Genomic DNA, 72,089 nt, shown 5'->3' with positions numbered 1-72,089 from the left:
GATAATTTTTATATTTACACAAATAAATATGATATAAATATATGAATTATTAAATCTATAAGGTGAAATTAATGAAAGAAAAGAAATTCAATAGTCACTTTTATAAGAAAAACATATTGTTCGCTTATCAATCAATGATAATTTGAATTAAAAGTAAAATCTTTGAGCATAAGTGTCGTAATGATTTTGGGACTGCCAGACGTAATGGGCTTTAAAATTAAGAAAAATAAAAAAAAGTCACCACCAATCTTTGTTAGAGTGTGATTGATCACCCAAAAATTTATCTTTTTAATAAAATTATAAAAACAGGTTTAAAGTTTATCAAAAAGATAAATTTTGGTCTATGAAAAATCAAGTTGGGTCCGAGAGTCGGTTACGTGTGGGGAAGGATTAGCACCCCACAACGCCCATAAATTGGTACCATTTAATTATGAACTATTCTCGGTATTGGATAAAAATGGTTTTGACTTGAAATTTAATACTAATTCCCTTCATTTTAAAAAATTTTTTTGCTAAAGTTTTTATTTAGAAATATTGAGAAAATCTTTAAGTTAAAGAATTATCTTAAAATTCTCCAACATCTATGCAGAATTTCAAATAACTCTTTTCGCTTAAGATTTAACACAACAATCCTTAAAATGAAATAAAACTCTTTATAGAAAATTTTTGGTGACTCTCCAACATCTAGGCAGAGTACCAAGAATTATTTCTTTCATGATGTTATTTTTTTTATTTTATAATATCAAAAAATTTTTTTAATGTATTATTCTTTTTTATTATAAAATATTTTATTACCAAGTAGTAAATAAAAATTAAAGACAAGATAATACAAATAATCTCTAATAATAACATGCTAACGTATGTATGCCAATGAATGTTATGTAGGATAAGATGCAATTTTAAAGTTAGATTCTTAAGTATAATGAGACCACCCTGACTCTCAAACATCTAGACAGAGCTTAGGTGTGACTGTTTATATTTAAAATCTCAATTTACTATTATACTTTTTATTTATTAATTTTATTATTAATGCGAATTAAGAAATCATGTGAAAAGACTTAATGAACTAAAATTTTTTAAATACCCTATCATCTAGGTGACATTCAAAAATAAATTACTTCAAATGAAATTTTCACACGTATCCTTAGGATTTTTAGGATATTTTGAGTAAGGGCTTGAGTAGAGGTTTTAAATATTAAGGTTTCAAGATTTTAAAGATTCGGATTTTAAGGGTTTAGATTTAAGTATTTAAAGGTCTGGGATTTCAGATTTTAGGGGGTTTTGGATTTTAGAGGTTTTGGATTTTAGGGGTTTGAATTTAAAGGATTTTAAATTTTAAAGGTTTCGGATTTTAGGGTTTTGGATTTTAAGATTTTGGATTTTAAGGGTTTTAGAAACCTAGGATTTTAAAAATTAAGAATTAGTGTTTAAGGTTTCGTTTTTAAGAAAATATGAACATCTCTAAAAAAATCTCTAACATCTAGGTGAATTTTCGAAGCAAGTTCGATTTTAAAGACTTTTGAAAATTGAAAATTTTCTTATATATTTCTTTTTATGAAAATTTATTAATAATAATTCCCTAACATCTAGGCGAAATTATTTTTTTAGAAAAATTTTTTTTATTCCCTCCAACATCTAAGAAGGGAAAATAATAATAATTATTCTATTATTTTTTTAAAGCATTTTTAATATATATATTTTTTTAATTATTATCTTACTTATTTTCATTATTATTATTATTAAAACAATTAAAAAACTTATCCTAACAAATTTAAAACTTATCATGCATAAATATATAAAAAAATACTTAAAATAACAAAAATAATAATATATAAAAAAATTAAAAAATTTTTAAAAAAAATTTTTTTTACCTAAACTGGACCAGTCAACGGTGATTCGGTTGGACCAAAAAAGGTTCGGTTTGGGGCGCGATTCGGTCTAATAGGCTGAGGCGCGATTCAGGTCGATCTAGGGAGCGGTTCGATCAAATCTGATCAAATCAACTAAGAGCCGTTGAGAAACTAGGTTAATGGGTTGATTGCGTGGACCCCGGGTCGGGTCGCGGGTCGACCCGTGGATTCTGGGTGCTTAAAACGACGTCGTTTTGGGCGTTTATTGAAATGACGTCGTTTTGGCTATTGGTGTTCTATATAAAAGTTAAAAAAAAATTTTCATTCATTTTTCCTTTTCAGAAGAAAAAAAATCCTCTTCTTTTTTTTTCTTCTGCCAAACACATATGGCCGGTCCACCATGCCTCCGTCGTCGTCATCGTCGTTCGTCAATCACCGACCGTCATCGTCAATGGTTGAAAAATTCTCAGAAAATACCAAAACGTTTCTCTCAGTTCCCTGACCACAGATCCAACCTTTTTTTGGGAGAACAAGCCTCGATCGAAGTAGATCAAGGTTTGAACTTTTCAGAGTTTTTTGTTTCCTTTGTTTTTTTGTAAAACGTAAACTAATATGATTTTTTGTTCTTGCAGGGAGCTTCGACGCTGAGGTTCCTCCCTACGGGGAGGACTGTGTTTTTTTTATTTTTTTTATAGTATTATTTTTGCAACGTCCCTTTTTTTTTATATGTTTTTTGGTTTGACTAGAGCTCTATTTATAGAGTTTCGACCGTGAGTGTGCTTGAGGGAAGGGTACAAGGCTCGACATGGGTGTAAGCACGAGCCTCGTGCCTTATTATTTGTTTATGTCTTATTTGACATTGAGGATAGTGGCTGTCAGCGAGATGAGTGATCAGAGGGGTGGAGGGTAGGGTATGGTGATCAGAAGGGTATGGTGTAGGACCCGGTTGCAGTGGTGCCGGGGAAGGCACCACTACCATCCTTGATTTTTCTTTTTTTTGTTATATTCTATTTTTTTAATAATTAATTTATTTTTAATTTTAATTAAACCAATTTCGTTATTATTATTATTAAAATCATTATTGTTATATATAAAAAAAATATCGAATAAAACTGGTGTCTACAGCTACCCCTCTTTACACATTACTGAGAATCAAAAATATGGCAAAGACAAAGACAAATACAATGATTTTGTCTGAAAGCAAATGATGAATTTCTCAAAAGTTTTTCTTTTTTTTTTATGAATTTTTTAACCACAGTAAGAGTGATAAAGAAAATGACCAAGATGACATCGCAAGTTGAAAAATAAGGAATCAATTAAAGCAACATCACAAGTCGAATAATAAAAAAAATAATCAGGGCAACACCGTGGGTAAAAGAATAACAAGATCAAGATTGAACTTAGATTGAATCACAAGTCAAAATATAAAGAGATCGGGATTAATCCACGAGTAAAAAAAAAATAACAATCGAGATTAAACTGTGATTTTGGATTAAAGAAATCGAGATTGAATCGCAAGTCAGAATAACGTCAACTTAGAATGAATCACAAGTTAGAAAATAAAGAAATCGATATTAAATCACGAGTCAAAAAATAACAACAATCGAGATTAACCTTCAATTTTGGATTAAAAAAATCGAGATTGAACCGCGAGTCAAAATAACATCAATCAAGATTAAATTACGATTTTTGGATTTAAAGAGATCGAGATTGAACAGCGAGTCAGAATATAAAGAGATTGGGATTAGATCGTAAATTAAAAAATAAGGAGACTGAGATTAAATCGTAATTCAAAAACTATAAAAATGATTAGAATTAAACCACGAGTCAAAGATTAAAGATAACTAGGACTAAATCGCAAGTCAGAGAAATAAAAGTGACTAGGATTAAACCATAAGTTGAGAAGCTATAAGAATGATCGGGATTAAATCACGAGTCAAAGATTAAAGATAACTGAGACTGAATCGCAAGTCAAAGAAATAAAAATGACTAGGATTAAACCGTAAGTCGAGAAGCTATAAGAATGATCGGGATTAAACCACGAGTCAAAGATTAAGGATGACCGGGATTGAACCGCAAGTCAAAGAAATAAAAACGACTAGGATTAAACCGTAAGTTGAGAAGCTATAAGAATGAACGAGATTAAACCATGAGTCAAAGATTAAAGATAACTGAGACTGAACTGCAAGTCAAAGAAATAAAAATGACTAGGATTAAACCGTAAGTCGAGAAGCTATAAGAATAATCAAGATTAAATCATGAGTCAAAGATTAACGATGATCGAGATTGAACCACAAGTCAAGAAAATAAAAGTAACCATAACTGAGTTATGATTTGAGAAATAGGGGATTGGGTACTCCATAAACATACAGTTTGGTATTAAGAATTATCTTAAAGGTAATATATTACCTTCAAGGCCATCATATTTATTTTGAAAAAGAAAACTTCTTCCTGATGTTTCATAAAGAAACCTTTTATGCAACTTACCAAGAGGTATGCGATGCATGTAATAATTGTGATGATTGAAAGGATAAAGATGCAACCAATGAATTATATCATGCGTTTTCATCCAAGTTAATTCAACTTTTGATTTAATTCTTTCAATCTTTAAAAGCTGCTTCCAATAGTCCTGCCCTTCTAAGTCTTTCGATTCTCTTCCAAAAATCATTGTTTTCTAGTATATCCATTTGACTTTTAATTATTCTAAAAATCTTCTTTGAATTATTTTTTTGTCTTCAGTGATCAATCAATTTCATTTCATTATTTCTTACCCCATATTATTATTTTTGTCATCCTTATATTGCATTCTCTTTTTGAGTGATGCATTGGTCCATTATGAACTTTATCAATCATTATCTTAATTTTAAATGACAAATGCAATTATTTTCAATTCAAAATTGAGTGTGAAACATGGTCATTAATGGGGTATTTTAGGTTTAGAAAGATAAAAATAAGCCTTTTGGGATACAAAGAACAATTACTTAAAAGTATTTTAAGAACCAAATTATCAATTCTCTAGATAATGAACATTTGAATGACCTTAGCCTACTCAGACCAGGTCTTCTCTAAAAACTCGTTACATTTACGATCTTATCACGTGTGATTTCATATGACCAATCCTTACCCCATATCTGTGACTAATGGGAACTAGCCCCCTAAAAGTCATCTTTCTTAATTCTGGTGAGAATTCATCCATTTGGTGCCACTCTTTCATTCTTTGAAAGACCTTCTCGAGCTTCACTTTCATTCAAGTCACCTTTTTAGGTTTTCAGCTCAAATGACACATTTTGATTCAAATCGCCCTTTTCAGGTTTTCAATCTGAATTGCTTCCTTCTCTTTTTTTTGTCCATTTTTGTCCATTTTTTGTATTTTTATCCATTTTTTCTTTTTTCTTTTTTTTGAACAAAATATTTTTTAATAGTGTCCGAATTTACAGAATTTGGCAATTCATCACCGTCCATTTCTGCAAGGATCAGAGCTCCATCAAAAAAGGCATTTTTTACCACATATGGATTTGTCCAATTTGGCATTCATTTTCCTCTATTGTCATGCTGACATGGCAAAATCTTTTTCAAAACCAATTCATCCTCGTGAAAGCATCGAGGTCGTATCCTTTTGTCATGTGCTCGCATGATTCTTCTTTGATATATTTGTCCATAACTGAGTGCTGAGAGCCTTTTCTCTTCAATAAAATTCAGTTGCTCGAAACGATCCTGAACCTATTCTGCCTCGTCCAATTTTGTTTCTATCAACACCCTCAGAGAAGGAATTTCCATTTCAATCAGTAATATAGCTTCTATCCCATACATTAGTGAAAACGAGGTGGCCCCTGTAGAGGTTCGAATTGATGTTCTATAGGTAAGCAAAGCAAAAGATAACTTTTCATGCCAATCCTTATATGTGTCAGTCATTTTCTTCAATATTTTCTTGATGTTTTTATTTGCAACTTTCACTGCACCATTCATTTTTGAGCGATATGGTGTTGAATGATGATGCTTGATCTTGAATTGTGCACACAATTCTTTCATCATTTTATTGTTCAAATTGCTAGTATTATTTGAGATGATCCTTTTCGAGAGCCTATACCGACATATTATCTTTCTTTTTATAAATCTACACACCACTGATCGTGTAATACTAGCACACGAAGCTGCTTCTACCTATTTTGTAAAGTAATCAATTATCACAAAGATAAATCGATGCCCATTTGAAGCTTTTGGGGTTATGGGTCTGATCACATCCATTTTTCACATGGAAAAAAGCCATGGTGGTACCAAGACGTGTAGCGAAACTGGAAGGGAATGAATTTTATCTTCATAAATTTGACATTTGTGACACTTTCTAGCATAACTGATGCAATCATTTTTCATTGTAAACTAGTAGTAACCAGCTCTCATAATCTATTTGGCCATTATATGCCCGTTAGCATGTGTTTCACAAACTCTTTCATGTACTTCTTCAAGTATCCTTCATGCTTTCACAGCATCGACGCACCTTAACAAAATTTGATCTCAACTCTTTTTATACAGGATTTCTCCATCAAGCACAAACTTGCTGCTAATATTCGAATAATACTCTTATCATTTTTTGAAGCCTGCTCTGGTTAGTTTTGACACTTGATATATTGTACAATGTCATAGTACCATGGTTGTCAATCTACATTTTCTACCATATTTGAATAATAGACTGGTGAAATTTTCATTTGTACTCTAATGGGCTGAATTTTTGTACTATTATTTAACTTGAATATTGCTGCCAAAGTAGCCAAGGCATCAGCAATCTGGTTTTCTTCTCAAAAAACATGTTGAAATTAGATCTCTTTAAAATGTTTCATCAAGCCAGTTATGTGCTTTTGATGTAACATTAATTTTGGGTCTCTAGTTTTCCATTCGCTTTTAGTTGATAAATTACTAAGGTTGAATCCCCATATACTTTTAGTGTTTTAATTTTCTTTTCAATGGCCATCTGTAATCCCATGATGTATGCTTTATATTCAGCAACATTATTTGTGCAGTTGAAATCTAACCTTACGGTACAGGAGTAGTAATTCTCTTTTGGAGATATTAGCACTGCTCTAATGCTATGCCCCATTATATTGGATGCCCCGTCAAAAAATATTTTCCATACTTCTCTTATAGGCTCTTTATCTTCATCTTGCAAGATTGCCATCAAATCTTCATCTGAAAACTCAAATTTCATAAGTTCATAATCTTTTGTAGTTCGATCAACAAGAAAATCAGTAATTGCACTCTCTTTTATGGATTTTTATGTCACATACACAATATCATATTCTGATAACATGATCTGCCATCTCGCTAGCTGCCTGATAAAGATGGTTTTTTAAAAATGTACTTGAGGGGATCTAATTTCGATATTAGCCACGTCGTATGGTAGAGCATGTATTGTCTGAGTCTACGAGTAGTCTAAGCTATGGCACAACATATTTTTTCTATTTGGGGTACTTGGCCTCATACTATGTAAACTTTTTACTCAAATAGTATATAGCATGCTCTTTCTTACCAGTTTCATCTCTTGCCCCAATACACATCCCATCAATTTTTTTTGAACCGTTAGATATAAAATCAACAACCTTTCTATAACTTGTGGTACCAATACAGGCGGACTTGTCAAATATTCTTTAATCTTTTTAAAGGCATTTTGGCATTTTTCATCCCATTCACCAGGATTATTTTACAAAGCAACCTGAAGATTGGATCACATTTCGAGGTAAGTTAGGATATGAAATGAGAAATATAATTCAATCACCCCAAAAAGCCTCTCACCTCCCTTTACATGCGTGGTGTTGACAATTCTTGAATGGCTCGAATTTAATCAGGGTTTACTTTTATACCTCTTTCATTGACTATAAACTCTAACAATTTTTTAGATTTAACACCAAAAGTGCATTTGGCTGGATTCAGCTTGAGTTGGTATCTCCGTAATCTTTCAAAGAGCTTTCTGAGATTAATAACATGATCTTCACTTTCTTGGGACTTAGCTATCATATCATCAACATATACCTCTATCTCCTTATGCATCATATCATAAAAGAGAGTGACCATCGCTCTTTGATATGTGGCACCAGCATTCTTTAATCCAAAGGGCATAACTTTATAGCAAAATGCCTTACATTATCACAAATGTAGTTTTTTCCATATCTTCATGAGCCATTTTGATATGATTGTAGCCAGAGAACCCATCCATGAATGAAAAAGTGGAGTGCTTAGCAGTGTTATCCACAAGTGTATCAATATGTGGCAATGAAAAATTATTCTTTGGGCTAGCCCTATTTAAATCTTGATAGTCCACACACATTCTAACTTTTTCATTTTTCTTGGAAACTGAGACTATATTGGCTACCCATTCAGGGTATTTGGTTATTTCTAAGAAACCAACGTCAAATTGCTTTTTTACTTCTTCTTTTATCTTCAGTAACATTTTTAGCTTCATGTGTCTCAACTTCTGCTGTACTGATCGACATTCTGGTTTTAAAGGTAACTTATGCTCAACCACCTATGTGCTAAGTCCTGGCATATCCTGGTAAGACCATGCAAATACATCCATATACTCTTGCAGCAGATTCATCAACTTTTGCTTCTCAATCGGTGATAGTGAAATATCGATCCTAAGTTTTTTCTTATTGTCACCATTTCTTAAATTTAATGGGTCAGTTGATTCCTGACGGGGTTCTATAATTTTCTTCTCTTATTTCATCCATTTTAACAGATCATAAGGTAAATCATAGTCTTTTGAATCAACATCATTATCAAGTTCGCTAATGTGAGTCGAATTTTTAAAATCAAACCTGGTGGGTCATCCATAATGTTCATTATTAGAAAACCTAAAAATGGGTGTAATCACAAAAAAATATATATTGATCTTGGCAAGGGCAAAGAAAATGGCAATGAAAGAAAAGAAAAATAAAAAATAGAAAACATGGTATAAGTGAAATGCATTGCATTCATCATTTCATTAAGACAATGAAAATAAGCCCATATATTTTTTTCGTATGCTCTTGGGCAGAAGCAATTGAAATTTTTGAGTTAAAAGGTTCAAGGATAACAAAATAGTACACCATTCTTGGGTCTCTTAACCTAAAAAGATCTCATCATTTTGCATGACTCCTTCCTCTGCTCCAATTTGAAATCGAGAAAAGAGTTCCTCTAATCTCACACCGATTCCCTTTGTTTGACCTCTGTTGATCCAAGATAAACATACCCGTTTGAACAAAATGTTTCATACAAATAAGGGAATACCATTTTTCCATCAATCAAATTTTATCCTTTGAGGTATGCCATTCTCTTTTCTTTTTTCTCCAGCATTACATTCTTTTTATCAGTAGTCGTAGGCTTATAGCCTAACCCTCATCTTTCTTTATTTTCAATCGAGCATAATGCTCTTGCGATTCCTTGTAGAGCTTTCCTTAAGCCTTGCCTGACTTGCCAACCCTTGCCCAGCTCACCAACCCTTACCAACAGTCTGTTTCATCACCATATTCGTAACTTTTGACAATTGAGGGATCAGTATCCTTGACCCTTTTCTTATGTAAGTAGCGTTTGCTATTTCAAAAGCTTTGAAAGAACATTTGATCACTTCTTCTACTACCTCAACGTAAGGAGTTGTTAAGATCTTTGTTATTAATAAATCTTTCTTATCATCCACACAGACTTATTTTCTTTCTATGATAAATTTTACCTTCTGATGTAAAGATAAAGGTACAACTCGATCGTGTGAATCCAAGGTCTTTCAAGTAGATAACTATATGTAAGAATTATGTCCATTACTTAAAATATGACGTTGAAGGTATAAAGACCGATCTGTAATGGGATCTCTATATAGTCAATTACCTCTCTTCGTGTCTTATCAAATGCTCTTACAATCATATGGCTATTTCGCATGTGAGAGGGATCCACTGAAAGATTTGACAATGTCATCAGAGACATAACGTTAATAGACGATCCATTGTCAACCAGCACTTTGGCCATAGTGTGGGACTTACACTTAACAATAACATGTAAAGCTTTAACACTATTATGTCTTTCTGGAGGTATTTTATCATCATTGAAGGTGATGAAATTTGGGGCTATAATATTCCCAACCATGTGATATACCTTCTCAACAGAAATGTTATGCTCAATATAAGCTTGGTTGAGCACTTTCAACAAAGCATTCTTATATGGCTCAGAATTTAATAGTAGCAACAGTAAAGAAATACGAGCTGACAGTTTATTTAGCTAGTCAATCACCTTGTAGTCATTGTATTTAATGATCTTTAGAAATTCACAAGCTTCTTTTTCTGACACCGATTTGTTAACTTGCACTTTCGAGCTTACCACCAGTTGACAATCTTGGCTTTCCCTTGTGTCTTTTTCTCCTATCTTGCCTTTCCCTTTCTTGGCATTTTCTGACATTTCAAAAGTGTAAATTCGACCACTTTGGGTCATTCCTCCTATTCCCATTATGTTGACAGTATTTTTCATACTTGGATTATTCGAGGTCATATTAGGCCCTCGCATCATCACATCATAATCGTATCTCCATAGGACTACTTTATCGATTTGATAAAGGAATGGACTAGGGATATAAATGGTCATTGGTATCTTGGAAGAGGGAATGATTTTCTCAGTTAAGGGCTCTGATTTCTCATCATAGTAGATAGTGAGAGGTTTGGGTATAAAAGACTTGCCAGGATGCTCGTCATCCATTGTATTCACACTGCTTTCATCATATTCATCATAAAACTCAACAATGGCCTCATCCATCAAGCTCTGTAATATTCGTTTAAAGTCCTCACAACCTTGGAACGAATGTTCAATCGATCTTTCATGGTACTTGAAAGAATGGTCAGGGTCTCCATGACTTTCATTGTTATCCAAAAACAACGGTTGAATCATACTCGCCTCACATAAACAGTCATACACCCATTCAAAAAGTCTTTATTTCATCCACACATCTTTTGATTTTCACATCTTTTCCCTTATCCACCATATTAATTTTTCCTCCGGTGTGATTTGGTAAAAGGTTTTCACTAACACTTGGCTTAAATTTGGTGTCAAAAGTTAAAAGGCCATCGTTTATCAGACCATGCACCTTATGTTTAAGTGATGTACAATTTTTAGTAAAGTGTACTGTAACACCATAATGATAATCGTACTTAATGTTAGGGTCATACCAATTCGGGTAAGGTGGCTTTAATGGTTTTATGTAGGAAGGAGCGATAAGATGACCTTTTACTAACTGAGAGTACAAATCGGTATAAGACATAAAAACTGGATCAAAATGAGGTCTTTCTCGATTGTTATTATTTTGTGGGGTTCTTTGATTGTTGTTTGGATGGATTGGTTGGGCAAATGGTTTAGTTAGAGGTGCAAAGGTGTAATTGGATAGCTGAGGGCTAAAGCTTGGTCTGGGCGGTGGTTGTCAAGGTATTCAATAATGATATGGTTGTTGAGAAATTTGGTTAGCGATAGGGTAGTAAGGAGGGTATGAAGGGCTTATATTATATGGGACAGAAAGATGATGCGAAAGATTTTTATGAGTAACAGCATATGTCTCATGCTTTTTCTTTTTTGAACTTGTTGTTTTTTTTTTTTGGGCCCTTCAATTTTGTCACTTTTGATAGCACTCTCTATCATTTCTCCTGAGATTACCATGTCAGAGAAGTTTTTCGTGGCATTCTCTACCAACCTATCATAGTACGAAGCTTTCAATGTGTTGACAAATAGCACAGCTATCTCTTTTTTAGTCAGTGGTGATTGGACTTAAACTGCCGTATCTCTCCACCGATGTGTATATTTCTTGAAGATTTTCATTGATTTTTTTTCATATTTTGTAGTGACAATCTATTAGGGACTGTATCCAAGACATGCTTATACTGAGCAAGAAAAACTTTGACCAAGTCTTTTCACGAGCATATTTTACTTTGATCTAACTGCACGTACTATTTTATCGTTGAACCAGTCAAACTATTTTAAAATAATGTATCAAGAGTTTGTCATTATGGGTATGACCCGTCATCTTTCTACAAAATATGGTAATATGAGTGGAAGGACATTTTGTCTCATCGTATTTCTTAAAATCTGGGGTCTTAAATTTTGGTGGGATAACCAAGTCAGGCACTAAGCTCAACTCATTGGCGTCAACAATCCCATAAATGTCATTACCTTTAATCGCTTTAAGCCTCTCTTCAAGTTGGTCATACTTGTTTTGTATTTTTGAGTTTATAATAGGCTCCGACATTTCACGGGACTTCTCCTGTTTCATCAAGATTTGGTACTATAGTGGGATCAACTGAGATAGGCCCAATATTAGTATTTAAGTGGATTGATTGTTGGCTAGCAGAATGATTAACATAGGGATATGGTTGTATACTTGGTGGGCATATGTGCATGCCACGAGGGGCTTGAGCTTGGGCTTGAGGTGGAATGAATCCATGAGGATAGAGTGGTTCTTCTGTATTAACTTATTCCTTTGTCCTTGATTCCCCAGCAATTTCTTTACCTTTCACTGAACCAGTTAGTAATTGTCTTAATTCAGCCATCTGGGCTTCGATACTTTGATGTATCTCCATCACTCTTTCTCTTATTTTCTCTTATGCCTTTTGGACTCTCTCAAATCTAGTTGCGTTCTCTTTTTTCATAACTCGAGCTTGAGAATGAGTATTATATCTATGCGAGATTGTTTGACTTAGATTTTTCGACTTTGCTATCCTTGAACCTTAGTTTATTAACCATGAATTAAAACGTATGATATAATATCATTACTTATTTACCTTTATTAAAATACATGTATGGAATGAATGATATGCAAATTATGGATATTATTTTAGATCAATTGAAATAAAAAGAAATTTTCATTAACCATAAGAGCCTTTATACATCATCTAATCATTCTTGTGTTAAAACCATAAAAACATTTTATTTGAGCATATTACTGCCTAGCTTCATACAAAAAGTGCAATAATCTTTGACTGTGGCATTGGGTTAGTACAATCTCCCATTTTAGTGTTTTCACCTTTTCAACCATGTTGCTTGCTTTTCAAACAGCTTTGTAAATTTGAATAGTTAGATGTTCGATGTATTGTTGTCTTTCTAAACTTTTTGCTCTCCACATCTCTCGAGCATCCACTTTCATGTTACAAGTATGGGCCCAATAATCCTTCTTCTCTTGCCATTCATTTAAAATCTTGTTTATGTGGCTCTGATTATTGGTCAATTGAAGCTCTAGACTCATTAACTCTTGCTCCAAAGCTTTCTTCTCATTTTGCAAATAATAACTCCTATCATGTTCCTTCCTTAGTTCGACCCTTAGCTTTTTATTTTTCTTTTGGCACTTCGTTACCTTTTCAAAGGCTCCTGAAAATCTTTCTTTCCATTCATGTTGTCCTTTGGTGAGTGCAGAGATCACTTCCTTGTTTCTCGAGCTCTATTATTCCAATATTCCATTATATCTCTTAATTCTTCCACATCTTTCTTAGATCCCTTCAAAGGTTTACTGTCCAACCTCAATTTTTTATTTTTTTGATGTAGATTTTACAGATCTTCTTTCAATATCTTTCTTTCCTTGGTCAACTTCTGTACTACATCATTTTTTATCATCAAATCATATCTTAGTTGGTTAACTTGATCCATCATGGCCATCTTTTCTTTCTCTAACTTTTTTCTTTCAATCTCAAATTTTTGTTGAACAATCTCAAAAGTTGATAATATCGATACTGAAATAAGAGTTGGTAACTTTTCTGACACATCAATTGGTAGAGGCTTAATTTCGTTAACCCTTTTCATCTTCACGCGAGGTAACCTTCTGTAACATTATCTGTAAATCTAGGATGGCTCATTCAATTGACCTGTTTCCATACTTTGATGATTTCTCGAACCCTTTTCACATAATCAAAAGTTTCATAATCAAACTCGAGTGAACTGAGTTTATGAGTTATAAGAATGAACTGCCGTGAGTCATATTATCTTTGAACCATAAGAGGTGCATAACTCACTGCCTCTTATATTTCTAACAAGGGTACCTATGACTCGTTTCCACAACTATACAAGATGGCCATAGGAATCATCAATGGTGCCCTCCATGTTATATCCTCACTAGTGAGCTTCAGAAATAATGCCAACCACTGACTTTTTGTCCAATCTTTTCTCCATTCTTTAGCCACAAACTCCTTGATAGGACTTAAATGAACGGAGAATGGTTGAAATGATGTCTTTTTTTTTCCCTAAAAATGGCTTTTGAGCCAAACAAAAAGTAATTAAGCACACCTTATAAATCGTCATTCACACTTTCTTCGATAAAAATTAAGTGATCTAATAGTCTCTACTAAAATAGTTGATGAAGATTTATTCCTTTATCTAATTACTTAAAAAAGTCAATCACTGATGCTTCTATATGTCCAACACCTTAGGGAATATCATCAATCCATACACGATCAAAGCAAACACATCCAATCCCTGATCAGTTTCAATATACTTCTTTATGTGCTCGAGCAGAAAAGCTGATGGAATGGTCTCAACCCTATTTTTTTCTTTCTTGTACTTGTCTATCTCTTCAACCTCTACTTACATGATCTTAGCTAACTTTTTTCTATATTCGATAGTCTTATGTTCTTTCCAATAGATCTTATCTTGATTGGTAGACTCTATCCGGAGTAAAGAAGAATATTCTTCAATTATGGGAGCCAAGTTTTCTTGGTTGAATACAAAGCATCGATAAGATGGATCCTAAAATTGTATTACGGCTCTCATCAATTGTTCATCAACCTTCACTGACATAAGCAGTGCCACATCTTCGTATTTCTTAAAAAAAGATTATTTTCTCTCTGTTCTCTATTGTTTCCAAATAGCCTCCAATTCTGATATATTATCTGACTGAGATCCATATGCACTGACTGTGGTAGCACCGATATGTGATCATCTACTAAGCAATCTCTTTCTTTCTTCTAAGTACTTTTTGAATGGCTCTTGACCTCTAAGTAGCTCTTATACATGGATGATATCTTTTAGGTTTTTAAAAAGTTTTTCTTGCTAAAGATTGGTCCAAAATAATACCTTCTAGAAAATGGTACCTATATGATGCATGAACAAAATTGAAGACAACAAAAGAATTAAACAAATCAATAATGTAAATAAAACAAATAAATAAAAATGAGTAAATGAATGAATAAGCATAACATACGTCATAACAGAATATACATAATGTCCTAATTTAGGTAATTTTCTCGTAAAAAGGATCCTAAAGTTAGACCTTACTGCTCACTATATGCCGGGTTAAGATTGACATGTCTAAAGGTTTCCAGACTATCCCTTACATCATCGTCCATTATAGACTAGTAAGGCTCCCCGATCCTTACCCATTACAGGCTACTAACAGAATGGGTTTAATCTAAGTGAAAGTGTTTCATTAGCAAATGCGAAAGTTATCACCTCACGAAAGTGTAGCTACTTCGCTTCCTCCTAAAAGGGATAGAGCCCAGGTCTAGAGCTCATGCATGAATATGCAAAGTATGTGCAAAATAATGTATTAATCAAAATACCATAAACACAAAATTAAAATAAAATAACAACTAACATACAATTTATCTTATTCATTAACGCATATTTTTTGAAAAATCAAAATAAAAGAGATTAAATGAAATATCAAATAAAACCAATTAATTCCAACAATTCTTAATAGCGCGTAATTAAAAGTTTTGGCTTGACTCTCAAATTAAATTTCCCAGCGGAGTAGCCAAGCTGTCGTAACGGTTTTGGGACCTTCAGACGTAATGGGTTTTAAAATCAAGAAAAATAAAAAGAAGTTGCCACCAATCTTTGTTAGGGTGTTATTGGCTACTCAAAAGTTTATCTTTTTAATAAAACTATAAAAACGGGTTTAAAGTTTATCAAAAAGATAAATTTTGATCTACGAAAAATCAGGTTGGGTCTGAGAGTCGGTTACGTATGGGGAAAGATTAGCACCCCCACAACGCCCATAAATTGGTACCATTTAATTATGCATTATTCTCGGTGTTGGATAAAAATGGTTTTGACTTAGAATTTAATACTAATTTCCTTCGTTTTAAAAAATATTTTTGCTAAAGTTTTTATTTAGAAATATTGAGAAAATCTTTAAGTTAAAGAATTATCTTAAAATTCTTCAACATCTAAGCAGAATTTAAAATAACTCTTTTCGCTTAAGATTTAACACAACAATCCTTAAAATGAAATAACACTCTTTATAAAAAATTATTGGTGACTCTCCAACATCTAGGCAGAGTACCAAGAATTATTTCTTTCATATTGTTATTTTTTTATTTTATAATATCAAAAAAAAATTTTAAATGTATTATTCTTTTTTATTATAAAATATTTTATTACCAAGTAGTAAATAAAAATTAAAGATAGGACAATACAAATAATCTCTAATAATAACATGCTAACGTATGTATGCCAATGAATGTTATGTAGGATAAGATGCAATTTTAAAGTTGGATTCTTAAGTATAATGAGACCACCCCGACTCTCCAACATCTAGACAGAGCTTAGGTGCGACTGTTTATATTTAATATCTCAATTTTTTGTTATACTTTTTATTTATTAGTCTTATTATTAATACGAATTAAGAAATCGTGTGAAAAGACTTAACGAAGTAGAATTTCCTAAATACCCCATCATCTAGGCGACATTCGGGAACAAATTGCTTCAAATGAAATTTTTACACGTGTCCTTAGGATTTTTAGGATGTTTTGAATAAGGGCTTGAGTAGAGGCTTTAAAGATTAAGGTTTCAAGATTTTGAAGATTCAGATTTTAAAGGTTTAGATTTAAGTGTTTAAAGGTTTGAGATTTCGGATTTTATTGGGTTTTGGATTTTAAAGGTTTTGAATTTTAGGGGTTTAAATTTAAGAAATTTTGAATTTTAGGGGTTTCGGATTTTAGGGTTTTAGATTTTAAGATTTTAGATTTTAGGGGTTTTAGAAACTTAGGATTTTGAAAATTAAGAATTAGTGTTTAAGGTTTTGTTTTTAAGAAAATACGAACATCTCTAAAAAATCTCCAACATCTAAGTGGATTTTCAAAGCAAGTTCGATTTTAATGATTTTTTAAAATTAAAATTTTTTTTATATATTTCTTTTTATGAAAATTTATTAACAATAATTTTTCAACATCTAGGCGAAATTATTTCTTTAAAAAAATATTTTTTTATTCCCTCCAACATCTAGGCAGGGAAAATAATAATAATTATTCTATTATTATTTTTTAAAGCATTTTTAATATATATTTTTAATTATTATCTTACTTATTTTCATTTTTATTGTTATTAAAACAATTTAAAAACTTATCCTAACAAATTTAAAACTTATCATGCATAAATATATAAAAAAAATACTTAAAATAACAAAAATAACAATATATAAAAAAAATTAGAAAATTCAAAAAAAAAATTTAACATGAATCGGATCAATCAACGGTCCGATCAACAGAGGTTCGGTTGAGCCGACTGAGGCAAGGTTCAGGCCGATCTAGGGAGCAGTTCGATTTGGTCTGATCAAACCGATTCAAAGCAGCTGAAAAGTCGGATTAACGGGTCGGTTGCGTGAACCTCGAGTTGGGTCGCGGGTTGACTCGTGAATCCTGGGTGCTTAAAACGACGTCGTTTTGGGCGTTTATTGAAACAACGTCGTTTTGGCTATTGGTGTTTTATATAAAAGTTTTAAAAAAAAATTTCATTCATTTTTCCTTCTAGAAGAAAAAAAATCCTCTTTTTTTTTTCTTCGGCCAAACACAGGTGGCCGTGCCTCCGTCGTCGTAGCTGCTGTTCGTCGGTCACCGACCGCCGTTGCCGGTGGTCGAAAAATTCTCAAAAAACACCAAAACGTTTCCCTCAGTTCCCTAAACACAGATTCGACCTTTTTTTCGAGACAACAAGCCCCAATCGACGTAGATCGAGGTTTGAACTTTTTTGAGTTTTCTATTTTCTTTTTTTTTTTTTTGTAAAACGAAGACTAATATGATTTTTTGTTCTTACAAGGAGCTTCGGCGCTAAGGTTCCTACATATGGGGAGGATTGTGTTTTTTTTGTTTATTTTTTTGCCAGTTTTTTTTTTACAGCCTCTCTTATTCTCTGTGTATTTTTTTGGTTTGGCTAGGAGCTCTATTTATAGAGCTCCGACCGTGCGTGTGCTTGAGGGAAGGGCACAGGGCTCGGTATGGGTGTAAGCACAAGCCACATGCCCTATTATTTGTTTCTATCTTATTTGACAGTGAGGGTAATGACTGTCAACGGGATGAGTGATCAAAATGGTGAAAGGTAGGGTATGGTGATCAGAAGTGTGGGGTGTAGGGCTGGTGGCAGTGGAGCTAGGGAAGGCACCACTGCTATCCTTGATTTTTCTTTTTTTTATTTTATTTTATTTTTTTAATAATTAATTAATTTTTAATTTTAATTAAACCAATTTTATTATTATTATTATTAAAATTATTATTGTTATATATAATAAAAAAAATATCGAACAAAACCGATGTCTACAATAAGCAAGAGGCTCGTGGTCATGGTAGTAAGAAAGGGCAAAAGTTTAAAAACATGGAATATTTGAGCAAGATTTTTTTGTTCATTTTATTAATTGATACAGAGAATAGAAAATTTTGAAATTTTTAGGGTCTATTTTTGGAAGTAGAGTAAATTCAACAATTCTGTGTCATTTTTTTTTTTTAGATATAAAATGTCTAAATTAAGATAATTAGATTATAGTTTTCAAGTTCTAATCGAGCAAAGTTGTAAACCATTTTCTAGACATAGCTCACGAGATAGGGTAGGAAATGGATATATAGTTGTAAAACACAACCATCGATCAACATTTTGAAAGAGAAATAAAAGCAAAATTTGAAAGGAAAGATCAAGGCTCAACCAGTGTTTGTTGTAGTGCCTGTCAATTTGGTAAAGCCAAAAACATGGAATCTTCAATTACAAAATTGACTCTAGCCAAAATAAAATTACAAAATTGACTTTTTTTTTTTTTTTATAAAAGAAATTGTAGTTTGGAGATAACGAGAGAAATTGACTTATTTTTTTGAGTGATAAAAAAATTTTGAACCTAAACTCTAAAATTACTTTAATGATGTATTTTATAGACTATAAAAATATAAAAAATAATTAAAATTTTGAAACATATGAAAAAATTTTTAATCTCATTTATAAACTTTAAAAATTTCTTCGATGATGTATAAAACAATAAACTCTTATATATGGGTTCGATTCACAATGTTTATAAACATTTTATTAAAGATTATTTAATAACTATTGAAAATTTTTTAAAAAAATTACTATTTAAAAATATGTTGAATGTGTTATTTTTATTCAATTCAAAAAAAATCATCTCATTAGTTACTTTTTCTTTTAAAGGTACCTTAACTAAATGCAGCTAAACACTCATTAGTTTTACTCGTAAATATGCATGAAAATTTTGGTGGAGCAATGTCCACGATTAGATTTATTGACCACAAAAAAATAATAATAATAATAAAGTAATAATAGTAGTTAAAGGAAGAAAACGGATCTATTGTTAGTCAAATGCACTGAAATGCAAAAGTAAGGAAAATAGACGAAGGAAGAAATTAAATTGTGTTTAATATATATGATTATGATAAAATATGATAAAATGATATTATAAATTATATTAAATTAAAATAATATTATTATATTATATTATATATATATAAGAATTAAAATAAAATAAGTTTATTTATTAGTTAAAATTATTTTTTTAAAAAAATTAAATAATTTAAATTATTAATATAATTTTTAAAAATATAATAATATATAAATTTTATTTTATTAATTAAAAATATTTTTTATTTTTAGAAGATTAAATCGTTTTATATTAAAAGTATAATTAATTTTTTGATAATTTTATTTTTTAAAATATAAATTAAATATAATATAAAATAATTATTATTTTATTTTATTCATCATCTTTTCATATCAAACATGTCGTAAGTTTATAACGTAAAAAAGAAAGAAATGATTTGTTACACCTAATAGGGTACGGGGTGCAGCACAAACACTGAGAAGATGAAGCTTCTCTTCTCTGGCAGCCTAAGCCATGCGCTTGAAGCAGCAGGGAAGGAAGATTTAATAGTGCACTTTTCATCACTTGCAATTGTGGTTTAAGGTACCCTCTATTCCTTATTTTATCTTATGGGTCCTTTTTCGATTCAGGTTTGGTCCCATTTTTCTGTTTTGTTTATCATCCACACATTCAAATACATCACCAATATATACATATATATATATATATATCAAATTTTATTGTGACATGCTCAATAAAATAGTGATTCAAATCTCATAATAAATTTATTTGAAATTAATTAAATATTATTTGATGAATTAAAAAATTTGAAAAAAAAAAATTTAATAGAAAAAATTTTTTTATAGATAAATTTGTATACTTATAAATAGATAAAGTCTTCGTAAAAATAGATATGAAAAAAATATGTAAAAAAAATAAATTTTATGTTTGATATAAAATTATGTTACTATAAAAGCTACAGTAAAATAATTTTAAATTTTAAGTTATAGTACTGAATTTTAAACAATTATTTTAAAAATTTATTGTAAAAAGGTTTCAATGAGAATATATCAATTCTCATTCACAGGATTTCATAATCAATTTCAAAGGTAAAAAAATTTGCTTTTTGCTTTTACCACTTACGTTTCACTTCTAGAAAAAAAAAACAATAATATTTAAAAAAAATTAAATTATAAAAACTTAATTTCAAATAAAAAAACATGACTTTACTTTTATATAAAACAATTATGTTAGAATTAGTAATATATTTTAGTCATTTGCTTTTATTTATAAATTAAAAAAACAAATAAAAGAAAAGCATAACATAAATAAATAAATAAATAAAAGTAAGCATATACAATCTTTTCTAAATAAATAAATAAAATCAACAAACAATTAAATCAATATTTTTTACCTTCAATTATCAAAATATTTCAAAAGAGTCATTATTGTACTAAAACAATCTTCTTCTTCCACTTCAACATTCATGAATTGTCAAAAAATTTCTATAAGGTCTAGATATGCACTTTGAAACAACAAAAATATTCAAAGTTTTTATAAAAATTTCAAAAATAAAAAGCATTGAATTTAACTTTTTAACATGTAGATGCACAAATTATAAAAAATATAATAAAAAATTGTGCATGTCATATATCAAAAGGTTATAAAAATATAATAAAAAGTTTTATGCATCTCACAGTTTAAAAAAACCATTTCTTTGCAAGTATAAAGGTCAAAAAAAAAAAAAAAAAATAGTATTAACATTGAGAGTATAGTTAAAGAATAAATTATCTTCTAATGTAAATGTTATTTGATCTTCTTAAATTTAAAAATAATGAAATAATAAAAGATTATTATGAAATCTTTAAAAAAAAATTAATTTCAAATTTCAAATTTAAAATTACATATATTTAAATTATTAAAAAATCCATTTTATAATATATCACTACATTTGAGAGTTTTAGATTTAAAAAGATATATTTAGATTATTAGGAAACCTATTTTAAAAGATAATATATCACTATATTTAAAAATTTTAAATGAAAAAAGATATATATCTAGATTACTTGGAAATGCATTTAAAGAAATAATATATTTAAATTAGATTTTGTTGCTAGTAATTTAAAAATAAATGAATTGGTCTTCCACTTAAATTTGAAAGTAGTGGATAATAAAGTAATTTTTAAATATATTTTTTGATAAATAGTTTAAAATTAAAAAATATCTTACATGTCATTATAAAGTAAAATTTTAAGAATTTTAATGTGTATTAAAAAAAGAAATCATCTAAGTGTCTATATAAATAAATTTTATTAGATTTTTATATATGTTGTAATATAATATTATATATGATGAGCACTATTAATCATATCTCCATCATATGTATTTTTTTTCTAGTATGTAGAATGTATGCACCCCATAATTTTTGTGAACCTTTTAATTGAGTAGACAACTCTCCTGCACAGAAACTAAAATTGGACCTTCCTTTTACTCCTTATAAGTACATGAATTAGAAAAATCAAGTCACAAGCTGCTATTGAATTTCCAGTATCCTCATAGATAAATGCATGAATTTTACTCAAAAGTACCAGTCAATCAACATTGATGATTTGAAAAAAAAAATCCCAGAAATGAACCAGTAAAAATGAACACAGATCATTCATTTTTAAGAAACTAGTAAACAAATTTTTTTAAAAAAATCAGAAATTCGGTTAATTGTCCCTAGCAAATAAAATCCAACTAACCTTTCGGCTTATGTAAGTCCCTACTCTACTAGCTATCAGGCCCAAAAGATGAATCTGGACCACCATCTTTTCCCTTTTTCATTAAAAGCTTTGAAGTAATTGTCATTAAATTATGGCGACTCAAAGAAGCTAACTTGCAACTGCCTTACGGCTAGTGAAAGATTTGGGGTTGTCATGTAAACTCTTGCTTTCATATCCGGATATTGTAAAGATGAATTATAGTGTATATATATATTTATATTTATATTTGTGAGATATTTATTATAAAATAAAATTATGAAAATTTTAAACTAAAACGAATAATAATTTATAGATTGGACGTGAGTTTCTACCATTGATAATTTTTGTTTGATTGCTTTGCAATTCATGGTGTGGGTATTGAGCTGGTTATATATGCCTTTGACCACACCAAATGTACTTTAACAAAACATTCACTTACCCCTCGAAGCGGTATCAGTCTTAAATCAAACAATTCAACATACTAATGTACAAGACAAGATTTTAAAGTTATTTGACCAAAGAAATAAAAGTACCCTCTACCTAAAAGACATCTTTAATATGGGTTTTTTCTTTCCATCTTGTGAGAGGGACAAGTTTCCTTTTTTTTTTTTCTCTCTTTTTCAGATGTAGCGACCCTATGTTGCATATGATGCAGATGCAAGATCAGAGGGAAAAGTTGAAAACTTGAATCTTGATCTTCTTTTAATTAAAAATACTAACAATTAGTAAGTCAATTAAGTTTGAATAATTAGTATAAATGTATTTGATCAGTATTTTAACAGTCATATATACATACATGTTTGTATGTATACATGTATATATCTCTCTCCAATACATTAGATAGATATTAAGATGCAGTCAAAGTTTATAATAATATAAATATACACAAACTTGTGTATATTTATACTGTTTTGTGTATATTTATACTATTATAAACTTTGACATGCCTCTTAATATCTATCTAATGTATTGAATATTAATATACGAAGAATTTTTATTTGGAAGAAGGTTTTGTACGTTGAGGATAAAGGAAGAGATTACAAAATTAGAATCTAAACTTTAAATTTATTACACATCACTTTTTAAAAATAATTATATAAACTGATTAGACTAAGCTTGGGGTTTGTACGAAAAAATTCATATACATGCTTTTATTATATATATATATATATATATATTCATCAATGTCATATTAAAAAAACCTATGTAGTCAACAAATTAAATTCTTTGTCCATAAATAAGTATCAAAAAGATTATAATTTCCTCTTATATCATCTATATATAAAAATGTGAATTTCAAAAGTGATATTAGTGATCGTTAAAATATTCTTAATAAAATTTTAATTCCTAAAGTATTAAAAATGAGTGACAAAATACCCTTCATAAAAATTTTAATAAATTTTAATTTAAATATTTTTTATTGTTAATTTTTTTATTTTTAAATTCTCATTTATTAATTTTTAATAAATTTTAATTTAAGTGATTTTTATTATTAAATTTTATTATTATTAACTTTTTCATATAAAATAAAAATATTGTTTAATCATAATTGATTTCTCATTTTTGGCTTGCTTAATTAATTAACTGTCATTCAATAGCATTTCTCAAATATTTTTGTTGTTTCCTTCTTCATTGTTATAAATAATTAAGGTGTAGGTAAGTTCAACACAAAATTTAATTTGATAGAAAAACTTAACTTGAAATCAAAACGTAAAATTTTAGTCATGTTTTCAGTTTGATTTTCATAAGTAGACAAAACACAAAATAGTATAAACATCAATGCATGATCAAACTTGGCATTGTTTTATTTTTTGTAATTCCATTATAATTCGTTGTTATGTTTTAGAAGTAATTGAATATGCACGTGTATTTTATTTATTTATTTATTATTATTATTATTTACTTTAATAATTTTGTTATTGGTTTTCATTTCATATTGAATTTGTAGGAATTAAAAAAAAAAGTGTATCTTATAATTAAAACAAATGTTTGATGAAAAATCTACCTTCAAATACACACTCTTTTCATTATTTGTTTCTGCTTTATATATTTATTTTTATATATAGTTAAATTTATTTAATTTAAACTTAAAAAACATATAAAAAACTAGCTAAATTCATTATTAAATTGTATTACTAAATTGTATATTAAATTCATTGTTAAATGGTATCACTAAATCTTAAGAAATACACATATATATCACATATTCATCCTAGTAGATTTTTTAGTTATATAGTAATATGCTTTTAATATAGACCATTGAGATCTAAGCCAATTAATAATATTGACAGTGAATTTGTTATTCCTTTCGATACAAGTAAATGTAGTTATTTCCTAATATTTAAAAATGTGAACTTCAAAGTGTTAAAATTGGTTAACCTAAATATTTTAATAAATTAATTAAATTATTTTTAAATATACATAACTTTTATTAATTTTTTTAAATTTAATTTAAATCAACTAAAATTTAAAATAGAGTTTATGTGAAATTAATCTACTAAAATTTTTAAAATTTTAGTTCCAAAAGTATTAAAAATGATTGACTAAAATACCTTTAGTAAATTTTTTATAAAATTTAATTTTAAATTAATTTTCTTTTTTATTATTAGATTCTTTTTTATAATTAGATTTAAAAATGCTGGAAGTGATTTTTTTTTTACCATAAACTAAAAATGATTGACTAAAATATTCTTAATAAAAATTTAATTTAAAAATGTTAGAAGTGATTGATTAAAATACTATAAGTAAATTTTTTATAAAATTTAATTTAAATGAATTTTTTTAATTAGACTTATGTTAAGACACAAAATATCATTTTCTCATCAAATAAAAATATAAATAGAACAAGATTAAATGTGCATAGCAATAAGACAATTATGTGGAGTTTGTTTTTTATTGTTGTAAAAACAATTGCACATGTAGTTTATGTTGATAAATAAATTCATTAAAGATAATCATTATTAAGTCATTGAAGCATATTTATTTTTTCTATTTTTTGCTTTTTAATTTTTGTTTAAATTAATTTGCTAAATATATATGTATGTTAATGTTTTTATTATTTTTATGTTTTATGAGTTGAATGTTTGATCATCTTTTGGTACAAATCATTTGACCATTTTGTGGTACAAATTATTTGATCGTTGATAACATAATTAAATCTTTTTAGTCACACTTAATAGTTTTTTAATATATATCATTCTTATAGTTTAACCTGACCTTTATAATTAATTTATCTTTTATATTTTTTCCTCAAGAATTTTATAATTTTTATTCCCGTAAATAAAAACTAATATCAAATCAAATGCAAATCAATCTTATGCACCTTCCACCAATAATTAGCACTATAAGATTCGTTGAACATTTTGAACATTTCAATTGGACTTCACATTTATATAATTAGATGATTTAGGAGGTGGTGGAGTTACCAATAACTCAAGACTAAATTATACTAAGAATTATTCCACTTGACTAATTTCTATCTCAAGATAATTTAATATTTTTCAATTGTATTAAATTTCTCACTTTTGTTTGTCATCCATGTGGTTGAAAGTTCTAACTAGAATAATTCTAAGTAGAGAATTATCAAGTGAAGTATGATTAATTATTTTTTACAAAATTTTTAAAGTGTGACAAATTTTATTGGAACTATCTTTTAATTGTGCTTATGCTAATTATTAAGTGAAGTATGATTAATTATTTTTTATGAATTTTTTAAGGTGTGACAAATTTTATTGGAACTATCTTTTAATTGTGCTTATGCCAATGTTAGATTGTTTGCCATCGCCAATGTTACATTTATTGTTGAAAATTTATATTGTTAATACTGAAAATTAAATTATTATAAATCGTATATGTGCTATATAACAAGTTTGTTATTTTGAGAATTGAAATTTTCCTAAGAAAAAACATGACAAGTGCCAAGATTAGGAATTTATTTTATTTTCTAAAATTATGTATTTTAATATTTTTATACAATTAAAAATTTCAAATAAAAGAAAAAAATAAGTTTTCAATTAATAGCATGTACAATTACATTCAATCAAGGAAAACACTAATGAAAAATTATGCCAAGTAAAAAATAAGATGAAAGATTGATTGGTTATGCATAACTTTATCTTCTCTATTTGACAAACAAGATTAGTGTTATATGATGTTTCAATGAAGAATATACTAATGTATGGATTTTTTTTTTTTTTATGATTAATATGAAACTCTTTTATTAGGAGAAATATTGTATACTCCTTAATTTTCTTCATTATATCAGTTGAATAATGTTTATTGTTGCATAAAAAATTTTAAGGTTACCATATTATGTAATATTTGTTCAAAAACATTGAAGTTCATCAAATTAATTATCGCTATCACATTTAATATAAAAATATTAAGTAAAACAATATAAAACCCTTGAACTTTATTATTTTACTTAGATAAACTCCTATAATTTTATTGTATCCAAATAAACCCTTAACTTTTAATTTGCACTTAAATAAATCTTCAAACTTTAATTTGTAACCAAATAAACTCTATAGCTTCAATTTGTACCTAAATCAATCATTCTTATAAATCAATCTTTGGTTTGAAATAAGGGCTTATTTGAATACAAATCAAATAATAAGGACTTATTGAGGTACAATAAAAGTATAAAAATTTATTTATAAAAGTGAAATGGTTTAAGAACTTTTTTAATATTTTAGCCAAAATATTATTACAAATTATAATTTAACTAAACTTAAAAGTGATTTAAGGGAATTCATTGGAAAATTTTATTTGATAAATTTTTATTTAATTATGTATTTAATATTTCAATAATTTTGAATTTTGACTTTTCATAATGTCAAGTAGTGTTTTAGACTTAAGATCAAAGATTAATTAGGTTACATAAAGTTTTATTATCTACTTCTATTCATAGTATACTTAATTATTTACTTATGCAAACAAGCAAATTTGACTTAATAATTAGTACATTTTTCTTTTTATTTAAAAAATTTGATTCAAATCATTTTAAATCCAAATAAAAAAAAAGTATACTCAATTATTTATAATTGTAATTTCATTTTAGAAATATTTTTAAAAATTAATTAACTAATTTTACCATAAAAAAAAATAAAAACAAGACATTGAAGATAAAGGAAAAAAACTCAAATATCGAGTTTTTAAATTGTTATATAAGATGATTAAGAAATATTAGTTTTTGATAAGGTTACTATTTCAATTCAAAATTTGGTTATGTTAAATCATTTCAGATTTTAAATAACTACTAAAATGTCAACTTTGTAAAATCAATTGAAATCAAATCAAATTAATTCATTTTTATAATTTTGTGTATTATTTTAATTTTTAATTAAATTCAAATTAAAAATGAGTAAAAATTTTATGTACATTCAATTTGAGTTTTGAACTGCTTCAAATTTAAATTGATTAATTATGTTATTTTTTGTTATACTTCTATGACATCGATAATAAATTTCAAAATAAAATGAGAACACAATATAATGATTATTTAAGTGCAAGAGTTATGGAGATACTAATAATAATTTTAGAATAAAATTATTATACTCAAGTCTTGCAGAGATTAAAGAATATATATTCTTTTAAGGATATTTAAATTCATATAACAAAAATATTAATTTAGACCAATGAGTTTATAATCATTCATTTGTTGATCAAGTTGCTACCATATATATTACGGGAAATAACTCAAACATTTCATTCAAAAAAGATATCGTAATTCATACTTATTCAAAAAAATAACATAGAGTTAAACATTATTTGGGTTGTTATGACCTTTTACAATTTTTTTATTCTTTTCAAATGAAAATTTTGGTTGGCATTAAAATATCAAAAAAATCATTTTGAATGACGATAATAAGAATGAAGAAACAATTGAAAATATATAATATTTTTGTTTAGTATAAGAAACATTTTAAAGGAGAATGCAAATGTGATTATTGTGAACTTAATCTTTTTTAAGTTAACTATTTATTTTTTTTATAAATTTTATTTAGTACATTTTTCTCATTACTTTTATTATATGCATATAAAAATTTTTTATCCAAAATTATATATTTAAAAATATAAACATAAGTCAAAGTTTATTAATTTCATTTTTGGAAGAAATACACTTCAAATTTTTCAATATTTTAAATGCAATTGCATTTCGCTAATAGGTATTATAATACATACACTAATCATTTAATTAAATCATAAAGAAAGTTTATCTTAATATATACAATTTTACCATGAACTAAAAAATTCGAAGAATATATTAGAAATATTGACTTAATATATATTGTATATATCTATTTAATTTAGTTTTGATACTTGCATTACCATAATAAGTTATGATTTTAATTTATAATTATGTGTTAAATTTCAAATAGCAAATTAAGAGCATTTACTCATTGTTTTTCAAGTCATCTACACTTAATTTTTTTTTCTCTACTTTATAAATTATATCATCTGGAATACGTTGTAATTATTTTCTTTCTAAATAAACACAAATCGACAATAACATAATAATAGACAGTTAAGAACTTACAAATTAATAATAGAAAATGTAAACGTAATCAGTAAAACTTAGTAATAATTATCGATAATGTAATAATTAATTAATAATAATTTAATCTTAAATTATGGATCACTTAGTAGTAAATTCGTGATAATTTAACAGTAAATTAATAATAATTTAGTACTTAATAATTGATAACTCAGTAATAAATAAATAATAACATAACTTGCATAATAGTTTAATAATAAATAAGTTATAGTATAATTGTAAATATATAACAATATAGTAATAAATTAATAATAACTTATTAAAAAATGATAACTTAGTAGTTAATTATTGATAATTTAATAATAAATCAATGATAATTTAATATTATATTGTTTAGTAAATCAAATTTGATTTAATAGTAATTAATTTATAGTAGTAAATCATAAATAACTTATGGTCCATTTGGATGGATAGTGAGATTGGCTCCAGTGAAATTGAAAACAATGCAGAAATAAGATTAGTTACTGTAGCAGTAAAGTTAAAATCAATGGTAAAATATGCGTTTAAATAAAAAAGCAATAGTGGCAATAAGGTTAATTATAATGAAAATAAAAAATGATCATTAAATACATTAAATTAAAAATTATATATAATAAAAATTATAAATTATTTAGTTTTTGTAAAATTAATAAATAATTAAAAATAATAAAATTATTTTTATGTTAAATAATAATTTTACTAATAAAAATTTTAAAATTAATAAAATAGTAGTAATAAATCAAATTATTTTTTAAATTGCTAATAAAACATTTATATAAATCGATAATAATCTAAAATAATTAAAAAAAAAAAAAAGGAACTGTGCCTTATAGTTTCAAAGGAAAAAAACTGAAGCAAGAGGTTATTAGTAAGAAGGGACTACTGTGGGAATGAAAAATCCCACCAAGCCCCTTTTCCTCCGGTATACTTTTACGCCTCTGGTGCGATCATTTTGGTGCAATCACACCTTCCTTTGTTATCCAAATGTCTTGTACTAGTGAGATTGCTGTAGAAAAATGTCTAGTCATACCGAAATGGTGTTCCAGTTAAATCTAAATCTAGTTTAATTGATAACTTAGTAATAAATAATTGATAATTCAGTAGTTAATTATTGAAATTTTAAAAGTAAATCAATAGAGAATAATTAATTAGTGAGAATTTAATAGTAAATTATAAATAATATAGTAGTAAATTGATAATAATTTTGTAATAAATAATCAAAAATTAAAAAATAAATAAATGATAACATAAGTTTAAATACATAGTAATACAATTGTATATCATTGATAATCTAAAAGTAAATTATTGATAATTTAGTAATAAATTGATAACTTAATGCTAAATCACAAATAACATAGTATTAAATCACTAATAACTTTGTTATAAATCATTGATATTTTAGTAATATATTAGTTAATCAATGATAATTTTATAATAAACCATCGATAAATTTGTAGTAAATCAGTTATAATTTTATAATAAATTATTAATAACTTAGTAGTAAATCATCAACAATTTTATGATAAATCATTCATATCTTAATGATAAATTATTCAAAAATTAATAATAAATCATGGATAATTTATTAGTAAGTTATTTATAATTTAGTAGTAAATTAGTTATAACTTATCAATCATTTATAACTTTTATTTATACTTAAAGTTGCCAAGAATTGAACAAGGATTACTAATAGAAACGAAGGTAAGACTTTCCTTTTAAGCGTTAGGATAAGTCTACCATTAACCTATATTAATAAAAAAATTTAAATTTGAATAAAGTAATAATATTATTATATAGAAAGAAAATTATCTCATATATTTTTTGTGAACTTTTTAAACTCCATATTTATAGTTGTAAATGCATAACAAAATATTAGGAAATTAAGGATAGCTTAATAAAAAATAAGTGATAACTTAGTAATAAATCAATTATAATTAAATAGTAAATCGGTTTAAGTTTAATAGTAATTAATTGATAATTTTAGTAGTAAATCATAAATAACTTAATAGTAACTCAATGATAATTTAATAGTTAATTATTGAAAATTTAAAAATAAATTAATATAACTTAATAATAAATTATCGGTAAATTAATATAACTTAATAATAAATTATTGATAACTTAATATAATTTAATATAAAAGAGTGATAAATTGGTAGTTAATTATGGATAATTTAATATAAATCTATGATAATTTATAGTAAATAATTGAAAACTAGGTAGTAAATAAATGATATCATATTAGTAAATTATTAATAATCTAGTAGTAAATTATTGATAATTTTAGTAGTAAATTACTAATAACTTAGTTGTAAATCATTGATAATTTAATAATTAATTAATTAATCATTGATAACTTTCAAGTAAATCATCATTAATTAGTAGCAAATAATTTATAACCTTATAATAAATCATTTATAACTTAGTAGTAAATTATCAATAATTTAATAGTAAATCATTGATGACATAATAGTAAATCAATGATAATATAATTGTCAATAATTGATAACTTTTTTTATATTTAAAGTTATTAGGGTTTGAACTTTTGTTACTAATAAAAACGAAACTAGAACTTTTATCTTTGGAGACTTGGGTAAACCTATCATGAACCTATTTAATAAATAAATTTTGTAAAAAAATTATAAATTTGAATGAAGCAATAATGTTATTATATAAAAAGAAAATCATCTTATATTACAATGAAATCCACACTTTGCTGCAGGAATCAATTGTAAGATGTATGATGCCACAAATTTTATCAAGGATTACAAAAAGTATATTATAAATTATCAAAATTATATGAAAGGTTACCAAAATTACATTAAAAATTATTAAAATTTTATAAAAAATTACAAAAATTGTATCAATGGTTAAAAAAAATTATATCATAATTATCAAAGTAATATCGAATGTTAACAAAATTGTATCAAAAGTTATCAAAATTTTATCAAAAATTACGAAATTTTTAATAGAGGTTATCATAACATATATCAAAATCAAAATTATATAAAAAATTATCAAATTTTACTTATATATATATATATATATACCCAAATTAAAATTAAACTGTTAGCATTTATTTTTGTTATTATTATCATAGTATTTAAAAAAATTTTATTTATTGAATCAAATTTTTAAAGACAAAAATTATACATGTCTCATGTACATGCCAAAAACTAATTCTTTATAAAAACATATAATTAAGACAAATTCTTTTTTAGTATATCTGAGAAAGTTAAAGGAAAAGAAAATATTCGAACAGTTTATTTTTAAAGAGGGATTACAAGTAGACTTAATAATTTAAAATATGATATAATGACATTATATGAAAATGATAAAAGAAAACATGAAAGTGATTATTTAAAATTTTAATAAAAATTATATATGCGTTTAACTAAATAAAAAAAAATATTTCATATTTTTTTTTATAAATTTAAATTATGATACGTAATTTTTATAAAAAATATAATATAAATATATAAATATATTATTAATAATTTATATGACATGAATAAATAAATCACCAAAAAAAATTAGAACTGGTAAGCCAAGTTTAGATTGTTATGATTATTAGAAGTGAGAAACTTCAATTTTTTAGGTCAATTCACGTTTGGTTAATTGCAACTTTTTTGGCAATTAAACATACTTGAAAACTTTGAGAAGAAATGTTCCTATTTTGTACTTTAACATAAAGGCTAAAGGATAAGTAATTAAGTTGATTGAATGAAGAACAGCTGCCAAGGTTTCTGTTTCACAACTGATCCGTAATTAATGAGCTGTCCTTTGAATAGTTCAACAGTTTCAATTTCATGACTTAGGTGGGGGCTATCATCATATCATCATATCTGCAATGGTCTTTGGTCTTTCATTTATCCCCATCCTAAAAATCAAGCCTATAAATAATGCATTAGGGCCATTGACTTCCTTAACAATTAGTGCCCAATTCACTTAGCTTTTTAATGGGCAAATTATGGTGATGGAGACTTATTTCTTTTGATCCAAAATAACCAAAAATGCTATTTTTTTTTTACAAAGAAAATGAGAATAAAAAAAATATTACAAGTGATAATATTTAAATCTTAAATCTATTTGATATAATCTTATAAAAATAATTATATGAATTAATTAAACTAAATTTAAGATTAAAATGCAATCTCTTTTCCCTTTTGCTTGAGTTCATTATTTTATTCTACTATGGATCAAAATCCAAATGCCAAGTCAAGCAATTAATAAGTAAGCAATTAATGAAATAGAAAAATTTTATGAGCTTCGGTTATGAATTTTGGCTTTACTTGTGATTATTTACATTGCAAGTCAGCTATTTCTTTTGACATAATGCAATTCTCATTAACTGAAGCATGGATGATGTCCACATCCATATTGGGTCAACTATCTTTGTAATTACTATTTAATTATTATATCATACATGGCAAGTTTAAGCTAATGCAAACCAAATACCTAGTGTGGTACAAATTTGGAGGTCTTAAATTTCATTTTTCATTAAATTTGAAGAGTACAAGAGATGACAGGGAAAACCTTATTGACAGTTGATTCTAGTTTATATTTGGTAGTCTCCAGTTATTTTTTTTTTTATAGACTTTTGAATTGCATTTTAAATGTGCCCATGCCTTTTCTTTTTTTTTTTTTTCATTTTCGTTGTTAAAGGAAAAACTTGAGGGTCATGAATTAATAATACCCTAATGTATAATCTTAATTAGCAATAATTTGAAGTATATATGTATGTGTATGTTCAAAATATGTAAGCCTATACTTCAGTTCATTGACATATCTATTTTAAAGCTGAAGCAAGCATAAAATAGTAGTACCATCATTTTTTTTTTTTTTTGACATCTCAGCTCTGAAAAGGTAACAAATTAAAGCATTCTTATTAGAAAATTAAAAAAGAAGGGAAAAAAATATCATGATAGCTTGCTAATAATATAGTTTATCATAGCTACAAAAGTAGAATAGTAGGTAGTATCAATTTTGGTGATTAAACCTCCAAATCAACATTTTTATCTTATGTTAAATGTGCTGCCACTTCTTTTGCTCTCTTAAAAATAATTAAAACAAAATTTATTACAATGACCTCCATTGTTTAAAATTCTTTTCAAAATGAGGAAAAAAAAAAAAGAAATTAGGATAAAAAGTTCTTGTCTCATGGGTTTGAGTTCTTGAGAGTTATCAGGTAATATGGTTTAACTAGATACAAAATTTTAATGAAATCAGATTTATGTAATTAAAATATTAAAAACAAAATTTATATCTTTATGATTATGAATTAAAATTTTGTGATTACAAGTAACGTCTAAATTATATGATAGTTATCGTATATTGGAGTTCATGAAATCAAAACTCTAATAATAATCCAGATAGATGTTGATAACATAGTGGAGAATGGAGACGTCCCTTTGGAAAAATTTTAGTTTCACGATTTTGAGGTAACCTTGATTGGACAAGCGGTGCATAAATACCATCCAAACCACTCTGGTCTGAGTGCATTGTGAAAGTGATGCACCGCCCAAAATAGTAATATAGCAACATCAAGCTTCTTTTTTCATTATTTTATATAATATGCTCATAATGCCACTATGAAAGCCTATTTTCTCGCAATTGATGCTCATTTCTATCATTTCATCATGCTTCATTTTGCAAACTTTGTGGTCTAAACTATAATTGTTTTTGTTCCACTGTTGGTTGTTTGATTTGCAAAAACTGATGTTGCTATTTTTGTTTCAGTCTAAAGCAAAAAGGATCCAGATGCTCAATCCATTTGAGAGCAATCAGAACAAAACACTAAATCAATCAGTAGGCATTCTTTTAAAGTGGGATTTATGGTGTTGGATTTGATTCATAGATTTGACTGAAGAATTATAGGGAAATGTTTGCCCTTGAAAGAAAAGAATTATTGGGCATTATCAGAACAAAGGTTGTGAATCATAAACTATTCTCTATAACTTTCCCAGAGTTTGTGTATAATGGTAGGCAAAATGCTTGAGCTTGGCTGAACATCTCCCTCCTTGTTTTTTTGTTTTTTTTTTTTTGTGAGAAAGAATAGAGAAGTAATTCCTTTTGATTGGTCAGACTAAAATTGGCCCTTTAATTTGAAATATATAGCATAAAATTAAGAAGTTCCCTGAAATAGTAGAAACATAAAGGAAAAACAGCTTCTATTGATTGACATAATAATAAGAATCAATTGGCTACAGAGCTAAGGGCAGGTGGTACATCGTTGTTTGGGTGAAGGCGGGAGGGAGGGGGGGAGTGGGGAGGCAAAGACTAAAGACCAAGGACTAAGGAGCTGAGCTTGTGCCATTTAAAAGCAGAATGGGCCCCAGATGGCAAAGCATTTGACCAGAAAGAAAGTAGAAACAATTAAATTAGCAGCCGTCAAATGTCAATATTTGAACGGCTGCAGCAGCTCTGCATGTGCTTAGACCTGAGGCTGAGGCCTCCCACCAGGGGCGATGTACTGCTGTTCTACTTGCTGTCGCCTTAGAAGAGATAACGAGACTTTTCCATCAAGTTCAAGGATTTTTTTTTTTTCAATGGTTGATTTCTATCTTTTTTTATGGCAACTTTAAGATTTATTTTTCGATAGGAGTGGGGCTTTGAAGAAGCATTGAGATGAGACTAATATCATCGTGTTCGAATAAAAAAATAGGCCCAAAGAATATGATTTGAGATGGTATAAAACTACTTCATAAAAGATTTCAGGCCCGGAAAGACAAAACGTTCAAACGTGTGAACATGGTACTACAAGAAAAAGACCAAGTACTACAAGACTAATCTCGATCTATTTTCTTCGATGAAAGATCTCTGATTATTTAGGAAAATAGTTTTAGCTTTAGCCACTAATCAAATTTCCATAGGAACAAAATTAAGTGTAACTTTTCAACTTATAATAGTTACAAGAGCCGCCCCCATTATAAATCCAACTCTGCTTAACATAATAAATCATACAAACACGAGAACTATGAGCCTAAGATTCTTTCACCTTTTCCTATTCCCGAGAGTTACAAATTCTTGTACAGCCATTTTCGTCTTAGGTTGTCATGCCTTTGAACATAGAATCAATTGCGTTTCACCAAGGACCGGATGAAGCACGAGGTTTACCCTTTATTGAATTCAAGTGTTGAGCGACGAAGATTACTCCCATAACTAGTAAAAGGCAACCAACCAGTGTGCTGAAGAAGAGGGCACCTGGTTGTCTTGTCTGGATGAAACCATATACTCCACTAGAGGTCACGAGTATGAGGTCAGTGAGCCCGTCATTCGAAAAATCCTCAGAGATCAGGGAATGGGTGGGTGGTGCAGGAAGATCAACTGATGCCAATATGCTTCCTCCGGGAGAAATAATCACACCTGTTTGATCTCCAGCTGCAAGGATCATTTGCTGATTGTCATGCACACGCAATGAGATCGGCTTCAATGTTGGAACCACCATACCACCTTCCTTCATCCCTGAAGGTGAAGGAAGATTTGACCATGTAGCATCTGTCAAGAGCTGCCATTGCCAAACAGCATCATGCCCATGCAAGCCAGGAGAGTATGCTGTTACCTGAAAGGATTAGTCCATTCTAAGTTGCCAACTCTTCAGCATAGATAAAATGTAACATGCACCTTGCAGCCTAGGATAAGAAAATGTAACAATATATGCGTGACCAAATATGAGTAATTCCATCACTCATTCCATGTTCACAGGGAATTTGAAATGAGGATGGACTCTGCCTGATAAAATACTTAACAGAAGCTTCCAAAAAATCCATTATCTAGGAAGACATTTTTTATAAACTTCAGAGCTGTAGCTTCAAATAAAATAACAAAAAAATTTTCAGAAATTCAAATGTATGTGTCTTAATGCAATTTCAAGGTAACTGCACAAAGCAATTAGACACAGAATAACATAAATCTGACAATTCATGTATTTGTATTATGTAAAATACTGACGATTTGTGTATTTGTGCCATGTTTTACATTAAAATTGTGTGTCACAATTTGTATCGACACGAAAACCTTAAGTTTTTTTTTTTTTTTTTGGTTAAACCTATATATGATTTTTACTCAAATTTTAAACTGCCACCTTCGTGTCATTTTTTAGTATTGTTTTCATGTCGCATCACTGTATTGTATTTTAGATTGCCAGGTCTAGAATAACAGCATACCTCTCCTCGATTTGTTAAGAAAATAACATCACCATGGCTCCCCTTGCGATGCCTATGTCCATCACTTCTAGGGATGAGAATGGGTGTTGACACTTCTAATGAAGTAACATCTGTACTTCGACCAAAATTTCTGTAGAACTCTCCATGTTGGAATAAATTGAAAGGGGAATGATGACATATTGAAGCATTAAACAGTTGCTCTCGAACTGGTACGCCGGAGGTCGCCACAGCCCAACAAGGTCGCAGCACCTCCATTGATCCACTAACAACAGTCTGCTCAGCACCATTTCCTCCAACAGCCTGGGGAGAACAAAAATAATTGGTAACATCTGAAGTAATTAGCACGTTGGTACTAAAGCAGGCTCTGTTATTAAATATGCATCACACAACAAAAACAATTAGGTATGAGGTGATATAAAAAGAAAAAAAAATAAATAAAAGAACAATCTGCACCTGCACATGATCCAGGACTCCGTCTCCATTGATATCAGCATGAAGGCCGCCTTCTTGAAGATGAAGCTGAAGAAATCAATAAAAAAACATGTCAAATATGTTAGGCAATATACAGTCCTGATATATTGCAAGAACATATTGTATTTAAAAGCTAACAGTAGGCCAATTTGACAATTGTTATGCATACTTCATGAGAGAAGAAAAAATATAACAAAAGCTGAAGATAACATCAAGAGAAGGCCAGACTTCTTCAGGTTGCAAAACTAGCTTTTCCAATTAACAGCTAGTGAAAGAAATTTAGACAAACAAATGCCATACTAATTCAGCAGATTTCACCAATCCCAAGATTTCTTATATCTAAAAGCATAGAGTGTGGGTCTAAGCCTCTAAGGTCACCTTGCATACAGTTCGACCAGATGCCAAATGAACAGCTTCTATCCCTTCCTTTTGATGGGCCACAACAACGTTAGGAACCCACCAGAGCTGTGTGTAGTTTGTTATGGTGGGAATATAAGCCATTGGCTGCATAAAAAATGTTTAAAAAAGAAAATTAAAGGCATTTATAAGATAAATTCCCATGTATGGACTTTATCCTTCGTACTATTACACATGCAGCAGAGATAGTTAATCAAGGTAAAAAAGATAAACTAATCATTAAAATCATACCTGATAAACATATCTTATACAGAAAAATTAAGTTTATGGTACATCTGGAAGCCACAAAAGACGAACTGATATGAAATAGAATTGAGAGGTCATACAGTATAAGCAAAATCTTTCTCAGTAAATAAGTTTCTCACAGGGTTGGGTCTACTAGTGCACAGGACTGACTAAGTGCAGCAGCAAAAGATTGCAGTTTGATGCATTAAAGCCGTAGAAAAAGTCTATGCAACAAAGAAAAACAGAGATAAAAGAGAAAAGGTGCATAAGACAAATCTTAGGTGCCATTCCCAATGAACTACTTGTTGCACAGCATCACAGCTAAAATGAAACCTACCAAATAACTGAAAAACCTTCATGTCCATAGTCTTTTCTGAACTTCAAAAAGAAGGTTTTATCAGAAGTATGCATATCCCATTGGCAAACTTACCTTCTTAGATTTTGCTGAGCCAGCATACTTGGCAGCTTTTCCAATCAAGTTTGAAAATTTTTTTGAATCATCCTTTCCTGGGGGATGGTGTTCCTCAGGCTTGTGGAAAGGATAGGTTGTTGCCTTTCCAGGTACTCTTTTCAATGTTTTCCTCTTATGACGCTTGAAATGTGACAACTTCAACAATGTATCTTCTCTCCTATCCTAGTGAAAAAGATGTAACATGAGTCCCTTACATTCTCGAGTATAGATAGAACGGAGTAAATGTTCATAATTAGCATGCACAACTAGCTTACCCAATGATGTGGCATAACTCCAAGGATTGATTCTCTAAATTCCCTGCATTCAAGCTACAGTTCAACATGTCAGAGAAATTTTATACTTGGGAAAGATTCAACTAGTTGAAAAGGATAATTGCACCAGGAATCATCCAGAGTAGGGGAAGTGCTTTAAAAGAAATAAACATACCAACACAATTAGACAAATAGCCACAAGTTATATCAGTCAGAAGTTAAACCAAATGTAGAAATATGAGAGCAAAAGAGTGCTTTTATAGCAGGTGAACTAAGACTTGTATGTGAGTGAAAATGACTGACAAAAACATGGATGAATGTAACTAGGAAAACAGATGCCAAGCTGGAAAAATCAGCTGCCTGTGATTTTCACTTGAATCATGATGAATCCATTAATAAATAAGATTGTAGCTACTAGTATATTTTTCCTCCAAAGCACTTAAAGGTTATACCACATTCAGAGAAATATAATAACCCAAATGGCTTTAAAGCATACCTCACCAGGACGACGAGTGTTCAGAGCATGCACATCAAGCTTGTAATTATGTTGAGGAACAAGCTGTGATGGATCTGAAGAATGTTCATCAACATTCTGAACCAAAAAAATGATCATATAACCAGTAGCAGAGAAGATAGCTGATAAAAGCACCAGACTTGCAAATCAGGTGACAACAATTATGAATAAGCATATACATTCTCTCAAACCTTAACATATGGTGATAGATATGCCGAATTGCAAAATGAAATACAGAAAATAATCATGAATATTAAAAATAAATTTTCCTAGTTAAAATATGTACCTCATTCTTTCTAGACCATCGAACTCCACCTTTTCGTCCATCAAATGCATAAAAAACAAAATGACGTAAATTCACAGTTCCAGAGTTTTCAGAAGCCTACATAGGATACATGGTATCAGTATTCAAATCATGAAACTAGAAGTAAAATCAACTTATCACTAATGCTGCAGACTTTGTGCATAGAAGTGTAGGTGATCATCAAGTAGCTCAAATGCAGAGAAAATAGAAAAACAACATTATGTCCAACATTGACAGGTTCAAATGGTTAAAAGCCAAAAGGACAGTTTTTAGGTACTTGTTGGACAAGTTTAAAAAGCTTAAAGTAGCAGACAAAGAAATGGAACATAGGAGAAGGAAGCACCGAAGAAAGTACATGAGATGGGGGAGAGTTTGGCAGCAGACTTAATATGCTTGGGTTATATTAAATCTCTTTGCAGAAACATGGAAATTCCAACATCAATAATAAATAAGCATGTAGATGTGTAACATCAATGGACAATGATACATCCATACCTCCTTTTCATTCGCACTTCTTCTATGCTGCTCAGCACTTCGATCTGCCATCCCAATTTCTTCAAAAGGATCTAGGTATAACTGAAAATGTTAATGAAACTTGTTAATTAATCAAAGAGGAGTCAAGCAAAAAAAAAAAAAAAAAAATATTTTACACATCACATATCCAGGTCTTGATAATATTAAACACTGGGAAGCTAACAAGTTACTAAAAATTTGATTCCTATGTAATTGAAACATAATAGTTTTCAGAACCCAGACTTGATGAACAGAAATGTACAACTAGATTTTAAGACTAACCAGAGAAGGAATAAATGCTAATATAACAAAAAGAGCTTAGCAAACATACATGGGGCTGCATTTCCATCCTCCCACCAACAATGACTAAGCCCGAATCCCCATGCCTCAAGGTGTAATTACTTATCGAAATTGCTATCTCTCTATGGTGCGCGTTATGTGGAAAATCCTCCTGTCCAACATCACAAAAACCCAAGACAATCACAAACAACACTATTTGAAAACAAGTTACAGATAGATCAAATACAACAATGCAAAGTATACAAACCTGCAAATTATTCTCCCATAACTTTTTGAGATTATGGTCGAAACACATAACAGACCAACCCGAAGTAACAACAACCAGAACCTGTTTCTGAGGTTGTCCAGTCTTATAAGTTCGATCTATAACACCAGTGGCCATGGCCACCGGACGTCTACCGGAAGCAACCCTGATCTTATCAGGCAACAAGGACACTTCTGCCAGCAAACGCGCTTCACTGAATCCTTCATCGACACGCCGCGCGTGAGGCTCCAATACCTAGTAGGTTCCAAATTCAATCAAATTTATAATACCGAATAAAATTCGTTTTTCTTTTTTTATAACTTAATTTATTTTATAGAGAAATGAAAAACCTGAATTTTGGCATCGTGAGTGGCGACGAGGATTTCTTTCTTTCCGTCGCCATTTAGATCGGCGACGAGAGGTGGAGGGAGACGTTCAGCTTCGTATTTGATCGGATATTCATCGGATAAATGATACCACGCTTCTCTAAACGAGAAATCTCCCTCGTGCTATACAAAACAAAAAAAAGTAAGTTAAATTCGAGTAAATTTATAGCATGCAATTGAAAAGCCTAGGTGTTTCTAGGGTTTATGGTTCCTGATATAAATAAATGCATGCGAAGAGAAACAAAAATGGAAATAAAAAGGACCTGAAGAGAGAAGAATATGGCGAAAGCGGAAAGCATAAGAATAGCTAAATCTCGTTTCCTCATGGTGGCTCTGCGAGTTGGAATCGCTGCTCCGTTTAAGGATCAATGGGTAATTGCGGTCAGCACAGCGGACGTAAACAAACACTGGAAACGTTGAGGCCGCTCAACTGAACTGGGGATTAGGAAAGACGAAGCTTGGACTGGACCAGGCCGAACTAAATCTTCGGGTTCGGGCCAGTAGAAAAAATGGGGGCCGAAACCCATTGAAACAATAAGACCCAAATATTTGGTCCATGTGATTTTTCTTAATTGCATGCAGCCCATTTTTTATTTTTTTTCTTCTACAGAATTGCAAGAAATCTCATTCTAATGCCTCAGAAAATTAAAATATATATCTATAATTCTTCTTTTTTTTTTTTACTTGAAGAGAGATTTGAGTCATCCTCATTAAAACTAAAAATCCAACGTTCTAGTAACAAATTACAAGGCAAATTACTGTATTATATAATTTTAAAATATTAAATGTCATAATATTGAAGTTGTTCCCCATGATATAGTCCTGCATAGGATCGAAATTACTCATACAGGGCAATGCTTTGAAAGGCAAGTCGTTCCTCTATATATACATCGAAGGGAACGAAAATGAGCTTTACATCAAGAGTAGCTTAGTTGCACAAATGGTTCGTTAAGAAATGTTTTCCCTATTTTATATAACCTTCAGTTTCCGTTTAGCTTCTAGGTGTGAAGATAGCTGGGCACACTTGTTTCTCATATCCTCCAACTCCTTCTCTAGTTCGACGATCTATGTATTCCAAGAATGAAAACAATTTTAGTACTATCAAAGTTGTCGATGGATAACCACGAAAATATTCATCCTTTCTAAATCCATAAGGACTTTTTGTAAGTAATATGTACCGTCTGTTTCAATTCAGCCTCCTTCTGTTTGTGTTCCTCACACCTGCACCAGAGGATATCATCAGGATCAACCAAATAATAGATGCAAGATAAATTTACGATTGATAGACACACCCAACACGCCATATACATTGAACGTGAAATTTTACCTTCTGAAAAGTAGTATGTTCTCTTCACATAATTGATCAATTGATATGGATCCCACATCATCTTTGGACATGACTTCATTAGGAACTTCAAGACCTGGTTGCTCATTTCTTAAATCCTGCTCGCCATTGGCCGGAATACGAACAATAGATTGTTCATCACCTTCTGCTTGCAAATTAGAACTACTGTTATGCTGATAAGCAGATGATTGCTTCTTCATATTTGCTGCATGCATACCAGGAGGTTGATAGCCAACCAAGTGACAATGGCTTTTCCTGTCTTGCAAGAAGAAACTCCATCTAGTCAAAAAAGTAATAACAATAGGAATAATAAACCCCAAGCCATTTAAGCCAAGAAGCACACAAAATCATGATTAAATAAATAAAGTGATCAATAAAACTTGAGGCTCTCTTATTATTAAATTTCAACAACAATTGTATAGGTATGTGTTTGTGTCACGGGCCAAGACTCAACCTTCAGGTTTGTGCAGCTCCAGGACCCGGACATGCACTCATCCGGCGTCCTAGATCAGCCTACTTACCATGATACACACCCTTGTGAAGTATTGTCCGTTCTGATCCCTTTGATCTCATGGTTTTGTCCTACAAAAGGTACCTCACAAGAAAGAGGCGGTGTAAACCCTTATATCCCAAGATCAACTCTAGTACTTAACTGATGTGAGATTCTTGGCTTCACTTTAGGACCGTGACATCCTCCCCACTCTAACGAGAGCCCACCATCCTCGATGGCACATCGCTAGTACCCTCAGAGCTGGCTCTAATACTATTTGTCACGGGCCAAGACTCAACCTTCAGGCCCGCACGGCTCCAGGACTTGGGCATGCACTCATCCGGCATTCCAGATCAACCTATCTGTCACGGTTCACACCTTTATGAGGTATTGTCCGCTTTGACCCCTCTGGCCTCACGGTTTTGTCCTACAAAAAGCGTCTCACAAGGAGGAGACGGTGTGAACCCTTATCTCTCAAGACCAATTCTAGTACTTAACCGATGTGAGATTCTTGACTTCACTTCAAGACCGTGACACTTGCATAGGCAAGAAAACGGGGAACAAACAGATTAGAAAACTATGTCTACAGGCATTATAAGTATGAGCTTGTACATCTCTTTTAGGACCATGTTTCCTGCTTCCTCCTATGTGTCATTCCTCAATCAATTGCAACAGTTTAAACTAAGATGGAACCTTAGATGTTTTGCCTAGAAAGAAAATCCAATCTATTTCAGGGAAGAACTATTAAAGAGACACTAAATTCCAGACATGCTACTGTTAAGTACTTGAAGACTGCTTGCAAATGAATAAAAGGGCGGTCAAACAACTATCCTACTTATGCAATCGCCTCATCAACTGTACTAATCAGAACACCTCAGACCTAGTCTTGCGAAGAAAAACATTTTCCTCTGTTCTGCCAGCTGTTTTAAGAACAAGGATTTGAGAATTCAAATTCTGCAGAAATATTCTTCTCAGTTCTGCAAATCATGAGCATAAACAATATAAATAAGTGCTCAAGAAGATGATGCCAATTATATATCATACATATAGCTGCACCAAACTGAGACACCCACTACATAATTAAAGAGTAGCACTCAAGGAAAGTTGAGAGGAGGTGTGTGCTAAGTCTTTAAAATGCCATGTATACAAGAATTGGCTCTCAGTGAGACGCAACAAGAACCCCTAAGTTTGCAATAAAAAATTTATCAGTGAGATGTCAATACCAACCTCTCACCCCCTTTCCCCCCTTACAAAAATCTCAGAATTGTCATTTGCACTGTAAAAATTGAATAACAATCTAGAAGGAATGTATGATAAGCAACAAACCAGTAATCGTAAACCATCTGTTTTAGTCTAGTTTCCAGCCGGACAAAAAGTGATGACCTCTCAAAATCCTGCTTGTCATGTGCTGGTTCTATAAAGTCTGCTTCAAGAACACCTACAATATAAGGAACGCAGCCATAAATAACAGAAAGTGAGAGAATACCTAACAAGAAAAATCTAGAGAAAAAGCATATTACCAACAACACCATTCCCTTTTGAAGAGCCATCACTGGTCACTTTCCAGAAGGGCTGCATCAATGTGCACAGACTTGCCAGATCAGTATCATATCAAGTATGTCAATATTTTTCAGAACATGTAGAACTTATCATATAATTGGCAGTAAGTCCTCCAAATAGCTTTAAATTTCCAAGTTATCAAACTTTCAAGCAAACATGATCTCACTGAAATTAGTTGCATTATTGTCGCTATTAAAGTTCCACCAACACTCAAAAGTTTAAAACCTTAAGTTTCATAAACACTCGAAGTTTACAACCTTGAGTTCATACAGGCATAAACAATACTGATCCACTATCAGACTGTCAGAGCATAAAAAATCACAAATGAAAAGTTCAATTGAGTAGTAGTAAAATATACCCTGATAAGGCGATTTTTATGGTACACGTTAAATCCTGAAACTCCAAGAGAAGGGGCCTCTTTTATAAATCCAATTGTAGTTGCCACTGACCACTACATTAGTAGAACTCCATAAGTTTCCAAAGTAAATATACCTCTAAAGTAGCAATAATAAAATTAAATTTGAAGGTCAAAACCTTGAATCTAAAGCTAGCAGAGAATAGAAGCGTGAAAAAGTACTAAGAAGACTAGAATACAACTGTCAGCAGCAGGGGAAGAACAAGTTTCAAAAAGGATGACATTTAAGGGGAAACAAAGAAGTGGGAAAAGGAATTTATCTCACACGCAACAGAAGATATCTTAGCAACTTATCTCTTACCTCTTTTGGTCCAGCAGCTACTTGGGGCTTGTATGTTACAACCTTAGGATACTTCAACTCATCAGCAATGTTGAACTGCAGGACGGGTTTCCCTTTTAATATGATTTCGAAGTTATTAAATTTTCTGAGGTACAGAATTGAAGCATATGCCTAGGCAGAGAGACAAGTTATTAGCTCTGATTCAAGTATGTGGTATCAAGCAGTTGAAACCAAACTAAAAAAGGTCCAAAATTGACATGTTACCCTCAATGAATACCGGATGCGGTAAGAAATATGGGATTGAAGTTCAACAGTCTTTTTGTGTAATTTTGTAGCTCCATGAAGAGCTTCATCTCTCAGTCGTATGTCCTTTTGAAAAAGAACAGAGGAAAATAGTAAACACCTTAAGGTTAAACTTCTTTTATCTATTAAATATAAACATATGTATACATCTACCTCATAAATACAGTAATGACAGGGTTATCAAAAAGCTTTCAAATGCCTAGGTCTGAGCACAAACACAGGAATGCTGGATTATGTGCCTTCTCAAAATATAATACCCAAAGTATACCACAAGAACAATCTTACATACATATTATAGTTTACAGCACCAAGCTCTTACCTCATCATCATCATCAAAAGCCAGTTCATATATGCCTTCATCATTCAGCCATAAATTGTATATTACTATTTTTGTTCCATGAGGTCCAATATCATCAAACTGGAAATGTGAGGAGTAAAAGTCTTGTTAGAAAAAAAAATGCACACATACTGCTAGATTAGTGCAATTTAGCCTCTCTTCTAGTACTCTATGGCTATGCTAACTTTATTTGCAGTTTGGAAGGAAGGCATTCGAATAATTTGCTAAGGAGGTAAATGCATAAGTATCAGAATGGCCTTTGTAATTCTAATTCCTTCCTGATTAAGAGTCTCACCTTAATGCCAAATAATATTGAACTTTGAACATGTTATGCATGTAATTTAGACATTCAACAGGGTGAATCATGGCAGTACTCCTGAACAGGCCTAATAAAACAAAATCCACACTTTACTTTATAAAACATAGCTGCCAAACCTGTAGCATCAGCTCCTCCTTTGATGAAAAGGGAGACCATTCCAAGATAGTCTTCAAGTTTGAAGACCAATCATCCTGTGAGCTGTAAATTATTGGCTCTGCCCAATGACCAGAAATGTCAAAATCAATCTGCAAACAGAAGCGAAACAAGAAAGCAGTTGACTATGGACATTAGGAATTAATCTAAATCCTCAAATCTAACTCCCTAAAGGGATGAGAAAAAAATAAACCCCCAAATACTGATACAATGAATTACCATTGGAACAATGACATCATCCTGTCCAGTTCTGCATAGAAAGGTGTAAGATAGAAGTCCCACGCTCTGAGTTGCTTTGCTAAGGACATATCCGGAGATAAAAAAAGGTCACAGAACATTTAGTATTTACTAGTTTTAAGTAAGAACCAGAATCAGAAGAAGCATTTAGAATGGAGGGGGCAGAGCAACTTAAACCAAATAAATAAAAGAAACCAATAGCATTTTTTACTAAATTTTTTCTGATTGTAACAGGTTTCCCTATAATAAAAATTCTAAAATCAGTAAAGCTTTGCCTGTCTGCCTAAGGAAGTACCATCTGAACAGTAAAACAGATATATGGAGACATGAAAGAGGCAACATCTGTTGCAGAGATACGCATATTTAATTCATCTGTTGCAGAGATATGCATATTTACTTCAGCAACTAAAAGCCTAAAGTCTCTATGGCAAAAATAGAAGCAAAGAAAGAACTTTTCAAATCCCATGCATTCAAAAGTACCAATTAGAGGTAGATAACATATCCTATAAAGCAAAAAAAAAAAAAAAAAAAAAAATGGACAAATCCCCTTTAGAGTGGGTCTACATCTTCAACTGGGAATCTATGTGTATCACTGCAGAGAATGTAATACCTTGCACTAGTTGAACGACTAAAAACAATAACATCAGCACCTAATCGCATGGTGCTTGTCTTGAATCCATTGCCATCTGCAAAAACATTAGCATGCCAAAATCAACATAAATGAATATTTGGAGTCATGTAGAAAATAAATCGAGGTCTTTCTATCAGCCATCATTTCAGGAGAATAACTACAATATTGAGGATGAACATACTGAAAAAAATGCAATTAATCAAATCGTCGGGTCAAGGAAAAAACTGATAAAACAAGATAAATAATAAGAATTACATTGTCCAATCGTTGTATTTGACTTCTTCGAAGAATAACCCAAGCTCATACATTTTCGAATCAATTCAGGATCCATTCCTCCACCATCATCTGCAAAGTAAGCAAGAAGTTACAGATTTTACATCATAAACCACCTTCATTCTAGAAGTGAAAATAGCAGATCAAAGTAATATTATTATACCTTGAAAAAGTAAAGCTGGACCTGGAGAATTATCCTTCATTACATCAATTTTATCAACCTTTATAAAAGTTGCACCATGGTGAATCTATAAAAACAAACGGGTGAAAAATGACAGTTCAAAACTAATTCATCCGAGGGATTAAGGATTAACTAAAAAATAATTTAGACTAAAGCTAACCTCGTCCACAGCATTGTCCATTAGCTCAGCAATTGCTGAAATTTAAGGGAAAAACACTATAAATCCCAAAAATCCATGCATAAACAAAAGGTAAATTCCACAACTCAGCTAGTGGAATTTCACGTTACCTCCAAACGCCCACTTATGCGACGTGGCATTTGAATGAAGAAACTTGGGATGAACACGCGCATGCTCCAATGAACCTTAAAATTGAAAAAAATTAAAAAAAAAAAAGCTCGATAGACAACTACTAAGGCATCCAAAATGAGAAGGCGAACCTTGAAGCAGAGCCGGTTTGGAGGTGGGGCCAACGGCATAATTCCCGGCCTTCCAGAAGCTTCGAGACTCTAGGGTTTCATTGAAGGGTAGAACCGGCGGCATGATGGCTTCTGAGCCCTGCGACGATTCAAGTCCGGAAATTTGCAATGGCGGTGGTTGTGCTGTGATTGAGGAAACTTTCTTTGTGGCGACAGTTTTGGCGCCGCCTTCTTCGTCGCTACTGGCTATGTCTACGACGTTAAGAGGCTCTTTTTCTGTCTTTAGCGGCATCTCTGATGTTCTAATTTTCACTATGTTTGAATTAATTAAGGGAAGGGAAGAAAAGGAAAGGAAAATAAATAAAACTACTTGGAACAGAAAAACTCTTTGAATAAATTTTTAATTTAAAAAAAAAAATTCAATCATTTTTAATTTTTTTATTTTTTTTAATACTTTTATTTGGAAAAAAAAAATTAAGAAAAGAAAGGTTAAAAATTTTTTTTTTTTATAAAAAAATTATTATATCTATACTTTTATTAATATTAAAAAATTAATAAAAAATTAATCACATCATAATTTTTTTATAATTTTTTTAAAGTCATTTTTTTAAGTAAGTTTCATATATTTTTTTTAATATAAAAATAATTGATATAACAATCATTATGAAATCAAATAAGATAATAAATATATCATAATTTAAGAATATTATATAATCACAAATAATTAAAAATTATAATTAAAAAAATTATTATAATAAATTATTTTTTTATATTTTTTATCTAAATAATAATTATTAAAAGTTTTTTATTAATTTTAATTATTCAAATAAAAAATACATATATCTTTTTTTAAAAAAAATTTTGCTTTTACTTTTCTTTCCTTTTCTTTCTTTTATTAATATTTATCCAAACCTAAGAGCTTTGGTTTATTTTCCGAAATGAAACAACAAACAGCAAGAGAGCAACCAGGCGTCGTGTGGGAAGTAGAAACGGCGCGTTTTAATTCGTCTTTTTATCTGGTGTTGGTTCTGAGGCCAACTTTATTCAGTTGAGCTTGAGGAAATGTGAGCCGAATAAGTGTCCAATGTCTAAAACTGAACTTTATGTGAAGCCGAATAAAAGCTCAATTTAAATCCATGTAAATAGCCCAATCCCTCTAACCAATGTTTAAGCATGCGTTATGTTTAGTGTTTACTACTTGATTTCAACTTATGAATTGCCAAATTGTAGAGCAAAGTGAAAATTTTTATTACATTTTCCCTACTTATTAGCATTTTTTTAACATTTGTTTACATATATAAAAATATTAAAATGACTAAAGGCTAAAGATGTCTTGAAATGACCACAAGCTTTTTTGTTTTTTTTTAAAAGTTGACCGGAAGAAATAATTCAAATGTGAATGTAAGTGAAATATATAGAGATGAGCACTAATCGTTTAGTCATTTGGAATCCATATAATGGATTGAAATTGACCAAAAAATATTAATTCGATTCAGTTTATTTCGTTTTGATATTAGTAAAAACAATTTAGTCAATTAATTTGGTTAATCGTTATTCAAATTTGATGATTTTATCAGTCGAATTAACGGATCTTATTAATCTTTAAATGTGTTGTATAATATAAATATAAGAGACAAAATCAATTTATATAGTATAAATTTTTTTTAATTTTATATAATTTTTTAATCATTGATTTTAATAAATATAAAAAATTAAATTAAATTATTTTTTTATTTTTACTCGTTTCTCTTATCATTTTGATTCATTAAAATTAAAGACTAAAAAATATATATAAAATTAAAAAAGCTTTATATTATGTAAGTAAATCTCTACTCTACATATGATATAAGTTATATAATATTTTAAAATAATATACAATATAATATATCGTTTATTTTATATAATATATAATATAAATATAAAATATTTTTGTATAGTAATATAAATAATGTATTTTTTAACAATGAAAACCAATTAACATGATTGAATCGGTAAATTTAAGTTAGTTTCAATTATTTCGATTAATACTTTTAATTCAATTGATCAATTTGATCCATTATTTCAAATAAAATCAGTTAATTTAGTTTGCGAATTTTTAAGACGAAATACTCTCCTTTGGTCCATATTGACGATACCAGGATCAAGAACAGCGTGAAACATGGAGTTTTCAACAATTGGAGGGGGAAAAAAAAGATATACAACGAAGTTTGAATTGTTATGATCGTTATTCATCAGAGCTGGCACGTGAAGGTACCCTTCAAGGGATTCTATATATAACTAATTAATCATTAAGGGACATTTGATTTGGAAAAAAGCTAAATTACTCCTTAAAATTTTATTTTTTAGTTTGATTCACAGTATTTGATTATGGGGGCATTTTAAGATTTTTAATAGTATCCAAATAGTCCAATATCATAAACCAACCTCTCCTTGAAATAATAAAATTTTCGATCTATTTTACTATTAAAAATTAACATAATTATTTAATAAATCGAAATCTATTTTAATACAAAAAATTATATTTATAACCACACAATTGGACACCTACAACGATTTGATAAATAGTAGATTAAATATAATAAAAACTACGCTTAAAAAAAATGTAGTAGATTACTACAAATTTATTATTTTGAATTTTTTTTTACTTTTAGAAGCACTATATTTTTTAAATATGAAATGTAGTTGATCAATTAAAATAATAACAAAATAAATTGGATATTTTCAATATTAATAATGTTTCTTAATGTGAAAACATAATAATGGATATAATATTTATAATGGATTATTTATGATATTTTTAATTACGTTTTTTATATAAAAACGTAGTAAAAAATATAATATTTGATAAACATAAAATTTTTCTCTGTACGTAATTATTAATAAATCGTAGTTTTTTATCTTATAAGAACCATGTTTTTTAAATTTTGAAACATAGTTGATCATTTTAAAAATAACAAAATAAATTTGATATTTTCATTATTAATGACATCTTTTAGTATAGAAACGAAATAATATATATATATAATATTTATAATAAAATATTTAAAGATATTTTTAACTATGTTTTTATGTAAAAAATGCACTATTTGATAAATATAAAATTTTTTCTATATTAATAATTACGTTTTGTAGACAACCTATTTAGTCAATGGTCTAAATCAATTGAACTTAATCTAAATCAAAGCCCAGATGTCCCATTTTTTATTTTTTATTTCACTTATTTATCTTTATTCTTTAATTTATAATTTTAAGTTGTATTTATCATTGTTTACTTTTTTATTTACTTTATCTTTATTTTCTTTTACTTTTATTTATCTTTTTACTTTTATTTCATTTTATTTTTATTTGTTTATCTTTATAGATTTATCTTTACTTATTGATTTATCTTTAGTTATGGATTTATCTTTTTTTTTTAAATGATAAAAAGTAAAGTTAAAAAAAAAAGAAAAATTTTGAAAATCACAAAATGGTGAAAGAGATTGGGAAATAAAGGGGATTTTATCTTTAGATGATTATTCATGCTTTAGAGTTAAATTTGAGTAGGGATTTTTTAAGATAAATTATAATTCTTTTAAGGATTATTTTTCTTTGGTGATAATATATAATTTTCAAGAGTTTTATCCCTATTTAATTTAGAATACTTATCAAGTTAGAGGAATATCCCTATAAATAATCCAGCATTTAGCAATAAGAGACACAACAATCATAGAGAAAAACTTAAGCCTAAAAAAGTTTTAGGCAAGTCAAGTTCATGAACTTGTGCATTATAACAGTTTGGTGACCCTACTGGAGACAATCAATAGTCAAGTTATTAAATAAATTTGTGTTATCCAAAGTCTAATAAATTTTGTTTTTTTAAGAATATTTTTTTTATTTAAAGAGTATTTATTATGTCATTCATGTACATGTGTATAATATGAGCTTTATACTTGAACTTCATCTTTTTATGAGGAAGTAGAATACCTAGCTTTTATAAGATTTTAATACCTCCGTAGTGGCTAGAAAAATGCTCCCACCCAAATTCAAATATTTTCGTTTGTAGCCTATGATGAACAAGAATCGATGTGCCTTACTAGTCTATCATAGACAAAGACATGAGAAACAATTTGGGATCTCTTAGATTGTGAATCCAAACCACATGTAATCAAACATAAAAAGCTAACCTTAGGTTAGAGCCATATCTAGCCATCATTATAATATAATCCTAGTTAGGACATATGAGTGGACTTCTCAAGTTTCACTTGTATCAACCTTATGAAAAGGTTGAGAAATTTTTTTTAGTTTTTTATCTATTGTTAAATTGTTATATATTAGATTTTAATGCATCATCATATGCATTCACCCATGCATCATAATATGGCAAATATTTGTACATGCATTCATTTATCCCTTCATGTTATGCATATATTCATGCATTTATGCATCATAATTTGCTAGCTATGTATCAAGATTTAATGCATTCATTCATTCATTCATGTATATAAGATTCTTAAACAAATTAAGTTATATAAACACTTAATAACATGAGCATGCTAATTCTGGTATACAAGGTTCAGGGATAGCTTGATTGTCCAAAAATCTAGTTCAACTTACTCACCATAGTATAATATGCAAGCCCAAACTAGATGAATGGAGTAAGAGAATGTAAATCGCTTTGAAAAAATAAAGATGGCCCAAAAAGAGTTCAAGAGAAAGTTTAATAAAATTCTAAAAGCTTTGAACAAGTTGAATATGGGAAAAGTTGTGCAAAAATATGCCAATCCATAAGACCATCTATCATAGGACGTTGTTAACCTTTTTTAACCTATCGACTATGGCTCATATCAGGTCCAATCCACCTAAGGCATTTCTACATAACAATTCATATTCCTTACAGGATATACCTACTGGAGAATGCCTCCTACATTAAATCAGGAGAACTTTCAAAATTATGTTAACCCTGTCTATACTAAAAATGTAACAAAGCTAATCCAAGTTTCCAACTTGAACGATCTAAGGAAAAAGGAAAAGTTAAGCTGAAGGTAGCCTTTACAAGCTTTATCCTCTACAAACTCAACATTATACAATACTACAAAGGTGAAATAAGAACATAGGGATCCAAAATGAACCCCAAAAATCTCCAATGGATGTATCCTAATTTTATGCCTTGAGGTAATTAAAAAAAATGTGAATGGGAATAATGACATGACATTTAATTATTTTAAGAGGCAGTTGCATAAAGTAATCATTAAACTTAAGGAAAGTTCAATTAAATTTTCAATAAGTTTGTGTCAATTGATTATTTTAGCCTTTCTTGCAAAAAACATTATATGTTTATGCCATTTCATAGCATGTTAAAAGACTAATAGCATTTTATGTCGTGTTCATTTACCACTTGGCTTTTGACACATTCATTTTCTCATCTAGCATAGTAGCATATGTAGATTTTTTTACTATTAGTTTATCTATTACATGCTTTAATGCATTTAATTCTTGACATGCTGTAGGTTAACTTAACAAAATACGTGGAAAAAAATGAATTTGTTTTTGATGCATTGCTAAATGAAGAGGTCTCAAATGATGAGATAAGTAAATGACCTAAATTTATTAGTGGGTAAAGGAATAACATATTACAAGACATGGATTTCTTAGAATGGTTGTTGATGTTGATGCACAATACCTACAGGAACCAAGGGTTTCAATTGTTTATAAGTTTTTTTTAGATATATGGAGGAAAATTATTTGATCTCCTTAGTGATAGAAAGTTAATTGCTATACATTCTCTGTACCAATGTTACAAGTTTCTAAATTCGTTGAAAGCTAATCCTTCTTTATGCAGAAAACTTTGCATGTGAGAGGATGGTAAACAGCAAGTTTGTATTATAGGCCTATAAAGAGTATAGAGTATTAGATGTAGAAACTATTAAAGAACTTGTTGAGAAAGAAATACCACAAGAGGTACTGGTACCACAGGTGCAAATGAGGAATCTTCTCGTTCTCATGCCATGCTTCAACTCGCTATCAAGAGATTTGTTAATGGTAATGAATTGAAGCCTTTCTGTCTTGTTGGCAAGCTTTCCTTTATAGATCTGACTGAAAGTGAACGAGGTATAGATACTAGGGATAATGATAACCAGACAAGGTATAATGAATTCTTTTAGTTCTAAAATGACATGACCACATAGATTATAGAGTAGATTGATTTGCAGAGCTTGATCTTTTAATGTATTATTAAAGGCTATAATTGAAATAAAGAAGAAATTATATATATACTAAATTTGTCTAAAAAATAAAATATCAAAGTTAAAAAGTTTATGCCAAATGGTCCAGAGTTTCTGGATCATCTTAGCTTTTCCAAGTCACATATGTCTTAACTTCTTAGGTCTCTTAATTGATTTTACTTAATGATTTATTATCAAAGTCAAATATTTCAAAGAAGTTTGTTGTTTTTGTTGGATATATATATATATATATATATATATATACATTTGTTGTTTCTGTTTACTATTGTAATAGTATTTGCAATTATTATTCCTTAGTTGTAGACCTTGTTTCCATGACAATGCAATTATTGGTTCTATAAGTCATAATACTAGCACTTTATGCAGGTAACTATTCTAGTCAGATGACAATGTTATTATAGGAACTCATAATTTTGGATTTCATGAGTTACAATTTTTTTTTGCAGTGCAAAGAGCATCGTTGTTATAAGGGCCTTAGATGATTTCTTCCTAAGGGATCTTACCTCTCATACAATTCATATTACATCAGCTGCTTATAATTTCATTTTTATTTGGAAGTTTATGCAACCAAATTAAGACATGTTTCATGTATGTTCTTAAAATTCATCACATGCATAACGAATATTATTGTATTAATACTCTTGAATGTTATTGTATTAAATTTTATGGTTACATGCATATTACAAAAACTTATATAGTTAGATATTTAAATATTTATAGTATTCAACTTATGAATTTTAATTCATTTTTATTTTTTCAATATTTTTTATTTGATTATTAGTAAATATTAAAAAAATCAAAAAGTAAATTTTTTAATTTAATGACTTTTATAGTGGAAAACATCTTTAAATTTGGTCATTTAGCGGTGTTTTTCACTATACAAATGCTACTAAATTTAGCAATATTTTTGTTTCAAAAATACCATCAAATTAGCGGTGTATTTTTTCCTAAAACACTGTTATATTCTCCAACACAAATATAGCTTACACTATTTGTGACATTTTTTACAAATGCTATGAATCGTTTAGCATACCTATTCCCCTGTAATGGCTCCATCTATTAACCGATGTTTCGCATAATGAAAAAGCCCATGCATACTAGATTATATGGGTGAAATTTAACTAATTCTAGTCTCTAAAACTTGTTATATACAAAATTCAAGTATATTCATATAATATTAAATCACAATGATAAAAAAATCCAATTAATTAAGTCAAAATATGTATTACTGAATGAGATGATTGGTCAAAAACTTCATCAACAAATACATTTTCTATATTGTCGATAAATGACTGACCTATTATGTTAATTGTCATAGCTGCCAATTGTTCCTCAAATTCAGCAATTTATAAATTTTCCTGAGTTATTATAGATATCAATTCAGCAATCTTGGATTTGTGGGGTTTAGGTTTTGTTTAGAAACAATTTATTGGACAAACAAAGCTCCCAACACCCCTAACACAACCAAATCTATCTTTAAGACTGAAAGCCAAGGTTAGCACATCAATGCCATCACTAATTTCAATTTCATTGAATATGCATCTTATAGCTAAGTCGTCCTAAAATACAAAATATTTACATAAGTCAATATGATATATTAATATGCATAAAAAAAGAAGTAGCAAATTAGATATATATGAATTTACTTTTTTTTAGCCTCTTCTTCAGTTGTTTTATTAATATACTATTTTTTTTATACATTTGCTTTTATCTAAACATCTCATCTTGATATTTTGTTGCTTGATTTGAATGTTTCCTACAAGTATATGAAAATATAAATTTGCAACTAAAATATAAATGAATTTCAAATTCCCTAACCAAGTGTATAATACACAATAAAAAACCTTACAAGCTCATTCTTTACATTTACTTACCCCTTTCTAAATGTTCGATGGTTATACTTGTTTTTGCCCTTATTTTCTATTGGGCTTCTTTTATTTTTTATGACAAAATAAGATAAAAATTATTGTATATTAAGAATACATGAAACAAATAATTTCAATGACAATTGCTCATTAATAATTTTTTGTAAAAAAATATTACTATGCATACACTAAATTCATCTAATAATCAAGCTTAAACAAATTTCATTTATTCTGTATCACTAATTATATCTAAATATGTGGCTGGGGGATGAGCCAAAAGTTCATAATTGTCAGAATTAGGAAATATATATTTCTAAGTCAATATGTCTTTGAAGTCTCTGAATTTTAGATTAGTAGATTGCGATACAATCTTTTTATACTCAGTTGGTGCGTCATAGCTTTCTTTCAAAAAATAAAATAATACATTGGAACAACGTAGTATAATTGCATTTCATAAGCAATAGACATCAACTGAGCAATAAATTCAATTTGATTAATAGAACTTACTACAATCGATTCCAAATATGATATTTTTTCTCTGTTGAAATGTTCATCCAATTGTTGTAAATAATTGATATCGTTTCTCGAACGTAACATTCAATTTGGCTAGCCATCTTTGACCACCACTTAAGATAAGCTAGCTATCGACATTGAACTCAACATGTATTTTCTTCTTAGTTGCTTAAAGCAACTTAGATCATCTCCTAACTTTTTTTTTTTTGAACATGATGCATCAACCAATTTTTTTTTTCATGTTCAATTGAGGTAGAAATGTGTTCTTCAGAATCCATTATATCATCTTTACAAATAAATATGAAATGAGAAAAAGACAAATAAAATAAAAACAATCTTCGAATACCCTATTATTTACTTTGTTTCGAAAAATAAGAATAATGAGAAATGATTTGTTATTTGAAATGATAATGAAGGCAATGACTATAGCAATGACGACAGCAATGACAATGTAAGGTTTAGGGTATAAAAAAATATTGAGAGATATCAAGAGACTTGTATACAAATTTGAGAAAAAAGTTTATAAATAATATCAAACACTATGTTTATCATTTGATAAATGGCATGCTTTTTAAATTAATTTTTTATAATTTGTCTAATACTATTTCTAATGGCAAAAATTTTGTATTTGTACATAGATTGCATTTATAGTTTCAAAGCTTTGTACTTGTTTAATTGTCAAACACTACGTTTATAATTCCATAAATATCGTGTTTGATTAAAAGACTACATTTATAAAATCAAAATGTGGTGCTTGTGTGTTTGTTTACAAAGTAAAATGCAACGTTTAGTTCTTTATCAAACATTGTATTTATAATGATAAAAACATTGTGTTTATTATTTATTACGCATTTATATAATAAAAATGTCATTCTTGTTTATAATAAATTTTTTTATTTATCAAAGATTGCGTTTATTATGAAAAAAAATCATCTTTGAAACTTATTATATATATTTTTTGTTCATAATATACTACATTATTTCTAACATAATGAAAAATGAAAACCTTCTTTAGTTTTGTTGTTTAATGTTTGTTATATGATTAATTTTAATAACATAATTGATAGTTGCAATATTTGTTACATATTGTTCACATGTAATGAAGGATATTATAATAAAAAATCTTTGTTACGTAATCTAAAATTTCATTATTAAACACATGAATCTAACATTCCTATGATAAGAATAATAACCCTTCCAAAGGACTGACACTTCTTCATGGATAACTTTTCCTTTCGAAATTTAAGATTTTCGTAAACTAAATGTCTTTCATGAGATTATTTTAATACCTTTAAGATCTTTTGATTAGAAGGTGATACGTGGTCAAAATGATGGAAATGCTTCTCTTTTAAATAATAATAAAAATTATTATAATGTCCGTTATGTCATAATTACGAAAATATGTTTATTAGCATAATAAGCAAAAATTATTATAAGTCCCTCATACCATAATTACAAAAATTACTCTTTTATCATAATTGACCAAATTACTATAATGCTCATCTTATCATAATTATGAAAATGCCTTCATATTATAATTAACCAAACTTATTATAATGTCTCTTCTACAATAATTACAAAAATGCCTCTTTTATCTTAATTAGACAAAATTACTTAATGTCTCCTCTAAGTATGAAAATGTCATTGTAATTATTTCATAATTACATATTAAATTTTAACATAATATAAAATTAATCATATATTAAATTACTAAAATAAAATTGTCATTACTTCATGAAAATTTGACATATGGTATTTTATGAAAATTACTATAATACTCCTATTACATTACATATTAAATTAATAATTATATAAAAACTTAACAACATATTAAATTACTATAATAAAATAAAAAATAAAAAATATAATATGAAAAATATAAATGTAAAAAGCATAACAAAATATTAAATTATTTTTTATTTTGTTTTAAATATTTTTATAGACAATTTTATAAACTATAATAAATTAAAAATTCTACATTTGATTGAATGATGTACAATGATCAAAATATAGTATAAAAATTAACAAAAAACTATAATAACAATATATATGAAATACTATATATATATATTAATATTAACACTTTTGATAATATTTTTATTTATTATTTTATATACAAATAATTATAAATATATTCAAAATAATAAAAAATTGATAAATAATAATAATAATAATAAATTTTGACAAAAAATAGTTCATCCTATCATATCAGGATGATTATTTCTAGTTAATATTAAAGAACTATATAAGCCACCTTTAATTATAAACAAAAAGCTAAAGGATATAAAAACCCCTTGAACTATAATTAAAAATCATCAAAACCCTTATTTTTTAATACAATCAATCAATTTGTCCAATATTTAGTTGCATCCAATTAAACTCTTATTTGGATAAAAAAATTAACCGTTAGTTTTTTTTACTAATTAAGATAAAATTTCATTTATCATCAATAAAATTTGAAAATTTGTCACGTGACGTAATTACTATATATAAAAAATTAAATAAAATAAGTTTTTTTTTCTTCTTTTCTTTATTTTCTATCTCTTTCTCTCTCTTTAATCCTCTAAAAATTCAATTTATTGTAATTTGGGGATCGATTAATTAAATTTTATTTCATGACTAAATTTCATCCATTTAAAAATTTAATTGAATCAAAATTAAATATTAAAGGCTTGATTGATTTTAATAAAATGTTAAGTTATCGAAATATAATTCAATACTATTTTTTACCTTTTAGTCTAAAAAAAAAAAACAATATATCCCATTGTAACTTAATTTCACATTATAAAAAAAGTCTAGCTTTTCTCTAATTGATAAGTTTTACATAAAAATAAATTTTAATATAAGAAAAAATTTTAAAAATCAACTAAAAAGGACATATAATATGAAATAATAAATTCAAAATTGATCTCACGAATGTTATTTTATTTAAGAGAATTGGTGTAAGAAGTTAGAATCTCTGCTCTCTATGTATTTATAAAAAAAAAAAAAAAAAATCACATACAAAACACATGATAATTATATAAAGGCATATAATATTATATAAAAACATAGAATATTAAACAAATACCTTTTAAATAATAATAAATAAAGAGTTACTTTTTGTTAAATATTCAGTGTAATTTTTATTTTTACCATTTGAATAAACATTAAGGCTCCGATTGTTTTAAAAGAAAATTATTTTTAAAAGTGATTTTTCTCATTTTTTTTGTTTGGAAATTAAAAAAAAAAAAAAAGTCAACCGAAAATGATACCTATTTTGCGGAAATTATCTTCCGCATTTATAGTACGGAAGACAGCTTCCCCTCTCATCTCCGCTGTTTTCACCGTTGGCCCACCCCTTTTGCTATTCTTTATTCTCTCTCATTGCATGCCTTCATGCTTGAAACTCTATTTAAAAATAAAAAAATAAAAAGATAGAAATTTGTTGGTCTTTCCGAAACAGTGAGGAAGAGCTATGAATTATTCCAGTAACCAACTAACCTCGTTAATAGCTAGAACAAGAGCAGCCAAAAGAACCTAACAAAAGATATGAATTATTCCGCTAGTGTCCATTCCAGTTAGTTCCTACAAGGTTACACAACATAAACTGAAATTATTACAACATGCAAACAACAATCATAGGAATTTTTGTTTTCAGGATGTCAAAATAATTTACAAAACCCAAAAGCTCCATAATAAGAGTATATATAGTTGAATGAATGCTAGAGATGATCATCATAATGAAAAAATCTTTGTTTTGTAACCTTTGCAGCTCCATTTTTCCGATTCTTTCCTTTTCCGGCTCAAGGACTTATAAACTAAATAGAATGTCTCAAGTTAAAATGATACGTTGTACATTAAAAAATTAAAAATTAATTAAAAGGATTGCACGTTCTCCTTTCTTGCATTTTAAGAACTGATGGTTCACGGAAGTTCAGCGATGGATCTTGCCCTAGATGCAGCAGTTTAATGGACAAGGTGGCTGGCATGTGAAATCTGCAAAATTTATTCTTGATTTGCTCAATAATGCCGAGAGTAATGCAGAGGTTGAAGAAAGCTTTTATAGGGACAAGATTTTTATGAACATTTCAAATCTCAATAGAAAAATATCAGAAAAAATTTGAATTGCCACTCTTTATCATTATTCTAATCTTCAACATCCCAAAATCATCTCAATTACAATCTCACAGTTACTTCAATATCCCAAAATGATTACAATCTCAATCTTTCAATAATTGATAAAAAGATACCCAATTTGAAGAAGAAAGAAAAAAAATATACCAAATTTGAAACCCAAATGCAATTTCCTTTTGAAAATATCCTCTCTTGTTTAGAGATGAAAATCACGCGTTTCTTTTGCTCTTTCAGTTCAATAGATAATTGGTAGGAATAATCGATGCGGGCTTTCAGATAAAAGTGCAAAATTTATACTTATTAATTGGTAATTAGTTTTATTGATTTCTTTGGCAATTTAGGACAGTTGGCAATGGAATAAAAATTAGATTCTGATGAGCAGCTAATGATGGAAGGTGGTTTTGCTTTGCCACATAGTTTGCAAATTGATCCAGGAAGAGAGCGGTTTCCATGCTCTATTGTTTGGACACCTCTTCCAGTTCTTTCATGGTTGATTCCTTTCATCAGTCACATTGGTATTTGCAGAGAAGATGGAGTTATTCTAGATTTTGCAGGGCCAAATTTTGTATGTGTTGACAATTTTGCCTTCGGGGCAGTGGCTCGATATATCCAAATCAACAAAGAGAAGGTGTATATTTATATATATGTTCATGTCTTTTGGCTCCATCAATGCTGTTTGTTCTTGATTAGAATTGGGGTCAGCTTGGTTTATAGTGCTTTACCGGATTTGGTAAGAGAGAACTGTAATAAACTCACAATGTACATTCTTATGCCTTCCAGTACTTTTGTTAATGCGCTATGGCAGATGTGAGGACAAAAAATTTGGAATATTGGTAGCTAAAGGTGGTGTCAATCAGTGGAAACAGTTATTTAATATTGACAGCTAAGAATAGTGCCAGTGACAGGAATTGTATGGAGGCCAGCATTTCTGTTTGAGGATTTTTATTGTTGTTAGTAGTTTGTTTGTATTTCTTCCTAGTCATTCATTCTTCCACAGTTGCACATGTTACCTTTGTTGAGTTGTTTGCCAGGAATGTTGCATTTCTATCCATCCCTCTGCATTTAAAGGAGATGACGGATACTGGCATGATGATCCTAGGAGAGAGATATTAACATGGGATGATGCATTGCGAAAGAGCACGCAAGAGTTCCAACACCTGTCATACAGCCTTCTCACTTGCAATTGCCATTCATTTGTAGCAAACAACCTGAACAGGTTAGGCTTTCATTCCGGTGGGTCGAATGTATTGAAGCTTGCTGTTCTTATCTTCCTCAGGGGCCGGTGGGTTAGCAAAACAGCATTTTTGAGATCGTTCTCATGAATTTAAATTGTGGTAACAGTCACGTTTTCGATCGCATCGTATTTATCATGGTTATAGATATAATAGAGACTTTCGCGGTCATTACGATTATCTCAATTGTAAATTTTTTTAAATTTTGCTCAACTTGCTATTAAACATAATAATTTTAATTATTAATAATAAGAACTCTTATTTTATGATTTTTAAAGTAATTTATATCATGTCATGTGTTTTATTTATTTAAGAAAAAATATTTATAGTAAAATATTCATATTTAAAAAATTATTCATACGATAATTAGAAAATAACAAGAGATAAATAAATATTTAAAAAATAAATAATCATAACGAATGATATATTTAATTATTTAATTATCGTACTCATCAAATTATGATCAAATTATATTAGGTATAAATCAGCTAACAAGTGATTAGACATCATAAATTAAGCAAGAGCATTTCTATTTTTGGGCCAAGAGAATTACTTTTATAAGCCTACAGTAAATCAAACTTGGCAGCCTCTCTACTAAGGGCAATCTTCAATAACAATAGCCTTAAGTCTATTTTCTTTATCTCTTGACTAAATTGCATAGATTCACACAAGTTCTCATACTCTCACCTTGCATTTAATAAATTTTTTCCCCAGGCCTTCATCATCATCCCTATCTCTCAACTCTTTTTTTTTTTTGGTGTGCTATCTGCTCATCTCCCTCAACCTCAAGTTTCACTCTCATCTCTTGTCTCTCATTTTAAGTCCCAACAGCTCTCTAACAATGCATTATAGCCTAGTCCGATCTCATACACACAAAATCATGGCAAAATTTGAAATTTAAAAGAAAAAAGTAATTTGAGTGCTAAATTAATTGCTTACCTTAAACTGCATGTGCTTGATCTTAATTGAAGTTGAATTTGAGAGAATTAATATCTTAAAAATTTTAAGTTTTGTGGGTTTTTTTTTTCCTAAATTTGTGAATTGATATTTATTTTTTAGCTTGCTGTTTTTATTTTAAGTTTTTAACCAAAATTAAACAAAAAAATTTTTTAAAAATTTTTGAATGAAAAATGGAATAGTAGGCAATAGCGGATCACTGTTGCCGCTATTTAAACTTACACCACAAAATTCGCAGCCGCGATACACCGCTATTGGTGAGATTCAAATTTTTTTCATTTTTTCTTCGATAGCGGTAATTGATATTAGCGTTACCATGAAATAGCGCCGCTGTACCACTATCTTACTACTATTTGAATCCTAGATCGTTCTTGTCATTTGTTATAGTATCCAGTCTTGGACTGGCACTTGGTGGCACGACATACCTGTCTTCTTAGCCCTTTTTGCATTCCTCCTTGTTGTTTAGTTCCTTCTTGGTACTTACTGTTTCAATAATTTGATCCATTTGTAGCTTTTTACGTGTTTCAATTCTCCAACTCCATTTTTGTACAAGATCTGTTTGTAATATTTCGTGTACTTGATAGAATTTTGAAATTAATGGGCAATGCTTGTGCCAAGCTAGGCTATTACAAGGAAGTTGTGCTCTTTTTTTTCAATGTAGGCCCATCCAATTGTTATACAAATTTTTTTGAGTTCAAAAGAGATTACAATCCGTAAGAGAATGAATTGCGGACATTGACATGTTTAATTATTACAAGGAATTTTGAGATTATAGTAATGCTCTTTTTCTATGAAGAAAGTTCAAAGATGAAAATAATTGTGAAAAATATGAGAAAATATCAATTAATCAGTCACAATTTAAAATTATATAGGATTTATTAAAATTTTATATAGAATTCACATTTATAAGTGATGAGCTCTAACATGAATTTTTATTTTGATTGAACAATTGTAACATTTAGTAAAAATAATTATCGGTGATATACTCTTGAAAAATATTAGAATATTATATTTGGTATCCGCCTATTGAAAGGGTTTCCATTTTTTACTAATTCAAGAACATTGCAAATTTCTAATGGCTAAGATGGATTTTTTTTTTGTGAGAGGATTGTGTTATTTGATTGGCAAGTAAAGTGCAGTTATAATCCCAGAATTTTCATTTAGATTTTATTTTGATTTTTAAACTTTAAATTATTTTATAGTAGTCTCAAACCGTTTAAAATTATGTCAATATGATCTTTTGATCAAATTTTGCATAAAAATAAAAGAGAATTACAACTTAAGATAATAGATCCAGAATTATTACTTTTTCTATCATATTAAAATGTATTTATTAGAAAATAAATAAAACTTTTAAAATTTTTAGGAATGAATCAAAATTATCATTTTTACCTTGGATTTTCAAAATAATTCAACATAAAATTAGAGGCAAAATAGCATTTTATTTTCCTTATTAATAATTTTAAAATTTTTATTTTCTTTCTAATAATATATTTTGATATGAAAGTAAAAAAAATAATTTCAGGAACACTATGATTTTATTTTCTTTCTTTATTCTTTTTATTAAATTTTATTTATCATATTTTTATAAATTTCAATAAAAGAATATAAAATTAAATCCTATTAAAATAAAACTAGAATTTTAAAAAAATGAAACATATTTAAATAATTTTTTAACACTTAATATGATGAAGTCAATAATAATTAATAATCTTATAAAGTATTTTTTGTCAATTATTATTAGTATAATATGAAACGCTCTAAAATTATACCAACATAATACAACAAACTTATTTATTATTATAATTTTATGAGAAAATATTTTATTAGAAGTAATTTATTTAAGATCACTTAACTTTATTAATTAATTCCTTAGTATATACAATTTTTTTTTTTGAGAAAATAAATGTCAACCATTTGAGAATCAAAATAATTTGGGTATTTTTCATTTCTTTCTTTTTGTTAAAAATAATTTTTAGCTTTATTTTTAATAAGATTTTATTTTATATTTTTATTAAAAATTGTAAATATTAGGGAAATAAAATTTAATAAAATAAATAAATAAATAATAAAATCAAAATAAATTATCCATAATTATAATTCTTTGCTATCATATCAAAATGTATTTATTAGAAAGAAAATAATTTTTTTATAATTATTTAAAAAGTAAATTACCATTTTACCCTCAATTTTAAGTTGAATTTTGATAATCAAAGACAAAAAATGATAGTTCTGTTTCATTTTAAAAATTTTATTTATTTTTAATAAATATATTTTAATATGATAACAAAAAATAATAATTATGGAACTATTGTCTTAAGTTGTAATTCTCTTTTATTTTTATGCAAAAATTGATCAAATGATTATATTGACACCATTTTAAAAGGTTTGATACTATCATGAAATAATTTAAAGTTTAAAGATCAAAATAAAATAATAAAAAAAAAAGTTTGCAACTATAAATACACTTTACCCTTATTAACCATTAAGTTATGTATCAATTAAGAAATAAGAATATCTTAATTGAAATTCTTCAACGCATTCCATATAAAGTTATATATTATTATATTGCCGTCTAATGTCAATTATACCAATAATAATTATGGTTTCCAAGCACCACAAATAACAATTTTTTCTCTTATTCCCTGTTTGATAAGGGATTGAGAGAATTGGACTAACATTTATGTTTTTATTCTTGGCTAAAGGAAATTTTTTTTTTCTTAAATTTTATCACTTTACTTAAATAAATCCTTATATTTTTATTTTATGCAAATAAACTTTTAAATTTTAATTTTTATTAAAATAAACTTTTAACTTTTAATTATATTTTAATACGCGCTTAATTTTTAATTTATATCTAAATAAACTCTTAATATAAATTAATTTTTTGTTTAAAATAAAAATTTATTTCGATACAAATCAAAACATAAAATTTTATTTAGGTGTAGTAAAAGTATAAAGATTTATTTTAAAATTACAATAATTTAGAGACTATTTTGATATTTTAATCTTGATTCTTGAAATAACCTTTTATGTAATTAAATTTTTATGTTTGTTTTAAAATTCATCGCAACTAAAAATTTTGAGATAAAACATTAAATAGCCGTTTGGATATCTCCGCACTTTCGATGCGAAGCAATTAAATTCATCGTACTTTTAGTTAAATCTAAACGTTAATTTTAATGAGATCAAATTAGTATAATTTTTTTATTAATATTTTTTTTCAATTGCAACTATAATAATTTTTTTTAATCGGAAATGTAGTAAATTTTATTATTATTTTCAATCTCACCGTAATCAATTTCACCGTCTATTTAAATGAAACTTAAGAAAAAAGATTTTAATTTTTTAGGCTTGATTTTATAGACTTAAATATAAAAAAAAAACTTAATTTATAATAAATATAGGTTATATTTGATACAATGTTAATAAATTATAAAATAACATTTTTATAAAAATTAATTTTATTTATATTTATTTTTTAAAATTTTAAAATTAATTTTTTATAAATTATTATTATATCATTTACTATTATATAATATTTATATCCTATTATTTGTCAAATATAAAACATATATATATTTATTTATATATTCACGAACACATATACGGGCGTGTAAATAAAAGAAACCGGAGAAAGTTGTTACAAAATCATTATTTAATTTAAGTTATTGCATAAATGGAGAAAAGGTTAAGAAGCAGGCGTTCACACACTAAGTAGGTAACAAATCAATACTACCAAATCTGATACTAATATTAGCATCATCAAGATTGACTACGTCAACAAATCTTCTAATCGAACGGCTGAGACATTAGAGCGCGTGAAAACATTACCTTAAAAATCTCGAAAATGGCAAAACTACTGGCGTTCTGATTAGGCGTTTTCTTGTAATCTTGTTTACGCTGCATGAGAATCTCCGTACGCGTCTCCACCTAATAATGTTAAAATCGTAATTACAACAAAACTATAGGTCCATTTCCAAAAGCTTAATTATCTTATTTAAACAGAGCCGCAGTGTAGAGAGGAGTTGTTAATACAAATAACGTTTCTTGTGTGAGAGACTTCATTAAAAAAAATTTTTTTCCCTAGAGCTAAGCCAAAATGGCAGCAGAGGAAGGACAAGTGATCAGTTGCCACACTTTTGAGTCATGGAATGAGCAGCTTCAAAAGGGCAATGAATCCAAAAAACTGGTAATTTATTTTAATATTTATGGGCCTTTTTTTCTATATTTTATTTGATTTGATTTTTTTTTTTAGATTTATGATTATTTTGATTTTTAAGATAATTGGTCTGATCTATTTTCTTTTAAAAGGTTTTCATTGGCTTGAAATAAATTTTTTTATTTGTTGGGTATTTTGGATTTACAATTTTAATCTAGAAATTTCAGGATCTGTGAAAGTTGAAGCCTTTCTTTAAAAAAAAAAATACGATTTCTGTTCTTGTTGAAGTTTACCTTTTTTATTTAAATAAAAATTCCTCAGTTAATACAATATTTGCCTGTCCATTTCACATGTTAAAACTTGGAGATAGGGTGATTAATTTATATTCTTGACATATGAATATTTGTCATTCTGAAGACAGTTTTAAGGGAATAATGAAGAAACCAAGAACTAGGTTGTCACTGTCAGTATATGTTTGTGGTTTGATATTTATCCTGTTTGGTGAATATTTCTCTATTATAAAAATATTTGGTGTGCGTTGTATTAGATTATGATTTGATGTGTTCTTTTTCTTGGAAAATTTTTTTTAACCTGAATATAGTTTTGTAACATGTTTTACAACTTGTTACATTCAAAAATTTCAATCCTGAAAAAAAAAAAAGGGCTGAAGAAAGACATTAGTAATGTTAAATTAATGACAGATGTTAATGGTGATGTTGATGTTTGTTCTTTGTATTTAGTTTCTCCTTTTCCTACCTTTTGCTCCATTAGGAATGGTATATAAAATTTTACCTATATGGTAAATGCAGGTGGTTGTTGATTTCACTGCTTCATGGTGTGGACCCTGCCGTTTTATTGCACCCTTCCTGGCTGAATTGGCCAAGAAGCTTCCTCAAGTCATGTTTCTCAAGGTGGATGTGGATGAGTTGAAGGTAATGCATTATAATATAATTCTATGTTATCAGGGGGTAATAATCAAGAAGTGAAAACGTCGATGGAAGTTGATTTCTTTTTGTTTTCAGGAGGTTGCTGCCGATTGGGCTGTGGAGGCTATGCCAACTTTCATGTTCCTGAAGGAGGGGAAGATTGTGGACAAAGTGGTGGGAGCAAAGAAAGATGACCTTCAGCAGACTGTGGCAAAGCATATGGCTACTAGCAGTAGTGCTTCTGCTTGATGATGATAATTATTATTACTATGACCTCTCATGTTTGGAGGGAGGAATTTATTATTATAAACCTCATCATTATGTGCAGCTAATAATCTAGACATATCTCCATGTTAGACCTTAAGTTTGTTTCTATATATTTTGAGGATATTTATATCATTATTCGTATATGTTACAGACAGAATTCATTAAAAGCTTGTTTCATGGTTTTGGTGATTTATAACTCTCATGCTTGAAAAGTATTGGTGATGTTCATTGTTTCGGGTTGAAGTGATTTGAGCATTTTTTTGGTACTACTTACCTTGATGCTGAGGGATACTAGGGGACCATATTCAGAAACTCATTTGACCTGGTTTGCTTGCTGTGCCAAGAGGACAGAGATAGGTGTACCGGTGTTACATGATGACGTTGGATTCTAAATTACAGCTGTTGAAAACCTCCATTTCCGGCTGTTTCATCTTAAACAGTGGCATGGGAAACATAATTTAAGGTAACCATTAAAAATGACACCATTAAACCAGAAGGGAAAGACAAGAAAACAACTGAAAAACAAGGCAGTCTAATCGGTAACTGCACATAAAACAATGGCCATACTAGGAACCGCTCCCAACATGAACATAATAGGGGTTCAAACCTTTCCCGTCATACAAACAGAATCACACAAACACAATCTTCTCTTTCACCAGTGCCCATATCCGGTTAAAAGGCCGGGCCTCGGGGCCCAAATTGCGGGACCCCAAGAACTTGGAAACTCAACTATCTTATAATCACTAATTTACAGAAGTCTATTAATCCCACTTAAATTAACTTTAAATTAAAATAACTAATTGCCTTTAACATTGAACACCTTTAGCCAGAGCCCTCCATTTCAAATGCTGTGGCACTCAATCTAACCTAATTAAACGCCTATTCTTTGCACTTTTCCTTTTTATTTTCTGCTCAGCTACTTGCTTCAAATGCTGATAGTGTATAGTTAAATTACTTGCTGCATACCTTATGAAGTTGTTCTGTGATTCTTTCAGTCTAATTAATCACCCCAGTTGGGCTGTGCTGTTGTTGAAGACATAGGAGAACAAACAGCTTCGACTGACAACCGCTTCAACACATTTGGGCATGGATCTTGCCCAAAGTTACTGTTAGCTATGGTGACTGCACATCTTTGCTTCCCTATACACTTCTGTGAAACATCAAATGGTAGAACATGGTAAGCAATGCATGCATGGAAATTTTAGTTTATCTGTTAACAAGAAAGTGAGATTACCTTCTCCAAGATGGCATATGAAGCAGGAGCATGGCAAGGGCCTTGCTGGTAACTTCCACAAGTTCCCAAAGGAGTTCCAAAACTTGCAAATTTAATGAAAGAGATTGACTGTCCAGGACTACAGTGCAAGTGAACCTTCGGTCTGTGAAACTCTTCTGCCTTTCCATAGCTTTCAATCTGCCAGTTCTTAATATTCGGGTGATACTCAGAGACTTCGGCACAAACACTGGACACAGATCTTTTTGCAAGTGCGATTCTTGAGGGAACTCCTCCAAGCTCCTCAAAAAGAACCAATAGATTCTGTGTAGGTTTCAACCAAGACCGAGGAACATGGTACCTGAGAAAAAAAAATTATGGATTAATTGATGAAAATATTTTCAATTTAAGGCCATCTGTTGCTTTCTACTTATTACACAGACTAAAAAGATTTTTGTATCTCTTCGGTGGTAAGAGTAGTTACCATCTTTGGGTTGGTTGGCCACAACCAAGCTGACACTTTGGTGGTCGAAATGTCCCGGCATAACTACAGCCATTGCAGTCACCATGAGCATATGCAGTCCAATATCTACCAATGCTCTGCCCATTAATCCAGATTTGACCTTTTCCCATACTCTCCATGTCCAAAGCCAATGGCTCGTCACCTTCAGGTGCATTAAAATAAGCCTGTAACATTGAAGGGAAAAATTTTGAACTTTTAGAATCCACAACTCATGCTGCAACGACTTCTCATTTTTATTTACCTTATGCCATCTCAATGGCTGCTGTTTTTGTGCAGCCAATGATCCCTCCATCCACTCCACAGAGGAAATACTATTTGGAGACACCAGATTCATGGCCTCTCCTTTAAGCCCAACCTATTCAAACAGGCCTTCATGAGGAAACTTATGCAAATCAATAATAAAGACATAAAAAATAGAGAGGTCAATTCCACTACCTGGTACGTCCATTTTTGCCAGGACAGGTCCCATTTTCCTTGGTCAAGTCCATGAAGTGCAACTGGACCTAGGATTCCTGTATTCCATGTCTCGAAGTGTCCCCCTACATTCTTCAATCATCAAAAAATAGGAGTCAGTTTCCCAACAGAAAACATAATAGCCATGCCATTTTTTTTCTTTTCTTTCATTTTAAAGATAAAACAGAAGTCAATAAAGCTGGTCATAGAAAATTTCCGGTTCAGAGTATCTTCTCAGTTATTTTCCAACCATAAAGATTGGGAATTTAATGTATGGAATACATTAAGGAAAGTTCCGATTTTATGACTGCTTAAGCTGTAAAGGGTTTCTACTCTTTTCCTAAGCCTGGTCAGTTTGCCAAGCACCCAACAAAGGAAGAGTTTGATGCTTTGGCCAACAAATCCCAGGCTCAGCTAAAAAATGATTTGCTGTTAGGACCTGAAGACTTCAGTAAGTGATCATTGAATGATATGGAAAGATGCCACAGGAGTTTCTAAATTTTTCATGATTTGAAGTGCAAAATAATAAAGGTTGGGGAGAAAAACTAACTGGCAATCCAACAGCGACACTTAGCAGGGCAATTCTGTTTGTTCCTGCACGCAGATTGACCTTCCCAGTGTATGTGAATCTCCTATTTTCCCTTGTTCCAAAGGCAGAACCTGTTATCACCATGTTACAATTTTTATTTCTGAAAAGCTAAAACACAATCCAGGGAAACATAACTACGTACCAGAAAGTTGTCCATTGATAAAGATGTGTACAGCATGGCCTGTTGATTGAACAATGAGACTGGGGAGTTCCCCTCCATGAAGGAAGGATTCAGATGAACCAATGTCAATGCTGTATCATATAACATATAATTGTGAGACATTTCCAAAATTTAAGAATCAGTAAGCCAATTAATTGGATTCAGCAATGCTGTGCAAAGACATTTATTGTCATTGAGTCTTCAAACATCTTGAACACAGGCCAATCTAACCATGGGGGCATCTGTCTCACCTAGTAATGTACCACAGGTAATCACTAGCATCCCTTGTGACATTTATTTGCTCTAATAGCCCATCAGCAGTAATTGTTGAGCTGTCATCCAGTGAAGAAGTATCTTCATCATAACTTTCCCATGAGAACATCTCAACATTTGTTGGTAACATCTGCATTTGTGATGTCTGAACTCCAACCTGGAAAGGATGAGCATGAATTATTGTCATTAAGAGAGCCTTGAACCTTTTTATACTTATCTTAAAGGCATTACTTGTCCTAAAAACTATGCTTCAGTTCCAATAGTCTTGAAACTATGCAAATTCAATCATTTAACAATATCATACCTTTGCAGTATTGAATACAGCATTCCTGCAATCAGGAAGGATGCTGATGGACCAAGGAGGCAAGTTATAGTGCATGTTGTTAAATAAGACTCTTGCAGCAGATTTTGTATCGTAGTTTGATAGGAAAGCTGCACAATCTCCTGATTCTGATGTGTACATATAAGCCTGGAAAATGCCAAACATTGACTAGATTTAGTAAACAATTAAAGATCCCACATCTGCTGGAAGCAGGGGGCTTCTAGAATAGAAGCAGAAACCTGTTGGAGGCTTCCAAGTGAAGTAACAATGGGATCTGCTGAAACTAAAGCTCGCTCACACATCTTAATAGCTCTGTGGAGCTCCTTTAGGTGACCATACTTTGGTTGTCTAATCAAACCTGTCATGTTTTGTGCGAAGTAGTTAGTAATGCATCAGTGTGGCTAGCTAAAACCTGATGGC

At 29.2% G+C, this 72,089-nt stretch overlaps 4 protein-coding genes and 1 pseudogene across 8 annotated transcripts in view; 2 read left to right on the top strand and 3 right to left on the bottom strand.

Moving 5' to 3' along the window:
* Positions 1 to 35,455: 35,455 nt before the first annotated feature.
* Positions 35,456 to 41,357, bottom strand: LOC111292439 (uncharacterized). 2 transcript variants are annotated; one of them, XM_022884836.2, is made up of 13 exons: positions 41,203 to 41,357; positions 40,904 to 41,062; positions 40,557 to 40,808; positions 40,341 to 40,460; positions 39,992 to 40,072; positions 39,479 to 39,574; positions 39,175 to 39,270; positions 38,682 to 38,735; positions 38,386 to 38,589; positions 37,692 to 37,817; positions 37,296 to 37,361; positions 36,843 to 37,142; positions 35,456 to 36,238 (listed from the first exon to the last, which is right to left on the bottom strand). In XM_022884836.2, exons 1-13 carry the CDS (start codon positions 41,263 to 41,265, stop codon positions 35,762 to 35,764), a joined length of 2,094 nt encoding a protein of 697 aa, XP_022740571.2. In that variant the 5' UTR covers positions 41,266 to 41,357; the 3' UTR covers positions 35,456 to 35,761. The 2 variants fall into 2 exon arrangements, with proteins under 2 accessions (XP_022740571.2, XP_022740574.2); XM_022884839.2 differs by lacking the exon at positions 37,692 to 37,817.
* Positions 41,358 to 41,682: 325 nt separating this feature from the next.
* Positions 41,683 to 48,251, bottom strand: LOC111292399 (protein MICRORCHIDIA 2-like). 4 transcript variants are annotated; one of them, XM_022884779.2, is made up of 17 exons: positions 47,902 to 48,251; positions 47,752 to 47,826; positions 47,624 to 47,658; positions 47,446 to 47,530; positions 47,265 to 47,354; positions 46,989 to 47,064; positions 46,361 to 46,439; positions 46,105 to 46,233; positions 45,652 to 45,750; positions 45,294 to 45,398; positions 45,051 to 45,200; positions 44,693 to 44,785; positions 44,295 to 44,346; positions 44,101 to 44,212; positions 42,267 to 42,539; positions 42,118 to 42,160; positions 41,683 to 42,004 (listed from the first exon to the last, which is right to left on the bottom strand). In XM_022884779.2, exons 1-17 carry the CDS (start codon positions 48,170 to 48,172, stop codon positions 41,909 to 41,911), a joined length of 1,863 nt encoding a protein of 620 aa, XP_022740514.2. In that variant the 5' UTR covers positions 48,173 to 48,251; the 3' UTR covers positions 41,683 to 41,908. The 4 variants fall into 4 exon arrangements, with proteins under 4 accessions (XP_022740514.2, XP_022740515.2, XP_022740518.2 ...); XM_022884780.2 differs by having other exon boundaries at positions 45,051 to 45,125; positions 47,902 to 48,215; XM_022884783.2 differs by lacking the exon at positions 44,693 to 44,785 and having other exon boundaries at positions 45,051 to 45,125; positions 47,902 to 48,216.
* A 12,696-nt stretch (positions 48,252 to 60,947) lies between these two features.
* On the top strand, positions 60,948 to 63,339 carry LOC111293084 (protein RTE1-HOMOLOG-like; annotated as a pseudogene).
* Positions 63,340 to 66,814: 3,475 nt separating this feature from the next.
* On the top strand, positions 66,815 to 68,328 carry LOC111291887 (thioredoxin H1). Its single transcript, XM_022883999.2, has 3 exons — positions 66,815 to 66,976; positions 67,756 to 67,878; positions 67,969 to 68,328. The coding sequence occupies exons 1-3, from the start codon at positions 66,887 to 66,889 to the stop codon at positions 68,119 to 68,121; spliced, it is 366 nt and encodes a 121-aa protein (XP_022739734.2). The 5' UTR covers positions 66,815 to 66,886; the 3' UTR covers positions 68,122 to 68,328.
* Positions 68,329 to 68,655: 327 nt separating this feature from the next.
* LOC111291886 (beta-galactosidase 3-like) overlaps positions 68,656 to 72,089 on the bottom strand; it is a 6,014-nt gene continuing 2,580 nt past the window's right edge. Inside the window, exons 10-19 of the mRNA XM_022883998.2 lie at positions 71,909 to 72,027; positions 71,652 to 71,816; positions 71,326 to 71,504; positions 71,057 to 71,166; positions 70,876 to 70,985; positions 70,308 to 70,418; positions 70,114 to 70,227; positions 69,834 to 70,036; positions 69,374 to 69,710; positions 68,656 to 69,289 (exon numbers count right to left, since the gene is read on the bottom strand). Of these exons, the coding sequence (XP_022739733.1) occupies positions 69,140 to 69,289; positions 69,374 to 69,710; positions 69,834 to 70,036; positions 70,114 to 70,227; positions 70,308 to 70,418; positions 70,876 to 70,985; positions 71,057 to 71,166; positions 71,326 to 71,504; positions 71,652 to 71,816; positions 71,909 to 72,027 (1,598 nt within the window). The 3' untranslated portion in view covers positions 68,656 to 69,139. The remainder of the gene's footprint in view (positions 69,290 to 69,373; positions 69,711 to 69,833; positions 70,037 to 70,113; positions 70,228 to 70,307; positions 70,419 to 70,875; positions 70,986 to 71,056; positions 71,167 to 71,325; positions 71,505 to 71,651; positions 71,817 to 71,908; positions 72,028 to 72,089) is intronic.

The sequence above is a fragment of the Durio zibethinus genome, chromosome 10 (genome assembly GCF_047325235.1).
Source record: "Durio zibethinus cultivar Kanyao isolate XHJ-2024 chromosome 10, ASM4732523v1, whole genome shotgun sequence".
Taxonomy (NCBI): domain Eukaryota; kingdom Viridiplantae; phylum Streptophyta; class Magnoliopsida; order Malvales; family Malvaceae; genus Durio; species Durio zibethinus.
The sequence above is the reverse complement of the archived record's forward strand: the minus strand, read 5'-3'. Positions and strand labels throughout refer to the sequence as shown.

What these genes read in the sequence shown, in the direction of transcription:
- LOC111292439 (XM_022884836.2), bottom strand. Translation starts at nt 41,265, where the DNA reads ATGAGGAAACGAGATTTAGCTATTCTTATGCTTTCCGCTTTCGCCATA. An exon ending in GATGGTCTAGAAAGAATGAG is followed by an intron (nt 39,271 to 39,478) that starts GTACATATTTTA and finishes TTTTTGGTTCAG; the next exon opens with AATGTTGATGAACATTCTTC. An exon ending in GCTCAGCAAAATCTAAGAAG is followed by an intron (nt 37,818 to 38,385) that starts GTAAGTTTGCCA and finishes TTTTTTATGCAG; the next exon opens with CCAATGGCTTATATTCCCAC.
- LOC111292399 (XM_022884779.2), bottom strand. Translation starts at nt 48,172, where the DNA reads ATGCCGCTAAAGACAGAAAAAGAGCCTCTTAACGTCGTAGACATAGCC. An exon ending in CAAACCGGCTCTGCTTCAAG is followed by an intron (nt 47,827 to 47,901) that starts GTTCGCCTTCTC and finishes TTCAATTTTAAG; the next exon opens with GTTCATTGGAGCATGCGCGT. An exon ending in TCCAGCTTTACTTTTTCAAG is followed by an intron (nt 47,355 to 47,445) that starts GTATAATAATAT and finishes CTTACTTTGCAG; the next exon opens with ATGATGGTGGAGGAATGGAT.
- LOC111291887 (XM_022883999.2), top strand. Translation starts at nt 66,887, where the DNA reads ATGGCAGCAGAGGAAGGACAAGTGATCAGTTGCCACACTTTTGAGTCA. An exon ending in GCAATGAATCCAAAAAACTG is followed by an intron (nt 66,977 to 67,755) that starts GTAATTTATTTT and finishes TGGTAAATGCAG; the next exon opens with GTGGTTGTTGATTTCACTGC. An exon ending in TGGATGTGGATGAGTTGAAG is followed by an intron (nt 67,879 to 67,968) that starts GTAATGCATTAT and finishes TTTTGTTTTCAG; the next exon opens with GAGGTTGCTGCCGATTGGGC.